Source organism: Diabrotica virgifera, chromosome 9, assembly GCF_917563875.1.
Source record: "Diabrotica virgifera virgifera chromosome 9, PGI_DIABVI_V3a".
NCBI lineage: Eukaryota > Metazoa > Arthropoda > Insecta > Coleoptera > Chrysomelidae > Diabrotica > Diabrotica virgifera.
Genome location: NC_065451.1, coordinates 146,162,706 through 146,234,794, shown reverse-complemented (window position 1 = coordinate 146,234,794; position 72,089 = coordinate 146,162,706). Strand labels below are relative to the sequence as shown.

The window sequence follows — 72,089 nt, the reverse complement described above, 5'->3', positions numbered from 1 at the left end:
ATAGTTATTTATGAAACGGAGTGAGTGCTATACATCGCGTAAGTTCGCAAAAAGTACTTCACGCACAATTTCATACAATATTTTATCTACGATAAACAAATAAAAATACTGTAACTCTTCGTCACTGGAATTCATTTCTATTCTACAATTCTTAGAACTGTGACATATAAAAATTCTAATTTCTTTCAAACCACAAAACTGTCAAATTTTTTTTTGTAATTTATTGCTCATTATGTCATCACCTCTCTTGTGCTCTGCACAAGAGATCTAAGGTTAGAGCTAAGAATAAGGTTGACTAGGTGCTACGTTTTCTCGACTCTGTTTTACGGAATGGAAGCTTGGACCTTGAATGCGGCATCAATGAAAAAACTGGAATCATTCGAGATGTGGGTATATAGAAGAATTCTAAAAATATCATGGACAGAACACGTCACAAACAAAGAGGTTCTGAGAAAGGTGAATAAAGAAATGGAAGTCTTAAATACAATTAAAACCAGAAAATTGGAATATCTCGGACATATTACACGTGGAGAGAGATACAACTTGCTCCAACTCATTATGCAGGGAAAGATTCAAGGAAAAAGAAGCATAGGGAGACGCAGAATATCGTGGTTGCGCAACCTGAGAGAATGGTACGGATGTACATCAAACGCACTTTTCAGAGCAACCGTCTCCAAGGTCCGAATAGCTATGATGATTGCCGACCTCCTTCGCGGAGATGGCACTTGAAGAAAAAACTTGATGTCATCACCATGAAACGCGAAAGTTAAGAAAGAATATTTAATTATATGAAAGTGTGTCAAAAACAGTGAGAAAAAGTAAATCCCATTTAAAATACATTGTTACTTCATGCTTACTTTAAAGCACTGCTATCTATAATGACAGTTTTCACAAACTAAAAATTTATCAATTATAATATGACAGAGTAGATAAAAGTCATTTATTAATTATTAATTGATTATAGTCAGAAGAAAATTAGATCATGCACCCCTTGTTTTTTATAATTGTTAACATACTAAATTACATATCCAATAATTATTGTTATCCATTAAATAGATCGATGCAGATCGGCCTTATATCGGATCCTCTTCTATTAGTCCGTTCGCTGACGGTAAAATATTGCAAAACCCATAAATTTTAAAAAACCACTTAAGATTGACATGAAATTTGGCATACACATAGGTAACATATCAAAGAAGAAAATTGATATTGTGCCGATGTTTTCTTTTGCTAAGCAGACATTCCGTTAACATTTTTAGTCACAACATAATATCAATGTTAAAGTATTATTAGAGCAACGCGTTATGGTGTCACATTTCTTTTAATGACCGACACACAAAATATTTTAATGACGGATCCCACACTAGAACCAGATTTTTATTACCTACTGCTGATAAGGTAAAGAGTTATTAAATATCACTCGTTGTCATCTCTGTGTTAATTTGAAATAATAAAATATAAATATTGTAGTTTTGTATTCTAAAATATTTGGAAAAAATATCTATGTATTTTTTTTTCATTTAGGTACACATCATTTTAAGGGATTGTCCGGAAGAGTACAGGCTCAATATATCGGCAAATTAATTTTGTTTTAAATACCGTCCGTATAGAGGAGGTTCTCGTTGGGGATAGGCGCAAAATCTTAGTCCAGTGCTAATTAAATGCATTAATTTTTTTCGAATTCTGAGAAAACTAATAAGTATTTTTGAAAAATTTAAACGCAGAATGGAAGCTTACATTATTACCGAGGGCAGAAAGTCCCTGAAAACTTATATAATGTTTATTTTAATAACTTATATACCTAATATATGTTTATTTTAATAAAGATAATGGGATGAAAAAACAAGAGAAAAGTTAGTGTGATTTTTAATTTCGAATATTTCATTCAAAAGAAACTTTTTTTTATTCTAAGGGACTTTCGGTCCCCCGTAATAATGTTATCTTTCATTCTGGGTGTATGTTTTAAAAAATATTTATTAGTTTTCTCAGGATTCGAAGAAAAATAAATGTATTAAAATAGCATTGGACAGAGATTTTGCGCCTACCCCCTTAAGAGAGAGTTTACTGCATTTTATATTATTACTAGAATTTATTACTTTAAACTTTTTATCGCTCTTGATTCATTTTATCGTGTATTTAATTCCATTCAATTGTAATTGTACATTCAATTTTTTTTGTAATTTTTACACGTTTTATTACTTTCGAAATAACAATAACTATAAAATCGATTTTTCAGCCTACTTGGGTCAAAAAAATACACAATTTTCGGAAATTTCGTTAAATGAGAACATTTACCTACATTTCTTGTATTTAAGCTTTTAATAAGATTTTTAAAAATAATTTAGATTATTTAATAGATACATTCACCGGCACGAAAAACGGGCACCCCAAAAAATGGGTCATTTTTGATGGCTCGTATCTCCTAAACCTATTCTCCGATTTAAGTATTTCTTTAATATGTTATAGCCTTATTCTTTAACTATATCGCTGTAATAATATTGTTTCTAGACAGGTAAATTATCATTGTATACTGGGCGTACCAATCAAACTGGTTTTTTTTTTCAATTTTCACAACACTCTGTGGAATATTCTAGCCTTTATACAATATTGAAATTAAAACCCAACTAGAGCCCCAGGTTTTCTTAATGTTCTGTTTGTTATTCATTCGCTTATGTTGGATAATAAAAAAGTTAGGGACTTTAACAATTAAACATGTTCTTCATCAATACATGGTGTTTCTAAATAAGTGCGACAAACTTTAAGGGGTAATTCTGCATGAAAAAATAATGATCGTTTACTTGATAAAGCTATGTCCGCAAATGCTTGCAAATATAAAATTATTTTGCCACACGATCATTATTTTTTCATGCAGAAATTACCCCTTAAAATTTGTCGCACTTATATTTAGAAACACCTGTATCGATAAAGAACATGGCTAGTTGTTAAAGTCCTTAACTTTTTTATTATCCAACGTAAGCGAATGAATAAAAAAACAGAATGTTAATAAAACCTGGAGCTATAGTTAGGCTTTAATTTAAATATTTTATAAAGGCTAGAATATTCCACAGGGTGTTGTGAAAATTGAGAAAAAAACCCAGTTTGATTGGTACACCCGGTATACAATGAAAATTTACCTGTCTATCAACAATGTTATCATAGCTATATTGTTAAATAATAAGGCTATAACATATTAAAAACATTACTTAAATCGGACCAAAGGTTTGGGAGATACGAGACATCAAAAATTACCCATTTTTTTAGGGTGCCCGTTTTTCGTGCCGGTGAGTGTAGATTAAATTAGAAGTTCATTGTAAAAAAGGAAGTAAACAAAAACACGAGAAAAATGAATTTATATAAGTAAATAGGTAAGTAAATATTATAGATTGAAATAAGTACAGAAAATATATAATTATAGAGATATATAATCACTTATTGTACTTAGTAAAGCAGATCTGCTTTACTAAGTACTTTAAAAGTAAAACTTTAAAAGTAAAGCAGATCTGCTATTATTCATGTTTAAAAACAAAAGGCACACAAAACACTAAGTACGATTAGGACCGCGAATCTACAACAGATAAATGTCTGGAAACCGTTACACAGGGTTGCCAAAAAACGGAAGTCCCACCGAGCGGTGTGGTATACGGAAGACGCTACGCGTTGTGTACATAACCTGTATAGTAGCACGGGAGGGACACTAGCGCTGGTGATATACCGTCGAACTAAAATCTGATCTTATGAGTATGTTAGATACGATATGACTTCCAGCGAAATTTTTAATATAAGCCTTCTGATACCATCTAGTAGCCAAATTCGTAAAAATATAGGCAAAACGTTGTGACTTCCGAAATCGGAAGTCATAACGGTATATATGAAGTAACAACGTATTACGAGAATCTACTTTGGAAGTCACATGGATACATGTATCAATATATATATATATATATATATATATATATATATATATATACATCTTACTATCAATTTGGCATCGATACATTATGAATTTACCATCGATTTGGCATCGTCTTGCAAAGTGGCATCTGTATATCGATGCCACTTTACACTACCTTAATAACTTTTTTTCTGCACTTGTTACCAGAAGTCTAATCAACTCGGTAGTTAGAGATTTGATTTCTTGATGTTACTTTAATATATCAGCTTTCTTTGTTTATCCCTTACTAAGTTATATAAGTTTATTCCATAAAATGTTTGAGTCCAAAATGATGGTACAGTGAAAATATTATATACATTTAGTTCAGTGTTTTACCGTTTTGTCGCTGCCGCTATATACATGAAAACGTATATCCCACTTTCATTATCAATCATTTTGGCATCAGAAATTTGGCATCACTGTTGAATATAATATTATCCACACCGAAAAATAGGCAATTTGAGAATGTATATATTATTTTCATCAACAAATCATTCTGGCATCATGTTGTTTTCACCCAATTTTGAAAAAATGTGAAAACTTTGTATTATCCACGTCCGTCTGTCCGTCTGTCCGTCCGTCTGTCTGTAATCACAACTCCTCCGTCAACATACCAGCTAGAATGACAAATGAGGTGTCAACTGAAAGCTGATAATCCAAGGATGGTACTAAAGGTGAGATATTTGACCTTGGCGGTCTGTTTGTCGGTCTGTCCGACCGCGAATATAATTCCTCCATCATTATACCAGGTAGAATGACAAATGAGGTGTCAAATGAAAGCTTATAATCCAAGGATGGTACTAAAGGTGAGATATTTGACCTAGGCTGTCTTTCCGTCGGTCCGTACGACCGCGAATATAACTCCTTCGTCATTATACAAGATAGAATGACAAATAAGGTGTCAAATGAAAGCTTATAATCCAAGGATGGTACTAAAGTTGACATATTTGACTTAGGCGGTCTGTGCGTCGGTCCCTCCGACTGCGAATATAACTCCTCCATTATTATACAAGCTTGAATGATAAATGAGGTGTCAAATAAAAGCTTATAATCCAAGGATGGTACTAAAGGTGAGATATTTGACCTAGGCTGTCTTTCCGTCGGTCCGTACGACCGCGAATATAACTTCTCCGTCATTATACCAGGTAGAATGACAAATGAGGTGTCAAATGAAAGCTTATAATCCAAGGATCGTACTAAAGGTGAGATATTTGATCTAGGCTGTCTTTCCGTCGGTCCGTACGACCGCGAATATAACTCCTCCGTCATTATACCAGGTAGAATGACAAATGAGGTGTCAAATGAAAGCTTATATTCCAAGGATGGTACTAATGTTGACATATTTGACTTACGCGGTCTGTGCGACGGCCCCTCCGACCGCGAATATAACTACCAGCTTGAATGATAATTGAGGTGTCAAATAAAAGATTATAATCCAAGGATGGTACTAAAGGTGAGATATTTGACCTATGCTGTCTTTCCGTCGGTCCGTACGACCGCGAATATAACTTCTCCGTCATTATACCAGATATAATGACAAATGAGGTGTCAAATGAAAGCTGATAATCCAACGATGGTACTAAAGGTGAGATATTTGACCCAGGCTGTCCTTCCGTCGGTCCGTACGACCGGGAATATAACTCCTCCGTCATTATACCAGGTAGAATGACAAATGAGGTGTCAAATGAAAGCTGATAATCCAAGGATGGTACTAAAGGTGAGATATTTGACCTTGGCTGTCTGTCCGTCGGTCTGTCCGACAGCGAATATAACTCCTCGATCATTATACCAGGTAGAATGACAAATGAGGTGTCAAATGAAAGCTTATAATCCAAGGATGGTACCAAAGGTGAGATATTTGACCTAGGCTGTTTTCCGTCGGTTCGTACGACCGCGAATATAACTCCTCCATCATTATACCAGCTTGAATGATAAATGAGGTGTCAGATGAAAGCTTATGATCCAAGGATGGTACTAAAGGTGAGATATTTGACCAAGGCTGTCTTTCCTTCGGTCCGTACGACCGCGAATATAACTTCTTTGTCATTATACCAGGTAGAATGACAAATGAGGTGTCAAATGAAAGCTGATAATCCAAGGATGGTACTAAAGGTGAGATATTTGACCTTGGCGGTTTGTCCGTCGGTCTGTCCGACCGCGAATATAACTCCTCCATCATTATACCAGCTTGAATGATAAATGAGGTGTCAGATGAAAGCTTATGATCCAAGGATGGTATTAAAGGTGAGATATTTGACCTAGGCGGTCTGTCCGTCGGTCCGTACGACCGGGAATATAACTCCTCCGTCATTATACCAGGTAGAATGACAAATGAGGTGTCAAATGAAAGCTTATAATTCAAGGATGGTACTAAAGGTGACATATTTTACTTAGGCGGTCTGTGCGTCGGCCACTCCGACCGCGAATATAACTCCTCCATTATTATACCAGCTTGAATGATAAATGAGGTGTCAAATAAAAGATTATAATCCAAGGATGGTACTAAAGGTGAGATATTTGACCTAGGCTGTCTTTCCGTCGGTCTGTCCGACCGCGAATATAACTCCTCGGTCATTATACCAGGTAGAATGACAAATGAGGTGTCAAATGAAAGCTTATAATTCAAGGATGGTACTAAAGGTGACATATTTTACTTAGGCGGTCTGTGCGTCGGCCACTCCGACCGCGAATATAACTCCTCCATTATTATACCAGCTTGAATGATAAATGAGGTGTCAAATAAAAGATTATAATCCAAGGATGGTACTAAAGGTGAGATATTTGACCTAGGCTGTCTTTCCGTCGGTCCGTACGACCTCGAATATAACCTCTCCGTCATTATACCAGGTAGAATGACAAATGAGGTGTCAAATGAAAGCTGATAATCCAAGGATGGTACTAAAGGTGAGATATTTGACCTTGGCGGTCTGTCCGTCGGTCTGTCCGACTGCGAATATAACTACTCGATCATTATACCAGGTAGAATTACAAATGAGGTGTCAAATGAAAACTTATAATCCAAGGATGGTACTAAAGGTGACATATTTTACTTAGGCGGTCTGTGCGTCGGCCCCTCCGACCGCGAATATAACTCCTCCATTATTATACCAGCTTGAATGATAAATGAGGTGTCAAATAAAAGATTATAATCCAACGATGGTACTAAAGGTGAGATATTTGACCTAGGCAATCTTTCCGTCGGTCCGTACGACCGGGAATATAACTCCTCCGTCATTATACCAGGTAGAATGACAAATAAGGTGTCAAATGAAAGCTGATAATCCAAGGATGGTACTAAAGGTGAGATATTTGACCTTGGCGGTCTGTCCGTCGGTCTGTCCGACCGCGAATATAACTCCTCGATCTTTATACCAGGTAGAATGACAAATGAGGTGTCAAATGAAAGCTTATAATCCAAGGATGGTACTAAAGGTGAGATATTTGACCTAGGCTGTCTTTCCGTCGGTTCGTACGACCGCGAATATAACTCCTCCATCATTATACCAGCTAGAGTGATAAATGAGGTGTCAAATGAAAGCTTATAATCCAAGGATCGTACTAAAGGTGAGATATTTGACCTAGGCTGTCTTTCCGTCGGTCCGTACGACCGCGAATATAACTCCTCCGCCATTATACCGGGTAGAATTACAAATGAGGTGACAAATGTCAAAGTTTAGTAAAAATGACTCAAAGTTAGTAAATTCGTATATCATTCCACGCAAAGTTACACGTAAAATTCAAATATCGTCTTCCAGTTCTACTTTCGATTACTTTGGGTGAAAACCTAGGACTTACGAAGTCCAATTACTTGTTTTGTTTAAAAATAAGGCATATCATAGACATGCCTTAGGCATCATAGAAGACAATGACACAGAAAAATCAAAACACAGCAGCATGTCAAAAAGGCCTTAGTTATGTATCTTCGGTCCTGTTAGTCCAATCGTGATTTATAGCACCTCAAATGATAGGATTTGACAAACAGAATACAATGACATAGAAAAATCAAATACAACAGCATGTCAAAAGGGCCTAGTAGCGTATCTTCGGTCCTATTAGTCCAATCGTGACGTACAGCATCTTAAATAATAGGACTTCATAAATAGAATCAAATTTGACACAAACAAATCAAATACAGCAACAAGTCAAAAGGGCCTTTGTTATGTATCTTCGGTCCTATTGGTCCAATCGTGACATACAGCAACTCAAATGATAGGGTTAAACGAACAGAATACAATGACACAGAATAATCAATTACAGCAACATGCTAAAAGGGCCTTATTTACGTATCTTCGCTCCTATTGGTCCAATCGTGGAGTACAGCACCTCAAATAACTGGATTTGTCAAATAGAATACAATGACATAGAAAAATCAAATACAGCAGCATGTCAAAAGGGCCTTAGTCTTGTATCTACGGTCCTATTGGTCCAATCGTGATGTACAGCACCTCAAATAATAGTATTTGACAAATAATATAAAATGGCACAGAAAAATCAAATACAGCAACATGTTAAAAGGGCCTTAGTCATGCAGCTTCGCTACAATTGATCCAATCGTGACGTAGAGCGCCTCAAACGATGGGATTTAACGGGCAGAATGTGACTGTAGACAAATCAAAATGGCGGCATGTAATAGCACCTTAAAATTGTAGAAATAAAATGGATTAACGCACAGAGGTGTATGACATATTATGTGACAGTATTTAACAAATTGAATACGATTACATATGTCCAGTTTTTGACAAGTGACTTCTCTACATGATAAACGCGAAAAGGCTCCGTTCGGTCACTGTTCGACATATGCCTCCCGTTCACTGCATATATCCACTGCTTCCTGAAGCCGTGACATAAGAGGATAGCATTTAACGAATTAAACGACAAAGAAGACTAAACAAGGCAGCGTGCGGGAAAAACAGGACCATCCTTTGTATACTCCACAGGAAAGCATTATATATTCAACGTTAGAATTATGTTATAGTATAAGGGTATATATTTTTAAATGATAAAAATATATTTTTTATTTAGTACATTCCGTATGTTTTTTAAACATGATCAGGAGAATTTGTTGCCTGAAGTCTATAAAAGAATTTCCTAACAATCCTTGTGTTATGGATAATTTTTGAGAATGTGTTTAAAAGGTAGCTTACATGCTTATTGTTCAATGGTCTTATCACTTTTAAGCGCTTGTCTTTTTGTAGGGCTATTAATTGTGATTTCAACCATTCTTGCGGGACAATGCCTTTTCAGTAAATGAAGTGAATATTGTTATACATTTAATTTTTTTCCTCAATTAATTGGATGCCCCCTACTGGTGTTTGGTCTAAGCTTACAGCTTTTCCCCATTGAAGCTATTTTATAACTAATTATAATTAGGGGTACGGAATTTTCGCAAACAAAAACATGAATTTCGCATTTACTTTTTTTATAATTACAAAATTTCGCATTTATTTTTAACTACGAGTAAAACAGCAGAAAACATTAATTAAAAGCTAACATCGTTGTAATTTCGACATTCGAGTCTTTAAGAGCTGTTCTTCGATCTGTCACTACAATATTATATGTGTTGAAGAATCGTTCTGCGTCTACGTTGTTCGTTGGACTCCAAATACTCTGTAATGCTGCTTTAGCAAATGACGGAAAACTGCACTGTGTAGCAATTGTGTCTTGTGTCACACAGATATAGGTCATCTGTTGCAAATTCTTTGACTCGATCACTCAAAATTGTTTTAGGGCGTCCCATTTTAGGGGATACTTTAAGTAACTTTATGTTACTATGAAAACTTTTTTGATAGACCATGTTCTTAATAAAAATTGACGGAATGAGCACTGATTGTCCTGTTTGACTAATTTATATGTTTAAAAAATAAGAATTAGCCGACTTTTATTCCTACTTAGATTTTTACCAATACAAAAGACCGAAATGCAGATAACAACAGTCGGATTATTTATATTTCTTAAAGAATCAACATTGAAAAATATCAATTCCTTATCTTATCTTTATCTATTTAATGATGAACAATGAAAGTTCCTTCTCTTTCAACACGTGTTAGAAAAATAAACAACCTTTCAAAACTTATGTACAATAGAAAACTTTCCGTAAAATCTTTCCATGCCTAATTTACTACGTAACTACCTACTTATTTACGGGCGAGTTGGGCACCTGCAGGTATTTCGCGGAAATAAACAAAAACTCCATATTTCACATTTATCGCATTTATGTTCAAAATTTCGCCGAAATTCGCATCTATTTCGTAAAAACGAAAATTCCGTACCCCTAATTATAATAAAACAGTTGGTCCAGAATCATTATCTCGTTGACTGTTTCTTGTTTATCGTTGATAATTCTGCCGTTTGAACCTTCTGATAATCCATATATTTTCTCTATCTGCTCTTAAAGTGTGTTTATTATATTATTTTCTTTCTCATTTAATTTACACCGATCCAGACTAGTATAGCTCCATATAACAGTTCTAGTTCTGCAGTAACGAATCAATACTTTTATTTTCTTGCACTGTTTCTCGCAATTTTTAATTATCCATTTATTACTCTACTTGTATTATTTTTTGAATATACGACTTGAATAAAGACTTTAATGTTTTTCCAGTCGTTATTGTTTAGTAGACCGGAATATTGAGATATTAATTCTTTACATTACATATTTGTCTTTCGGTGATTTTCTATTATTAATATGAAGCTGGAAGTGTTAGGTTACACTGGTTTTTAATATTTGGTCCAGAGTTCCCTCTCAATTCTTTTGTCGGATTTCTCTTTAATATTATCGCAGCTGCATGCACTGGTACTAGGTTCTGAGTGCTCAGGTGACCTTTGAAGGACTCCCAATTACTCTATTTCGTCCACTTCTTCTGAGGTGGGTTCAGAAGTGGATATCAACTTCTATTCCATTATTCCATATCTATTTATATGCCATATAATGATTTTACTTTAAATTTAGCTGCTTGATCTTCTTCATGAGTAATAAAATTTTTGTTATTTTTGCTACTTAGCATAAAGCATTAGAAAGTCTGTAAGCTTTTTTTATGAACTGCTGAAGTGCGTCCTATAAAAGTAGACATATTTTCATGAAAAACATGTTTTCATGAAAATTCTTTAATTCTTTAATTTTATTCAATATGTTCAATACAGCGATTTTAACGGTTTTACAAATTTTTTATGTCGATGCCGTACGCATAATACGATTCTGAAAGCTCTGAAAAATAGTTATTTTTTTCTTCAATTATCTCAGCTGATTTTTTTATTTACGAGTCATTTCTTCAGATTTGGGAACACTTAATAATCGGAGGGGGCCAAGTCAGGAGACTAAGCCGCATGAGAAAGTAATTCGAACCCCAACTCGAATTTTTGCTACTGTGACAACGCTCTTGTGAGTCTTGTGATGTATTGTCTTAGGTCTTGAGAACACTTTAAAGAACACTTTTTTCTTCTGCTTATGGAGTCGTTTTTCATTCATCACATACCGGAACTCACCACATAAATTTTGAAGCCCCTGACATCAAAACTGTATTAAATTATATGTGATCTAAGTAACTTATAGAAAAAGTCAGAATAGATAGAGTAGAACACTTATAAAAAAATTGTAACAAGCAATTGGACATCGTAAGTTCTAATTTTTCACCCAAAGTGACCGGAAGTTGAACCGGCAGTCGATATTTGAACTCTTCGTGTAACTTTTTGTCAGTTGATATGACGGATGAATTTTGTTCACCGACAGACATGGACGAACAGACAGGCATGAAACCGGAAGTATGTATTTGTTCTGGTCTTTCTTAGTCGCGTTGAATAATAGTATGTACTATTTCGACGAATTTAAAACAGTACTTTCGGTTGCAACTCTGGAACCGCCAGTCCGAGGTCAAACTTCTCACATGTAATATCATATTTTGGTTATAGGCTTTCATTTGACACCTTATTTGTCATTCTTTCTGTCCTACTAACAGAGGAGTTGTGTTTATTGACGGACAGACATGGATAATTCTAGGTTTTCACATTTAATAATAAAAACAATAATTATATAATTCAGTTAACCTGACTATGTCATTGTGATAATGACTTCTTATCTAAAAGTGACAACGGCAATCATTCCATTAACTCACGGTAAAATATCGCAAAACCTCCAGATTTTAAAGAACCGCTTGGATTGACATGAAATTTGGCACACACGTAGCTAAAATGCCAAAGAAAAAAATGAGATTATGCCGATATGTTCTCTTGTCCTGGATGTGACTTTCACCCCTTCTTGGGGGTGAAAAAACATACGTTCAAAATAAGTCCGGGAGTGGATAAACTGACTAATTCTAATTCTAAGCAAATTTTGTTCTATAAAAGTTTTAAACGGCTGAAAATATTATAAGAATCTTTTGCCCTACATTGTGCTTTCTATCTATACCTTTAAGGAACGCACTATTTTCGGGGACACCCTGTATATGATCTGTAAGTTACATTGGTTAAAAATGCTTATTTTTGAAAGGGGTTTTGTTGAAAGGGCTCGAACGAATCACTAGTCACGAGTATGTATATGCAAATTTTAAACAGCCATATCTTAACCAAGTTTTGTCTTCCAGAAAATCAAAAAATCCCAAATATTTAAAAAAGCAAAACCTACATTTTTTACTCTTTAAGATATTTGGTATCACTAATAATTTTAAAGTTATTTTGAAAAAAGTCTTTTTTTTTCAAAATTAAAGATTTAAAATTTACTTTAAAACCAAATTTTTTCACAAATAAGCACTTTGAACTGATGAAACTTACAAACACAAACAATACATAAAGTTACTTGTGAAGTGGTAACGATTAATTCCATTTGGGCTGTTAATGAGAGGGAGATTTTTACGATATTTTTAACCAAAAAATAAGGCACAACTGCATTTTGAGCGTAACTTGCTTACTCTTGCTGCTAGAAACTTTTTAAAAAAATAAAAATAAACGTTTTCTTAAACACTTTAAAAAAGTTGTAATAAGTTTTCCCAGAAAAGTGTTTCATTTTTTTTATTTCACGTTAAAATATTCGATTTGGAATTTGACATATAAGAGCTTATTTTTCACTATAGTCTGTTTTTAAACCAAGAGGAGTAATTCAAATTTCCCGCGCCGTAAACCTTGTTTGTAATTGGTACAACCTCAGGCAATTTTACTCATATCAAATTTTGACAATAATGACATTTATAAAATTTTAACACTATTGGCATTTCATAGGTTAGTTTATTTATTTTATCAGCGATTTTTGCATTTTCTGCGTTATTCCTTTTATTTTTAGATTTTTAGTCAATATTACCGTCAAAGGCCGATATGATCAACCAAAAAAGAAGATGTATCTGAAGATATTTCTAGTGACTTTCTTGGGTGTGAATCTGTCTTTTTACCCCCCAGGCAACCAAGTGACGTCATATAACGTTAAGGAAACGTCAGTTTTTGGTTGAATATAACACGTGTTTGAACACTACGTCATATAGACGTCTTTTGTAGGTGATTTTAAATACGTAAGATTAATGACGTTAAAATTACGTTTAAAAAACGTTTTAATTTCAGACAGCCGAAGTCTGACGTCACAAAATTGGGAGGAGCTTGCTTGTTTGTATTGACTCTAAACAATTTCGTTTAGGTATAGATAACGCTAAATGTTCATAAGAAATTTCTCATTTATTGTTTACGTGGTTTGTGTCTTGTGTAATAAAATAAGACTTTTCATTTAGATATTTAGTTGAAGAAACGTGTAAATTAAGAGATTTTTATGTGTTTTTGCTCAGTGAGTTAGTTTAATGCAGTAATTCTTCTTGACAACTATGAACTATTTGAGGTTATGTTTATTTGTTTTTAATTAAGCGTTAAATGAAGATATTAAGACAGCGTTAAATTAAGATATTAGTATGCTGGATAATTTGTTAATAAATTATTTATTAGTTTCATATATATGTTTTTTCAGTTTTGACACAGTAATTAGGTATATAACTAGTGAAAATTCTATAATGTGAGGGCTGGTACAATCAGGTAGAATCAATGATGCTTCAAGCCTAGCGCACAAGCGATCTTAAACAAGTGGTAGTACTTTCGACACATGGGACGTAGGCCTGTAGGTTTTATGTTATGTACCTATTTTTTATATTATTTTGAAACATCTGAAAGAGGTCACTTTTTGAAAGTATTAAAGACGTGGTTTTACCGACGTGAAAAAAACGTACATACGATTACGTTTTAAAATCGTCACAATTATGACGTCAAATCGATGAGACAAATACACGTGATTTTCAACGTCAGTACTACGTCATAGAAACACGTCAATTGGTCATTTTTATGACGTGTTATCTACGTTATAAAAACGTCGTTTGGTTGCCTGGGCCTAATAGCACAAGGACGTCCAATGGACGTCCATAGGACGTCCTTCACGGACTTTAAGGACGTCCATTTACGTCCGAGGAACGTCCTTTATACGTTCTATTTTGGTCCAAATGTCGCGCTACCGAACGTCCATTGGACGTCCATCTAAGGTCCGAGGGGACGTAAATTGGACTTTAATCGGACGTAAATTGGACCTTAATCGGACGTCCTAGGGGACGTAAATTGGACCTTAACAGGACGTCCTAGTTTGGTCCAAAGCCACATTGCCAAATGTCCAATGGACGTCCACCTAACGTCCGAGGGGACCTAAATTGGACCTTAATCGGACGTAAATTGGACGTTAATCGAACGTAAATTGGACCTTAATCGGACGTAAATTGGACCTTAATCGGACGTCCTAGGGGACGTAAATTGGACCTTAACAGGACGTCCTAGTTTGGTCCAAATGCCTCGTTGCCAAACGTCCAATGGACGTCCATCTAACGTCCAATGGACGTCCACCTAAAGTCCGAGGGGACGTTCGGTGGACGTCAATTGGACCTTCATAGGACGTCCCAGTTTGGTCCAATGTCGTGCTGCCGAACGTCCATCTAACGTCCTGAGAGGACGTTCGGTGGACGTCTAGCGACGATATTTAGACCTGTGGAGAATGTATTGTGGGAAATAAAAAATACATTTTTTAAGGAACTTATATTACATCTTATATTAAATTACAATTATTGGATATTACATTATTTACATTAAATTACAATTACACTTCTCCAAGAAATTAACGCACCACCTTAAAATGATGCATTTTTGATGACTCGAATTTCCTAAACCTGTTGTCCAATCTCAGTGATTTTTTTTATAATATTATAGCCTAGGCTACAGGTTACCTCCTTAAGCTTGTCATGAACGGGGAGCTATACTGTAATATATTATGTATATTATATCATATCACTCGCTATAGAAATGAGTGAGCCTGGAGACACGGAAGTAATGGTTCCGTGTGTGCAGGCTCACTCATTACTATAGAGAGCGATGTGATATAATATATATTACAGTATATAGCTCCCCGTGCATGACAAGCTTAAGGAGGTAACCTATAGCCTAGGCTATAATATTATAAAAAAAATCACTTAGATGGGACAACTGGTTTAGGAAATTCGAGACATCAAAAATGCTCAATTTTTAAGGCGGTGCGTAATGGGCTCTATATTATACATATACATATTATTTCAAATCGACACCTTGCTCATTTGGAGATAATGGATAATTTCTTAAAAAGAAGATATTCTATCTATGTATGTATACTTATTATACAGAGAGCACGTAAAGGTTGGAATAAATTCATTTTTTTTGAGAATGGAGGATTTTGGAGAAAAATCCCGAAACAGGTCAATTTTTGTTTTTAAATTACGACTTTTTGGCATATATATCATACTAGTGACGTCACCCATCTGGGCGTTATGACGTCATCGATGATTTTTTTAAATGAGAATAGGAGTCGTGTGATAGCTTATTTGAAAGGTAATTCAATTCTCTATTCAGTAATATAAACATTAACATAATTATTTATACAGGGTGTCCAAAAATTTTTTTTTGATTAAATTAATTGACATGGAAAGAAGAATGTATGTAATTTATTTAATTCAAAATACATTTTACTGCTCTCAGAAAACAAAAAAATGTTTATTTGAAAAATATTCATGGCTTTTCGCTTAAATTAAATATTCAAACAAATATTTATTTGCCAAACATTTTTTGTTGTCTTCTGATAGCAGTAAAAAATGTATTTTGAATTAAATAAATTACGCACATTCTTCTTTTTATGTCAATTAAATTAATTCAAAAAATTTTTTTTTGGACATCCTGTATAAATAATTATGTTAATGTTTATATTACTGAATAGAGAATTGAATTACCTTTCAAATGAGCTATTATACGATCCCCATTTTCATTTAAAAAATTCATCGATGACGTCATCACGCCCAGATGGGTGACGTCACTAGTATAATATATATGCCAAAAAGTCGTAATTTAAAAATAAAAATTGACATGTTTCAGGATTTTTTTCCAAAATCGTCCATTCTCGAGAAAATGAATTTATTCCAACCTTTACGTGCTCACTGTATAGTGTAATATTATATTATAATATTATAATAATTATTCAACTTTTGTCTAATTTTTTTTCATCCGCCTTCGCTTTCTGTCTTTAGATAATTCAATATTATAAATAGATTATAAAATACTGAGATAAATACTTTTTGCTTACTAGGTACAATAACCAACCCAATCTGTTTGACAAAAGAACTTTATGGGTAGAGGTAATAAGTTAAGACGAACAACAGGCGACCGCGGTAGCGAAACTTTCCTTTAACAATTGTAATTCAAAATTCAAGGAAGTCTATACTTTATAGAAAATATTTACTTATACAGAGTGTTTGGTAAAGAATAGGCCATAGATTAACCTTAGATTTCGGAGGATTTTCGGAGTTGATAATAACCGAAATACAAGGTGTCAAATTTAAACTTTTATTTTATTTATTCTTGAATATTTCCTAACAAACATGGGATAATATCACGAAATTTGGTAAGCGGGGTTTTTTTGGGACAAGAAATCTAAATTCAACACCAAAATTGATGTATTGCCCAGGAAATAATCAAGAATAAAATAAAAGTTTAAATTTGACACCCTGTATTTCGGTTATTATCATCTTTCGTACTAAAGTAAGTTAGCTTAAATCGACCTATTTTAAGCTCAGTAATCCAAGGTTAAGCTATGGCCCATTTTTTACCAAACACCCATAAGATTGAAAAATGTATGAAAAATATACCAGAAAGAATAAGAAATATATATCAAAGAGCATGAAAAAATATGCAAATGTAATAAAAAACGTAAATAATACCAATGTTTGGATACCAGTTGTCCTGGCTGGTGGTTTTTTCCATCATTCTCGGTGAGTTTGTCCTCTAGGCCATCAGGGATCGATAGGCTATGTCCAGACGGTGGTAGCAGCAGAGTCTGAATGCTTCCTCTTTGGCGTTCACTTACCAAGAAGTGACTGGCTGCAACGTGGAGCTCCAGTAGCTGTCTGGGGTTGATGGCTCCGAAAACTCCTCATCTGATCGAGGAATCAGGAACATAGACTGTTTCGGCACTTCAGAAAAACTCCAGGAGCAGGAATCCTCAGGGTGGTAGATTAAAATGTTGTGCGCCTATGTCAAAGGGGCAGATAATAATCCATTGGATGGGCTTATGCATTGATGCTCTAAATGGCCCGATGAGGCGGTCGGACTCTGTGTTATGTTGTGAAACAGCGTCTTCATAGTTTTACGTAATATATAGTATATGTATAAGTATATTATACTTTAATTCGTATATAATATAATTTCTTACATTATGAAAATCAGTGGTTAATGAATAAAACTCTACGCGGGAGCCCTAACGACGACAACGACTGAGAGATCAACTCTCCAACTTCGAACTGATATCGGTGGGTGAATCGAAAATCTATCGCCTATCGTTATAGTTTTGTGAACAGAGGAACCAAGTAGTGGGGGTGATTTTCAGACGTCCACAAAAAGTCCGTATTTCGTCCAGTACGGACGTCCAAAGGACGTTCGTATTTATTCCACCATCGGACGTCCACCATCGGAAGTCCGAAGGACGTATATATTTAGTCCACCGTATTCATATTTATTCCACCCGAAGTACGTCCAACGTCGGACGTCCAAAGGACATCCATTTATAGTCCATAGACATTAGGACTAAGACTGGACCTATTTTGGGCACGGCCACGTATATTCAACTTCAAAAAGATGCTATTAAGATTCATTTTTAGTACAGATATATTGATAAAAATTATATTTTTGCTTACTAGAATTAATTAGCAAACTTATGTCATCTTGGTAACTAGAATAATAAAACATTGTAACAAATAATTTACAAATAAGATTTTCACACTTTACAAAAAAAAACAAAAACATGTTTAGAATATTAAACTGTGCAATTTTGAATTAAATATAATTATCTTTTCGATGTAAACTATTTTACTAACATAATTAAGTTAATATTTTATTGAATTATTTTGCTATTTTATCCCGTAATTCGTATAATATGTCGAATATGGACGATCAGCAAACGTCCGTATTTCGTCCAGTACGGACGTCCAAAGGACGTTCATATTTATTCCACCCGAAGGACGTCCAACATCGGACGTCCGAAGGACGTACATATTTAGTCCACCGAAGGACGTCCAACGTCGGACGTCCGAAGGACGTACATATTTAGTCCACCGAAGGACGTCCAACGCCGGACGTCCAAAGGACGTCCATTTATAGTCCATGGACGTTAGGACCAAAAATGGACCTATTTTGGACGTCCAGAGGACGTCGTGTGCTATTAGGGTTAGTTTACCTACTCCTCTTGGTTTTAAAACAAAGCTTAGCAATAACTCTGCTTCTACTGGGTCTACAGACCTGACACATATACCATTTTTTCACTTTTCTATAAGCTATATTTGCTATTTGCTATTTTTTTTTCAATAAAGTAGGTACCTACTTTTTGAGTTATTTGCGAAAAACCGTCTAAAAACGTGTTTTTTTTTGTTGAAAAATGAACATATTCACTCGCAAATATCTCTAAAAGTATTGACTTAGTGAAAAACTCTATAAAATAGAAGTTGCTTAGAATTAGTCAGTTTATCCAATTCCGGACTTATTTGAACGTATTTGTTTTCATCCCCGATAACGGACGAAACTCACCTCCAGATCAAAAGCACATATCGGCACAATATCACTTTTTTTCTTTAACATATTAACTATGCGTGTCCCAAATTTTATGTCAAACCAAGCGTTTCTTCAAAATTCTGAACAAAAACCGTAAGTAAATTAAATGAAAATGTAAAAGGTACATTCCATGTCAAATCACTCAGGCAAAAAAATTTGGATCTCCGATTTGTCTGAAAATTGGTATATAGCTTCTGCGGGACGTAAAAAGAAGATATCTAAGGTCAAAAAATCTTCTTCTTCTTTTTTTCTCAAAATGTTATTTTATGCGATTTTACAGTGATCTGGTGTTTATTTAAACAAATTTGCATTTTCTGTCGTAAAGTATCAATGAAAAACATAATATTTTAATAGAAATGACTCAAAAATGTCATTATATGGCATTATAACAAGTTATTTTAAATCAAAACAAGATTTTGATCAAATTTTATAGTGTAAAAAACGCTAAAATACCGTTTTTTACATTTTCCTCCATTCCCAAAATACATCATCATCGATTTGGCTAAAAATTTGCCCGCAGATAGCTAAAAGATAGGACTTTAAGTGGTTAGAAGGATTTGAATTATATTACAATACCAAAAAAGTTACATGCAGTAATATCATACTCAAAAGTATATATTAGTCCAGTCGGGATAGCATTTGACCTTGAATGCCAAGCTGCGCAAAAATTTATTTTTCTGATCTTTAGGGGAGTCAATAGTAGCCTAAATTTAAAATCGCGAATGAATTCCTCCGTTACGTTAGCGGCCATCTTGATTTTAAAGGAGAACCTGTTTTGCTCAATATCTCCGCCATTTTTAACTTTTCGACAAAAATGGAAGGAACTGAAATTGTTCCAAATAAATCGTATTTACAATTATTACAATTTCTTTTTAAAAATTTTTGTCGTGAGGTCGATATTTTCGAGTTAATTTTACTTACAGTAGACGCCTATATTTTTGACTATAATATTGCATGTAACTTTTTGGGTATTGTAATATAATTCAAATCCTTATGACCACTTAAAGTCCTGTTTTGTCTATCTGTGGGCAAATTTTTAGCCAAATCGATTATGATGCATTTTGGGAATGGAGAAAAATGTAAAAAAACGGTATTTTAACGTTTTCTACACTATAAAATTTGATCAAAAGCTTGTTTTGAATCAAAGTAACTTGTTATAATGCCATATAATGACATTTTTGAGTCCCTTCTATTAAAATATTATGTTTTCCATTGATACTTTACGAGAGAAAATGGAAATTTGTATAAATAAACACCAAATCACTGTAAAATCGAATAAAATAACATTTTGAGAAAAAAAGATGAAGAAGATTTTTTGACCTTAAATATCTTATTTTTACGTCCCGCAGAAGCTATATACTAATTTTCAGACAAATCGGAGGTCCAAATTTTTTTTGCTCCAAAATTGAGTGATTTGAAATGGAATGACACAAAATTAATTTTTCAAACAAATATTTTAAGTCGTTATGAGAAAATTATAATTTAACAGATGAAATAAAATAAACACAATTCAACTCGTAAAATATTTGGACCCTTACCAGCCGAACAGGTAAAGAACCCACCTTTTATATAGTTCATAATATACCTTTTCTACCTGGCCTCAAACGCTCGATATTTTTAACTCGTGGCAACATCGATTGACGGCAAATACACCGCAAATACACATTTTTATGTGGTGGAAGTCAAAATGGCTGTGAAGTGTAAAAATTTTTGTATATAATTTAAATTTTTAAAATCAAAATTTTAGAAAACTGAGAACGATACAGGGCATTAAAAAATGCGCTCAACAAACATACACGAATTAAAATTCGAAAATGATAGTATTTCTTAGTGATGCCAAATGACTGCAACATGAAAAGATGACATAATGATAGCGGGATGTATATATATATATATATATATATATATATATATATATATATATATCAAATGAAATAGAGAATGTGGAGAAATCCCCTTACGAATAATTCACACATCCACCATTTTGGGTTGGGAAAATTTTTTTGAATAGAATTAAAAATCCAAAAAATCAAAAAAATTTTCCCAACCCAAAATGGTGGATGTGTGAATTATTCGTAAGGGGATTTCTCCACATTCTCTATTTCATTTGATTGATATCGTACGAGCAGAGATGGGCATCGACACGTCGACTTTAATTGTCGACACAGACGTGTCGACAATGTCGAGAACGTGTCCATAATGGAAAAAAGTGAGGTTATGTTATGAAATTATTCAGTTGTAAACTTTGAATGTGATCTGATCTGATCAGAATCAAAATGAGTGGCAGAAAACTGAATAAAAACAATGATATATTATCATTCAAAGTATTAAAGATAGAAGGAAAGCACGCGGCTAAATGTTGTGTATGTGGAAATGTGATAAAAAATACAGCTGCAGCAAGATTGCAAAGTCACAGGTAAGAAGAAATATTTTAATTAATTTTAGCTGGATAGCTATAGAGATTTATTCTCTGAAATTGATATTTGTATCGGCTGATAACTAACCCCGTCCCGTACTTTCATTTTAAGAAACGTCTGCAAGTTAGATCGTGGCAATGGTAATCAATCCAATAATGAAATGTCGCATGTTTCGATATACGAAAATACTGGCTCAGACACAGGTTTTACACCTACAGTTAATCCACAAGTGAGTATATAGGACAATAGGACGTATGTTCTACTACATCTTTAGCAGGGGCGGATCTAGAAAAAATTTTGGGGGGAACTTTTTGAAATTACATTTATCTATAATATAAAAATGAATCGTAAAATGTGTTCGGAGCCGCATAACTCAACAACGCATGGATCACCATTTCGGTAGTAGTATATTGGAGAAAACATGGCGTCAAAAACCGTATAGCCATCTAACGGCAAGAAGTGAAAATAACGCACTATATATTATTGTAGATTTCTTGATTACTATTTAATTCGAATTCGGAAGGGGACATAAATTGCATCAGTTTTCACCCCAGAATTTGTATTCTGAGGTTTTCACGTTGTTGCATCTCTATATACAGGGTGTCCCATTTAAAAAACACCAAGTTTAGTATTTTACGGCAAAAAACGGATTGGCCTATTGAATTAAGTACAAAACGCTGTATCTATGCCAACTTCTGTATACAGGGTGTCCGTAGATCCGCCCTTCATATTTAGTCACCTTAGAGTTTCTTTTTATTTTGAATTTTAGAATACAACGAACGGTAGTTACGAAGTTATGGAAGATGGTTCGCTAGCTATTGTGACTGGAACTTCACCTGAAAACATGCTAGATGGAATTATAGAAAATTCATTAGATACCGATGCCGCCTTATTGGAATTGGAAGAAAACAATGGTGTAGCAATTCAAGGCACTCATAGTATTGTTGAAAATATGATGTTATCAACTACTGATACTGAGAGTAGTAATTTGACTAACTTAAGTACTCCAACTTCCTCCAGCACAAGCTACACAAGCACGAATAAAAGAAATTTATTCGCTACATCTCAAGCTAGACCAGCCAAAAAATCAAAGAAAATCACCGACTATATGGACATATTACAAGAGTATGAAGAGGAGAAGATAAGCACTGCACTCGCCAAATTTATATTCGGCTGTAACTTACCATTTACTGTGGTAGAATCACCTCTCTTTAAAAATTTTATAAAAACGATCCGTCCTGCTTATTTAGACAAAATTCCTGGCCGGAAAAAACTTTGTACATCGCTTTTAAATAAGTGCTATGAAGACTGTATTGAGATTTCACGTAAAAAAGTGGAAACCGAGTCAGTCATTTTGTGTGACGGTTGGAAAAACTCATCTACTAATTCTAAAACGGTTGTGACAATGTTGCATAGTGCAGACGGAAAAAATGCCTTTCTTGATGCTTGGGATTTAACCACGGAGTCTGAGACTGGAGAAAAACTTGCCGAAATAATAACAGAATCTAAAAAAATTGCAAAAGAAAAATACGATGTAGATGCGTACGGTATAGTTTCGGATAATGCTAGTGCAATGATTAAAATGGGATCCCTCCTCAAGCACAACATGTGGCACTCTACGTGCAGTAGCCACACCGGCAACCTTTTAGCCAAAGACGTGCTGGATAAAAAGTTAGTCGACAATGTGGTCATTGTCCTCAAAGAATTTAAGCAACCAGATTTAGAAAAAATGATAGTTGATAAGGGAGGGCGCAGAATCAAATTGCCGGCCGAAACAAGATGGTGCTCTTACCGAGATTCTTTCGAAAGTCTCCTAGAAAATCTGGTATATATGAAACAAGTAGCCGCTGTAACGAAAAAAAAGATTAAGCCGAAAGTCAAGGAATTAATCTTCAACGATGAATTTGTGGATGAGATTCAACAGAACATAGAAATTTATGAACCCATTTGTAATCTGATCAATGTTTGTCAGAAATCTGACACATCTGTAGCAGATGCCGTTCATCTGTGGCTCAATTTGAATCTGCCAGATAACCTTAAAGAAAAATTGAAACACAGACAACAAATGGCGTTAAACGTGTACGCATTAACTGCGTACTATCTGCATCCGAAATATGAAAATTCCAAGCTTACGTCAGAGCACACTGGTATAATAACTCAGTTCTTACTCAGAAAGTTGTGCAATCAGGGCATAGAAGAATGGGACAAATTTAACACTAAATCGGGTAAGTCTTTCAGACAAAATTATCGCTCTTTTGATTTTTAATATATTAGGTTTACAATTTCAGAATATTCTCAACACTTTGGGAAAAAGGAGTTGAAAAGCCTCTAGTATTTTGGCGAGTGGTCAAACTGGAATGCCCAATTCTTGCTAAAATGGCTCTCAGACTTCTAAAAATGCCAGCCTCCTCAGCTCAAATCGAGAGACTCTTTTCAAATTGGGGACACATTCACAGTCTGATAAGAAATAGATTAACGTTCACTAATTCCAAGAAATTGGTACATATTTATGTTTCATTAAAGGGAGAGTATCCTGATAAAAATAGTTATGACCTGGACGAGGAAGAAATTGTAGATATGGACGGGGAAAGTACAACTATTTGATGTATTATTGGTTAAATGTTTTCTTTGGTTAAAAATTAGCAAAACCGCAAAATGTTGTAATGTTTTTATTATGCAGTCTCTGCCAAAGCACGAAGAGATTCAACACTGTTTCAGTAATTATTATACTATAATTATTATAATAAAGAGTTAGTAAAATTTAAAAAAAAGTAAACGAAATGTTAGGAAACAAGGTAAGGTTTCAATGTACTGAGATATGTTTGATTGTGGTTTTGAATCTTACCTCGTTTACTGACGTTTAGGTTTACGTTTCTTTTTAATTTTTTTAAACCTTTCTGTAAATGTTACGAGTTTACGAGTAACGATAGAAAATTAAAAATCTATGAAAATTTGTTTTGCTGGTTTTTTCTGGTTTTGCATCTATATGGTAATATTTTAGATTCATTACATTGCATTACTCTATCATGAGGTTTGCACATAATAAATTGTCTCTATATGAATCTATTTAAAATTCATTTACACTTGAAAAACCTGCAATCAAACAATTATGGAATATCCTATGAATTTGACAATCGCAAGTTAATAGTCAGGTTAAAAGTTTCAAAAGTTTGAGATTATTTGGTCTCTTTGCAACTTGTTGAAACATTAATGCATACTTTTTCAATAAGTCAGCGCAGCCAGATTAACCTAAAATTTCAAATTAGTGCGCACGGAACGTCATTCTGATCGTTTGCTAATTGTCGACATACTCGACATTGTCGACATTGGCAACAACTTTAAATCACTCGACATCGACATGATTGTCGACATGTCGACAATCGAATTGTCGACATGACATTATCGACACCGCCCATCCCTGCGTACGAGTGGTCGTTAAACCAATAACTTCTCATCTGTTGTTTTAAACATATGTTTAACATAATATATATATATATATATATATATATATATATATATATATATATATATATATAACATATAACATATATATATATATATATATATATATATATATATATATATATAACATATAACATATAACATATATATATATATATATATATATATATATATATATATATATATATATATATATATAAAATCTTGTTAATTTTGAGGTTGCAGTCATAAATTTCAGGGGGCAGGATAAGTAAAACTCTTAGTTATTATCAAGCTTTCGCAAAATTTATTTGCTTCTTCAAGATATGCTAAAAAAGTTTTAGTAAATACAATGAAATTAAGACGATAAAAAATATTGTACATAAAAGCATAAAAAACTTACAACGTGAGGTTAATCCATTAAATTTTTGGCGTACATAACAAAAAAATATATAAAATTCTTAATCTAATTTCTAATCTTCTACAATGCCTTAATTTTAGATAATTTAAAAAGAGAAAAATAATTTGACAATTTAATTTGAAATTTAGTATGTCAGAAAGACATTTGTATCTGTTTATTATATTTTATTTTAAGTTGCTAATAACTAGTTTTTTATTATTTCTTATCTGCGTACTTATTATAGAATTTATGGATATAAGTAATTTGTAAAATATTAGTTTTAGCAATAAAGTGGCGCCAAATTTGAAAATTTAATTTTGAATTTAGTCAGGCAATTTAGTATTTTTAAATTAAAATATTAGTTTTCGTAAGATAGAATGTAATTATAGATGGTGCTTAGTTTATCTATGTCAGTTTTTTTATTGACACATTGATATTTGTTGATGCATACCATTTCGAGAAATTCCCTTTTAATTAAGTTGTTTTCATGTTTTAGGATCGTTGTTTCATTAAAATTGAATGAATGATTTTTACTGATTGCATGATCTATTAATGCACATGTATTTTTGTTAAGTCTGAGGTCGCTTTTATGTGATGTTAGTATGCCTATTAGATTTCTGGATGTGTGTCCGATGTATGATTTATGACAACTTCCGCATGGTATATTGTAAACTAAATTTGAGCTTTCCATAATGCTAATAGGAGTTTTAGTTTTTGTATACAATGATGCCAATGTTTTTATATTTTTAATTGTAATTTTAATTTTATGAATTATGAAAGATTTCAAAATTTCAAATATACTTGCTGATATTGAAAGTACAATAACTAGATTTTCTGAAAATGAAAAAAACTTAGTCAGGGCACAATACACTAACATCATAACTAACTATTTACACAAAAATAAAGATAGTAATCATTTTTTAAATAGTTTATATCATGAATGTAAAAAATTCATTAAAGAACATCCTGAGATATATATTGTGAGAAGTGATAAAGGAAATGTAACTGTTGCAATGTACAAAGACGACTACTACACAAAAAGTTATGAACTTTTAAATGACACTAAATATTATAAAAAAAATACAAAATAATCCGACAAGTACCTTACAACAGAAAGCTAACAAAATAGTTTCTGAAATAAAAAATAAAAAAATGATCACCAAAGAAGAAGCCTCAGCTCTCACCATATATAACTCAGTTACACCACGGTTCTATGCACAACCAAAAATTCATAAACCTACTTTAACGATGCGACCAATTATATCATCAATTAATTCACCTAATAGTAAATTATCAAAATTTTTGAATGATATTCTTACAAGGTCATATAACTTAGATAATAGTTTCTCTATCCAAGATTCCTTTGAACTCAGTAATTTTATTAATAACTACCAACTACCAAACAATTATATTATAGTTAGTTTTGACGTTATATCTTTATTTACTAACCTGCCACTACATGTTATTAATGACAGCATAAACAGACACTGGGACGAAATCGAAATAAATTGCAAAATTAATAAAAAGACCTTTTTAAGCATTTTAGAATTCATTTTTGATTCTAATGTATTAATTTTTGATAATACATTCTATAAACAAATTTTTGGCACACCCATGGGTTCTAGCATATCATGCATATTATGTAATTATATACTGGATGATTTGGTCAGGGATTCTTTAAGTAAGTTGCCTTTTCAAGTTCCATTTATTAAACGCTTTGTAGATGACTTAATACTTACCTTACCTGCAGATAAAATAACAGAAACTTTAAACATTTTTAACAGCTATAATGAACATTTAAAATTTACACATGAAGAAGAAGTGGAAAACAGCATCCCATTTCTTGACATGAGAATTAAACGAAATTCAGAAAATGTATTAAGCACTGAAGGGTGCAGAAAACCTATAGTAAGTAATAGATTTATCAACTATCATTCACAGCATCCACCACATATGAAAATAAATTTAATAGTAGCTCTAAAAAACAGAATAAATAAATTATCCCATACTAGTAACATCAATAAAGGATTATTAGAACTTAAAGACATTTTATTGGAGAATTCGTATCCAATCAAACTAATAAACAATATTTTATTTAACAACCCTAATAATAGAAACATAAACATTAATCACACAACACAACCAAATAGCCAAAATTTGCAAACCCAATTTACTTTTACGTCACTACCTTATATACCAATATTAACACCTAAACTAACTAAAGTATTTTCAAACTATTCTCAAATTAAAATTACAATTAAAAATATAAAAACATTGGCATCATTGTATACAAAAACTAAAACTCCTATTAGCATTATGGAAAGCTCAAATGTAGTTTACAATATACCATGCGGAAGTTGTCATAAATCATACATCGGACACACATCCAGAAATCTAATAGGCAGACTAACATCACATAAAAGCGACCTCAGACTTAACAAAAATACATGTGCATTAATAGATCATGCAATCAGTAAAAATCATTCATTCAATTTTAATGAAACAACGATCCTAAAACATGAAAACAACTTAATTAAAAGGGAATTTCTCGAAATGGTATGCATCAACAAATATCAATGTGTCAATAAAAAAACTGACATAGATAAACTAAGCACCATCTATAATTACATTCTATCTTACGAAAACTAATATTTTAATTTAAAAATACTAAATTGCCTGACTAAATTCAAAATTAAATTTTCAAATTTGGCGCCACTTTATTGCTAAAACTAATATTTTACAAATTACTTATATCCATAAATTCTATAATAAGTACGCAGATAAGAAATAATAAAAAACTAGTTATTAGCAACTTAAAATAAAATATAATAAACAGATACAAATGTCTTTCTGACATACTAAATTTCAAATTAAATTGTCAAATTATTTTTCTCTTTTTAAATTATCTAAAATTAAGGCATTGTAGAAGATTAGAAATTAGATTAAGAATTTTATATATTTTTTTGTTATGTACGCCAAAAATTTAATGGATTAACCTCACGTTGTAAGTTTTTTATGCTTTTATGTACAATATTTTTTATCGTCTTAATTTCATTGTATTTACTAAAACTTTTTTAGCATATCTTGAAGAAGCAAATAAATTTTGCGAAAGCTTGATAATAACTAAGAGTTTTACTTATCCTGCCCCCTGAAATTTATGACTGCAACCTCAAAATTAACAAGATTTTACATAGTGTCAGTCAATATTACCTAACTGCTTTATATATATATATATATATATATATATATATATATATATATATATATATATATATATATTTATTATATTTTTGATTCGTCGTTCACAGACATTTTTACAATTTTTAAAAGATATTTTTGAAAAAGATTTATTGAAAATTGACTAACGATTTAATTAATATATTTTTTTTATTTGAATATATATTTACTGAAGATTTTTCTAATTGAAATATTTATTATATTTTTATTATTTTATTAAAAACTAAAAATGGCTCAAACAAATTTTCAACTAGTAAAATATCAAGCTGATGACATTCCTACTTTTGATGGCAACGCGAAACAATTAAATAGATTTATAAAATCATGCGAAAATTTTATAAATAATCACAGTAGAGAAGATGCCAATAATCCCATTAACATTTGTATTTTTGACACTATTTTAAGTAAACTAATAGGTAGAGCAGCCGACATAATCGCCTCAAGAACTGAACTAGACACTTGGGCAAAAGTTAAAGATAGTCTAATAGTTACTTTTTCGGACCAAAGATCGATTGATTGTTTAGTCCAGGACATTATTTCAATGAAACCAGAAAGAAATGAATCTCCCCAAAATTTCGGTTTGCGAATTCAAGACGCACGTAGCCTCCTATGTTCTAAAATAAATCTTTCAGATAATACATTAGAAGTGAAACTTTTAAAAATCGAACAATATGAAGACCTTTGTCTCAAAACTTTCATAAATGGATTAAATTATCATATGCAATTAGTCGTAAGACTTAAGAACCCAGATTCAATTGAACAAGCTATGGCATTCGCCAAAGAAGAGGAAAATTTCCTTAATTACAAAAATCGAAATAATAATTCTAGACGTTCTAATTTTAACAATACCCGTTCTAATAATAATACTCCAAGAAATTTAAATAATAATTTTCCAAACAGAAATAATTTGCAAAATAATTTTTCTAGTAATAATTACCAAAATCGTCCTTTTTATAATTCAAATTTTCAGCCTAGATATAATAATAATAATTTTCAAAATCGCCCTAATTTTTCTAATAATGGTTTTAATCCACCTAATAGACAATTTTCTAGACCATTTTCTAACGTATTTCGAAATGAGCCTTCTAATCAAACCCAAAATATCCGAAACAGAATATACCCTGAGCCAATGGATACATCATCCGATAATTTTAGTTTAAGAAGTAATTTCAGAAACGATCGCCGTGATCGTCGTCCTCCACAACAAAATAATTTATATAATCATGATGTAAGAAACGCAAATACAAGAAACTATAATAATTTAAGAAATGATGAATTGAATAGAAATAACGATAATCAGAATCATATTAGGCGCAGAAGAAATAGTGAAAATGTTCAAGAAATAGCCTCAACAAGTACAGTAACATAAATTTTAATGCAGTTAAAGAATATTATAAATTACCAAAAATAATTATTCCCGAAATAAATGCTACTGTTTTAATTGACACAGGTTCAGAACAAAGTTTTTTCAGACCAGATTTAGCAAACGAACTTTTTTCAAAATATATAGTTCCCGAACAATTTTTTGTGCAAACTGCACAAAATACTTCGTTTCACAATGAAACTATGACAATTCCAATATTCCCTTGTTTTAAAAATCCTGAATTTCACAAATTCTACCTTTTTGATTTTTCTCCCAATTTTGATGGCTTGCTAGGATGTAACTTTTTATCCCAAGTCCATGCTACTTTAGATTTTCAGAATTTTATTCTAAAGACTCCAATTACCGAACTTCCAATATTTTTTGTATCCCAAGATCCAAAGAAACAGAAATATTTCAAACCCAGTCAAATAACTATTCCACCCAGAACGTCTCAAAAAGTAAAAATTCCAGTTAATAGAAGATCTGGTACAGCAATTTTAAATTATACGAAAATTGGAGATGCAGAAATTCCCACATGTTTAATAAATATTAATAATCACTACGCTTATACTATGATAAATAATTTAGCAGAAACTCCAACGGAAATAAAATTTATAGAACCTTTTGATGTCGAATATATACAAGAAGAAAATTTAAATACTATACACTCTTATCATATAGAAGAAATGGATATTGATGAAAATGAACTAGATTATATACAAAAGGAAAATTTAAAGAAACTAAGACGCAATGCACTGCAGACCACTGCAATGAAGAAGAATATGAAGCAATAAATAAATTATGTTATGAATTTAGAGATATTTTTTATATAGAAGAAACGCCACTGAGTTTTACGAATGAAATAAAACATAAAATAGAATTAATAAATGATACGCCAGTATATACAAGAAATTATAGATACCCAGAAGTATATAAAAAAAGAAGTCAGTAGACAAATAAATGATATGTTAAAAAATGAATATTATACAATATTCCAACTCTCCCTTCAATTCACCGATATGGGTGATAGAAAAGAAAATGGACGCAAGTAATCAGAAAAAATATAGAATAGTAATAGACTATAGAAAACTAAATGAAAATACAGTAGAAAATAAATTTCCCTTGCCACTTATAGATAACATTCTAGATGGACTAGGAAGAGCCCAATATTTTTCTACTTTAGACTTAGCAAATGGATTTCATCAAATAGAAATGGAACCAGCAGATATACCAAAAACGGCATTCTCAACAGAAATAGGATATTATGAATTTTTACGTATGCCATTTGGATTAAAAAATGCCCCAGCTACTTTCCAAAAAGTCATGAACAATGTTTTAAGAGGATTTCAAAATGAAATATGTTATGTATATTTAGACGATATAATTGTTTTTTCCTCATCTTTGCAGGAACATATAAAAAGATTAAAGTTAATTTTTGAACGATTCAGGCAGTCAAATTTAAAGATGCAAATAGACAAATCAGAATTTTTAAGATCAGAAGTCGCATATTTAGGACATGTTATAACAAAAAACGGTGTACTACCAAACCCAGATAAAATAAAAGCAGTCAAGAATTTTCCAATACCCACTACTCAAAAAGAAATAAAGTCTTTCCTAGGTTTAGCAGGATATTATAGACGTTTTATTCAAAATTTTGCAAAAATAGCAAAACCTTTGACTATGTGTCTTAAGAAAAATGCCAAAGTTATTCACTCTCCAGAATTTATTCAGTCATTTAAGCATCTCAAAGACGTTTTAATTAATGCTCCAATTCTAAGATACCCAGATTTTTCTAAACCATTTATTTTAACCACGGACGCTTCAAATGTTGCCTTAGGTGCAATTCTTTCGCAGGGCACAGTTCCAAAAGACCTACCCGTAGCTTATGCATCACGAACCCTAAATCAAACAGCAAAAATACTCAACAATTGAAAAAGAACTTTTAGCCATTGTATGGGCATGTAAAACATTTAGACCTTATTTATATGGTAGAAAATTCGAAATATTATGTGACCACCAACCTTTAATTTGGTTATTTAATTTAAAAGAACCCAACTCCAAATTATTAAGATGGAGATTAAAATTAGAAGAATTTAACTATACTATTAAATATAAACCCGGAAAACATAATATTGCTGATCCTTTAAGTCGAATAAATTTAAACGCACTTGAAACAGAATCAGATGTATTAAACAACGCAGGAGATATAGATCTTGATATAGAAGAATTTTTAGCTGAAATTAATCCTGACTTTGTTGTCGACGAAAGTCTCTTAAATGAAACCTTGCAAATGCTTAATAATAATGAGCCTATTCAAAACCCACAAATAGATGAAACAGCAAACAGATTACAAAATACGAAGACAATGATAATTCTTCAAGTACAGAAACTGCCCGTAGTGCAGAATCTTCGCAAAACAATTTCTCCTTGTTAGATGAAATAATAAACAATAAGCCATATCTACTTATAATAAAAAGAAGTCCTTATCCATGAATATCATTCATGCAACCATATCAGCAGACGCAGAGATAGTAACGCAATTTTTAAAAGAAAATGTATGCAAAAACACATTATACGTGTACTTTTTATCTCAAGAATTACGACCTATATTTCAAGAAGTATGGAGAAAATACTTTACCAAATTAAAACTTATATAGTGTACCAAATTAGTTAATAATGTTTTACCGGAAGAAAGAATACAATTAATTAAATATAAACCCGAAGGAAACACTAATCACAGAGGAATCGAAGAAACCTTAAAAGCCTTAAAATTAAATTATTATTGGAAATCAATGAGAAAAGGCATAGCAATGTATTTTAATGAATGTGAAATATGCCAGAGAACAAAGTATAATAGAAATCCAAATAAAGAACCACTAGTTCTAGCTAATACTCCTTCAAAACCGTTTGAAATAATACACATAGATACTTATAAAGTTGGAAACGATACATTTTTGACAATCATAGATAAATTTTCAAAATATGGCCAAGCCTTACCATATTTTGGCACAGCGATATCAGCGTGTCAACAATTAGTACATTTCTTTTCATTTTTCGGTATTCCAAAACAAATTGTTGCCGACTGTGGCGGAGAATTCAAAAATGATGTTGTAGACGAATTATTAAAAACCCATAAAATAAAAATCCATTTTACTACCCCTTATCATCATGAATCTAATTCCCCAGTAGAAAGATTCCATTCTACGTTAACAGAACATTTAAGATTAATAAAAGAACAAGATAAAGATGCAGATAATATTTCTATTATGCCTTATGCCCTTATTGCCTATAATAGTACAATACATTCATCAACAGGTCATACGCCTTTTGAATTAATATCAGGACATACAGATAGTAACGGTCCTATGAGACTAATTCCCACTCAAGCTTATACCCCATATGTAAATGCACACAAAAATAATACAGAAACCCTTTATACAGCAGTACAGGAACAAAGTCAAAGACAAAAAGAAAGAATAACTGAGAAGAGAAATAAAAATAAAAAATCAAAAGATCCACCTTTAGGATCCAAAGTCTATAGAAAGACAGGAACTCGTAAAGGAAAATTAAGTAGAAAATTTAATGGACCTTATATATTAACTAAGATACTAGAAAACGGAAAAATTGAAATTGAAAATCCAAAGAATAAAAAGAAGATAATAGTACATATAAACGAAACTAAAATAATGCCTACAATTTCAGATACATCATCGGAATCTTCGGAGCGTACAACTTCAGCTTCGCCAGAACCGATCCAGTCAACTTCCATGATTTAACTTCGTACCCTTACTTAACACTTTGGCCGCCACGCCAAACTAGTGGAGGGTTCCGTTGGGCCACGACTTTTTTTTTCTTTAAACTATCTCTAAATTACTTAATTAACATAGTAAACAACATTTTTGACAAAAAATATTAGTGCGCATGTGTGTTTGGTGTGTGTGCCAAAAATATACACGCGGCCTAGAGAATGGAAAATGTCTCTGTGCGCCACGTGTATACTTTTGTATACACATTTAGGAAGGGACTTCCCACGTAGGAAGGGACTTCCCACGTGTAACCTTGACGAAAACGTTGATGACCAGTAATTCTGGAACACGAGAGAGATCGTCAGTTGTAAAGAAACATTCGCAACGTGCTTTTACATTAATTATTGTGCATAATGTCTTACGAGAAAGAACAACGGAGATTGCAGAGTTTATGGGATGACAATATGAGCGATGATACCGAGGATCCATATTACAACGACTCAGATAATGACCCTGTGTACCAACAAGAGAGTTCGAGTACTGGCAGTAGTGTACTGACTTTCAACGAACCCAGAAAAAAAAGACGTAGGATTGAGAAGCTGGAACTTGAAGGTTAGTAATTTTTTTCTTTTGTATATATATTGTATAAAATTTGACATTTTATTTACCGATTGTTTCAAATCATCACTCGGGGAATTTTATTATTTACCAAAGTTAGAACATCAAAACGAAACTCAAGATTGTTTCTCAATAGGTAATAAAAATTTAGTATCAAATATTAAAAAACTCATAATAATAGTTATTATGAGTTTTTTATTATTATTGCGGTATGAATGAATCGTCAAAGATATCTGCAATTTTTTTCCGACTAACAATAACACAAGGAATATGAACTACCTAGCGTAAAACTTTCCTAACCATGTTTTTTTTGTTTCAGAATCTGAGGATTCTGAAATAAATGAGTCGTCAAATGAGGAAGAGCAAGATGTTGTGTCGGATTGGGGCGTAGTTGTTGGAGATCCCAAAGACTTTGATTTTGATGGGGACATTGGTCTGGTGAAAGAAGTACAAGATATGAAAGGTGAAGATATATTTGCTTACTATAAATTATTTCTTGATGACGAGCTAATAAATACCTTAGTAACCGAAACCAATTTATACGCGGAACAAGCCATAATAAAAGCCATTACGGAAGAGACTCTCATGCCGTCCTCTAGACTAAGTAAATGGACCAACGTGACGTGCGAAGAAATGTATTGTTTCTTGGGTTTTCTGCTATGGATGGGTTTAGACAAAAAACCGAAAATCACAGATTATTGGAAACGTTCTGAAATTTATTGGTCTGAAGCGGCAAACCGAATGTCTCGAAACCGCTTTGAAAATATTCTAAGAATGTGGCATTTCGCTAACAATGAACACTGCGAAGAAGGAGACCGACTGGGCAAAATTCGATTCCTGGTTGACTCCCTAAATAAGAAGTTCAAGCAAGTTATCTTTCCTGACGAAAATGTCTGTATAGACGAAACAATGGTACCCTTCCGAGGGCGCTTAATTTTTCGACAATATGTCAAAGGAAAAAGGCATAAATTTGGAATTAAGCTTTTCAAACTATGTCTCCCTGGAGGGTATACTTACCATTGTAAAATATATTGCGGAACAGAAAAATCAAATGACATGCTGGTAGCCACGAAGATTGTTTTTGAACTTATGGGTAAGTGTCTTGATAAAGGCATGACTCTGTATACCGATAACTGGTATACCAGCACCGAGTTAGCCCAAAAATTACTTGAAAGAAAAACCCATCTTGTCGGGACACTCAGAAAAAATAGGAAAGGGATTCCAAAAGAAATTTTGTCAACAAAATTGAAAAAAGGCGAAATTATAGGCAGAGAGAAAGATGGCATAGTTTTATTCAAATGGAAAGATAAACGGGACGTGTTGATGCTCACAACAAAACATGATGAAACGCTAGTTGAAGTTCCGGGCAGAATAAATAAATTTAAACCCAAGGCAGTTGTTGATTATAACAAAGCAAAAACGTTTATTGATTTATCTGACCAGATGTCGTCATATTCAACTTCTGTAAGACGAAGTCTTAAATGGTACCGTAAAGTTGCAGTAGAATTAATTACTGGAACTTGTGTCGTAAATGCTTGTTATTTATTCAATAAAAACAATAACAAAGTAGATAAAAAACAAATAACAGAATTACGAGAAAGTTTATGTTTGAAAATGCTTGCTTTCGGAAAAAAAGAAAATCCTTTAGATTTTCAACTGCAAGATCAACTAAAACACAGATTGATCCCAACCGAAAAAAAAGGACGTTGTGCTATATGCTACAAAAAATATAAGGATGCCAATGGGCGAGTATACGCAACAAAAAATTCAAGACAAGTTAAAACCAAATGTGAAACTTGTGAGGAACATTTTATGTGTCTGGAATGCTTTTTTGACAATCATATTTCTAATAGAAAATAATGTTTTTTTATTTTTTTCTTTCTTTTATTATGTAAAATTTTTTGTTAACTTTTTTTAATTGTTCGTAAAACTTTTGTAATAAATAGCTTATTTTTAGTTATTATTTGCCATTTGAATAATCAAGGTTGCCGCGTTACTTCTTCTTCTTCTTCTTCTTCTATACTATATGTGATAAATAGTATAAAACGGTAACAGGTAAACAAATCGTAATAAAAAAAGTAAACTTTTTAATTTCCTGCTGCTAAGTATATTTTTAGGTAGCCTGCAGCCACGTCAGTTAACTACCCATTAGAAATACATATATATTGAGCTCTTTGAATATACACATGGCTCCAACCAAAACTTTGCATGTGTATCTAAAAGTATACACGCAGCGATTTTGACCCTCGCGTGTGTATACTTTTGGATACACACGGCGGCCAAAGTGTTAAATACCACTTACTCAACACACACACTACACATTACTCCCCTGACTTAGTGATAAGTTATACAATTACGTGGATAAAGGTTCTAGTTCTAAACCAAAGCCAGAATCAGAGAAAAAAAAAACTTCGTACCCAGGACTTCTACCATTTAAGCTAGGTACATCTAAAATTATTTCGACCCACTGGTCTTTTATACAAATTTACAATTTAACAAATGTTATTTCCCAATTTTCCTTATTGAAAAGTCAAGCAAAACAACTATATACTAGTTTTAAAAATCAGACAGATTATCATCCAGAATTTGAAAATTCTTTTATACCCTTGCTTTCGATGCAAAACAGAATAGAAAATCAAATTTATCAAATTAATCCCCCTTTATATTCACAAAGAGAGAACAGAGTAAAAAGAGGAATTCTAAATCCTTTAGGTTCACTTATAAAATGTATCACTGGAAATATGGACCAAGATGATGCAGAGAAAATAGAATTTGAGATTAAACAGTTACAAGAAAATCAGAACAAATTAAAAATTAATTCATTGAAACAATTGTCTTTGCTACAAAAAAGTATAAATTCATTTAATAATGTAATCAGTAATATATCACACAATCAAATGATTTTAAAATCCAAAATTGAAACTATTGAGAAGAAAATAGCCCTATTAGACAATAATGTATTTAACTATATGCAGTCATTTATGATAATCAATCAGATAACTTTATTATACCAAACTATTTATGATATTTTCGAAAAGATAGAAACCGCAATTTCTTTTGCCAAAATAAATACTTTGCATAACTCAATTGTAAATCCGATAGAACTTTTAGAGGAAATAAATAAAGCAAAAATGCAAACAAAGTCAATACTAATGCCTTTTGAGCCAGTTTTAGAAAATGTTCTTAAATATGAAAAGATAATAAATATCAAAAGTAAATTCAGTAATAACATTTATACTAGAGATCCCATTAGTGGAATCAGAAATATATGATTATTATCAATTATTCCCTGTTCCTACCCATATGAATTTATCCAAGTATTTTATACACCTTCCTTATAAACCATTCCTGGCACTTAACGATATCAGTTATATATACATGGACAATTTGTGCATAAATATAGACTAAGATGAATATATATGCAAAAGACATAATAAGTTTTTAATCAGTGAAAAAGCCCCTTGTGCAGTGCAATTAAAGGGGGGTATGGTTTGAAATATTAAATTTTTTTTATTATTTCAAATAAAAGTGCATACTTTCAAGAATATACTCTGAAAATTTCAAAATAATCGGAGTAAAATTACCAGAGATACAGGGTGTTGAATATCCCTACCTTCGACTCGCTTTGCCGCGACTTCGCACCAGCACGCTTGAGCGTAGTGAGAAACGTTAAACAACTGTTCGCCTTCTCTTTTGTAGATTATTCCTCGATTCAAAAAACATATTCCAATGTGCATCACTTTACGATTTGGCAGACAAATAAGAAGATGAAGATGCAGTTGTCAAAACTTTAAACGCATTTTTCTCAAAACTGCTTTTTCAAATTCGGTGGACATTGTAACTGAAAAACTACTAGGCCGATCTACCTGATATTTTGCACATAATTTCTTTAGATATTTCATGAGGTAACAACGTCGAGATATTTTTCTTTTTTTGCTTATTTTTTGTTCAACAATAATAAATCTGTTGATTTTCGCAAAATTTTTACCAAAAATTTAATTTTTTTGATTTCTGAGTGATACCAAAAATTCAAAAATCATTAAAAATAAAAAAACTCGACGTTTTGACCTCGCGAAACTCATAAGCTAATAAAATCTTTTTCAATTTTTTGTTTCGTATGATCGAGTGTCGAGTTCTGATGTCCACCGCAAAATCCATTTTTTTGTGAGCTGCCTGTCAAAATTTGTCACCAATGGATTATTTTTCAATATTTTTGGATTGAATTTTTTTCTAACATATTCTTTGAATTGTACTGAATATGCTTATTTAATTTAAAAATAAAATAATTCTACCATAGCTTCGAAAAAAATTCACAAAAATGTGCTTGATATGTTGATTTCAAACCATACCCCCTCCTTAATAAACTATAAATCTAATCTTTTTACGTGTCAACCTTTTGAAGTAAGAATAAATAAGATAGAGTCCACCAGAGTCCAAGATGGAAAATGGATCATCACAGTGCCTAAAGCAGAATTAGCCATTATTGAGTGTCCAAACTCAAAAGAAAATATACCAGTTCACGGTAGCTATTTATTAGAGTCAATGCCTGAGTGCCAAATAAAAATTAAAAACGAGATTTTCAGAACAGAGAAAAAGAATAGAATAAATTTTGTTAAAATAAATCTTCCTAAAATTAATCCTTCAATTAATATTTTCCAAAATAATACTATCGATTTTTCACCAATGAACCTTAATACAATTAACCTTAAAGAAACTAGAGAAATTCAAGAAAAGTTAAAGACACAAAAAGAGAATTTAGAAGACATTAATACGACGATATATTATAGACGAACAAGTTTTTGGACAATTTTCATTTATATAATAATTTTTATTTTAATATTGTATTGTTTATTTAAATATTGCAACAGAGTTCGTCTAAGAATAAAAGAAAGAAGAAACGAAGAGGACCCCAAAAGCAGAAAAGCAGAGCATCCCTTATTCGTTGTGTAAGAAGCACATTCCAAGGATATGCTTCTTTCTGAGGGTGGAGGTGTTACAACCCTGTAACTCAATAGATCCAGCAGGTGGAAGGTGACGCATGAGGAACTTATAAATAGAGGTGTTTGTCATTTTATTATTCAGTTTCGAAGATTGAGTTTCGAAGTTTGTAGATTTGTTTGTACTAAGAACTTGTAATTTAAAAAATAAAATTGTTTTTTAAAAAAGCGTTTTCCCGTTCGAAAACCATATTTCTATCCGTTAAAACCAACATTTTAGTCTTGTTTGTGTACATTTCTACATGTTTCACTTATAAACATACCGCTAACGCATATTTTTAACTTAACCACAATGTTTTTGTTGTTTGTGCATTATAAAGTTTTGTCTTTGGATTCGAAGCCAATTTTTCAAACAGTTGTTTGTAGGATTAATAATTATCTAGAGTTTACAATTTTATCGTAAGTACATTTTAATCTAACGGCTAATGTACATGAAATCCTTATTTTCCTTTGTGAAAAATAGTTATTTTTATTTCAGATTTTCAAGATAGTCATGTGCTATGTTCCAGATTGCAAACATATACTGATAAACAAAACTGCAAGTTTTTTCGTTTCCCTACAGATCCTTCTGTAAAACAAAAATGGGTATCTCTAATAAGGTATTTTGTTTTTTCTCTCATTAAAATTGATTGTAAATTAACTTTAATTGTAGGAGAGGTGATAACCAGCCAACTATGAACAGCTTGGTGTGTAGCTGTCATTTCCGTAATGGGGACATAACGAGTTTGCCAACCATTTTCAAAAGGAGTGAGGATAAATTATTTACATTCGAGTCGCCCGATTCAAAGAAATAGCTATTTGTATAACAAGGGAGGAAAGTGCTACTTTTTCTCCCGAGAATGAAGTTTATTGCCCGACGCGTAGCGGAGGGCAGTAATCATTCAAGGGAGGAAAAGGCACTTTACTCCCATGTTATACATAAGGTTTTTCCACCTTCCTCAAATAACAAGTCATTTTTTCATTTTTACTTTATTTATGTAACTAACCAACAAAATTTATTAGAGAACCAAAACTAACAAGTAGGTACATTATAACTGTCAAATACAAGTCAAATTATTAATGTAAACATTGGTGGCGTTCAGCGGCGAAAGAGCATAAAGTGATCATGTAGGATCACAAGTCGCTCCTTCACGCTGAACGACCTTTGCGTTCTGCGCTACATCGAATTTACATCGAAAATGTAGCGGAGCGGTCGCCATGTTTTGGAACGCCTTTTGAGTGTAATACTTCGAGTGTAGCATAAAATGACGCATGCGTAAAAGCAATTAACGTACTTTTAGCGCCAATTTTCGTTCCTATTTTGAGTTTTTGAGGTTATGTTATTATTGTATTTGTATTTATTATTTTTCAAGAAGTGTTGTGCCCTTCTTTCATCTTTCATTTGTGTTTATTTTTTTTTAAATCAAACAGCTTGAAAATGACCAGTCGATATTATTATTACAATAATGAAGAGTACGAAATAAAAGCCACGGCAGAACAACATTGTAAGCTTCAAAATGGTAAGAAAAGAGTCATAATTATCACTTTGCATTTTATAGGTACCTACAACTAACTAAAAACGTATAGGTACATATTTACATTCTGCGAACCTTTAATATATTTACCTAATTCAAGTTTTTTTTAGTTACTAAATTAAAAATTTATTTTTTCTAGATTTACAGTTCTTCTTAAGTTGTGTAGGAGTAGAAGAAAGTGAGGGCGAAGTTCTCGTTGTTGGGGAAGAAGTTGTTGAAGATGTAAAAGAAAACATTTCTCAGAATGAAAAACGTAAGTAACCTACCACCATTTCTCTTGTACACAAAATAAAAATTAATGTTAATTTTTATATTAGTAAAGGCCCTGTAACACTATACATTTATTTGTATCGTTTCTGATATGTTAAAACAATGCATACAAGTGTCATACCAACGAATATATCACACCCTCAGTGCAAAACTGTTGTAAGTCAAAAATTTTATGAAAATGAAGTAATCATGGCATTCGCTTGTAAACATGCATATCTATCCCATGTAAAACTTTAGTAACTTTCAAATGCTCAACCGGCCAAATATCAGAACTATCACACCGATAATAGCACGAAAATAAACAAAATCGTCTTTATCTCGAAACTTACTTATTTTGACTTACAACAGTCTTGCACTGAGGGTGCGAATACTCTCCTAGAAAGGTACTGCCCTGTAACGTTTTAGCATAGGATTTTGCGTTCCAACTGAGTAGATGCCATGGAGGTGCATAGACCTGACAAAGACTACAACAGCTTACATGATCTCACCACCACCCGCACTGTGGCTGCAACATCCCTCGTCAACAAGCCTGCTGATAAACATTACCATCTGTTCCGTATAAAAGCTTGTTCTAGGAGCTATATTATATTCTTTGGTCATACACTGGTGCAAGTTCTTTTATCAGAAACTGTACAAGAATTTGTGTCTGTATTATTTATAAATTTTTTATTGATACTTAATATAGACTACTGTTAGCTAGCTACGTAGCTTCTAGTAAAGTTCAAGTAAAAGCTCCATAGTAAAAATTCTGGTTAACATTATATGTTAAATTTATAAGTTTTTAAAAGTTTAAAAAATTTATAAAATCTTTAAAATCAGCTGTAGACGCAGTACTACCATACCAAAGTAACGTGACACAGGGTTGCAAACAAAATTTTGATCAATTTTCGATAAAAGAACTTGCATAGTATCTCACAAGGCACAAATGTATGTGCAAGAAACGATGCTAGAAAATGTATATAACTTTCTAATATCAGAATATTCTTTTATATTCCTTTTCATAGGACTGAGTAGTATGCTCGTCATTTTCCCTTGTCGAGAATGCTCAGCTTTTGCAATAACCCTCTTCTGGGTCCATTCTGTCCTAACAACATCTTCAAAAGGCAACTTAGGAGTTTAATGATTTAAATATTTGATATTTTTCCCCTTCTGTGATTTGATATACTGTATTATTTTATAAATTTTATTATTTGTCTTTTATTCGATGATTTTTGATATTTTTTGTACATGATCTATACTTTTACTTTTTTTGTATTCTTTTGTAAATGGTTCTACCGTTAAAATAAATAAATAAATAAGAAATACTACGAGAAAATGCATAGTGTCATATGGCCTTAATAACCAACTAAGTAAGAGAATAAGTAAAATATCTTATAATCTTTTTTCAGAATCAAGTGTGTGGAATCAGGCAACTGTTAATCTATTGATTAACAGTTACAGAGAATTGAAAGAGGAGTTTAGAAATCCTAAAACAAAGAAAAAGGCGTTATGGTCGCAAATAAAAACAAACTTTGAAAAATTAGGATATTCTATGTCGGAGGACTTATTAGATAGAAAATGGAGAAATTTAAAAAAGCAATACAAGCTTGCTAAAGATAACATTAAAGGAACAGGGAAGGCCAGGATTACATGGGAATATTATGATATTTTAACCGAAATATTTGAAGATGATGCCAGCATAAACTTGCCTCCGGTTGTTGAAAGTGCAAGACCGGAAAAAGCATCAACCTCAAATGCAGAGATTACTAACAGTATATGTGCTACATTCAAGGCACATGCATCTACTTCAAATGCCAGTGCCAGTACCAGTTTGGATTTTACACCGTTGGAGCTAATGGAAACAGCTACCATTGTAGAAGGGAGCCTTAAAAATTCAATAGCAGTATCTACTTCATCTCTCTCCAAAGTAAGTAAAGCTGAATCCTTAAAGAGAAAAGGCAACCAGAAAGAATCTCCATATAATATGAAAAAGAGGAAGTTGGCTGCAGAAACCAAAAGAACAGAGGTGATAAAAATACATGCAGAATCCATAGAGAAGTATACAGCAGAGTTAAAAAGAGCCAACGACATGCAGGAGAGAAAGATACTAGCTATGGAAAAAACCAATGAACTTTTGGAAAAATTAATTGCAAATAAAAAGTAAATATTGCTTTGTGTAATAAACGTTTTTTAATATTTTTGTATTGATTTTATTTTACATAACAAATATTTCATATCGCTGGTGATGTGACAATGCCTCCTAATCTGCTTTTTCATGAGTTATGTAGGAGAGACAAAACTTTTTTTAGGGTCACCTCATGTTTTCATGTATCTTTTGACTTGTTTTGTAGTAGATTCAACTATTTATTTACTACAAAACAAGTAAAAACCTTAAATATGAAAACAGGAGGCGACCCTAAAAAAGGTTTTTCATTTCTCCTACAAAACTCATGAAAAGGCAGATAGGAAGTATTGTCACATCACCTCACAGACGATATTTAGTAGTATGAAAGGTGTAATGTCATACTTTCTTTCTTTCTACTCTTCTCTTCCATTCTTTTCTGCCATTATTTTTAATTCCTCGAGTGATTTTCCTTTAACTTTTCCTGCCTTTACTACTTACTGTATAAATAATTGTTTTCTTGATCTGAACTTTTCTTGTAATTCTGTTGAGTTGCATCCTCTTCAAATGCCCATACTTATTCATTTGTCTCTTACTAATTATTGGTTCTTGGTTGGCCATTCTCCTAATAGTCTCGTTGCTTAATCTATTCCATTTTGTCTTTCAAACTATCCTTCTTAAATGTCTCATCTCCATTGCATTTATTCTGCTCTTATGTTTTTCCAGAATTGTCCAGTTTTCATTTCCATAGAGCACAGTCGGTATCACTATTGTGTTATATATGTTTATTTTTGCCTCTATTGCGAGTTCTCTTTTTCTCAGTATTGGGGCTAAAGCATAGTATAACTTGTTAGATTTATTTGCTCTATTTGTTATTTCCCAGTATGTTTTTCCATAGTTAGCAGTACTTTCCAGGTATTCGTAAGTTGTAACTATTTTCAGTTCTGAGTTTTTGCATTTTATCTTTATTTTATTTTCTTCTTTGCCGTTGATTATCATTATCTTACTTTTTTCTTCGTTTATTTCCTTTTTTAGTTCTTCTATTTCCTCTACCCATATATCCATTAGTTTCTGCATTTTGTTCTCGGAATCTGCTATTAGTGCTATGTCGTCAGTTGTAATCTATGGTATCCTATTATTGTCTGTAGTTGGTTGGTTCTTGCTTTAGTTTTTCTTATTAATTCATTCATTACGATTATGAAAAGCAAAGGGCTGAGACTATCTCCTTGTTTAATACCTCTCTTCCAATTAAATTCTTCTGATCGTTCCCCTGTTATTTGTACTCTTCCTTTTACCTCTTTGTAAGTGTAATATCATATTAAAAATTATTTTTATCTCTATGTAGAAAAGGTTAGACTTTATATAAGCAAAATTTGAGTATACAGTCGAACCCGCTTATTGGAATAGCCTTCGTGCCAATCAAAAGTATTCCTATAACCGGGATATTCTAATAACCGATCATTGGTCGCTAGTAGAAACGTTTCCGGACCTCTAATTTTTATTCCTTAAACCGGGATATTCCTTTAAGAGGTATTCTAATAAGCGGGTTTGACTGTATAAGCAAATAGAAACAAAAATGATATTTAAGTTCAAACCAACATTTTAATTATTTTCAAACTTATTTACAAAATTTTGTGAACGTCTCAAGAATAAAGTGAATAAGAAAATAGAAATGAAATCTAAGATTTTAATGATTTTTAAACATAAAAGTTAGTAGGAACAGAAATAAAATAAAATCTCAAGTCTCAAAGTAACATTTTAATTATTTCTAAATATATTTACAAAATGATTTCTTTTGAGAACAGCCTCATTTTCTTCTTCAATTCTCTCATTTTCAACATTGTCAAAAACTATGTTTTCTTCGTCATCTTCCTGTACATTTACTTCTTCCTTGTGTAATATGATAAAGTTATGTAAAACACAAGCTGCAGCCACAATATCACTGGCAAAAGTCGGACTGGCAACTTCCAAAAACTTTAACCTTCGAAATTTATTTTTTAATAATCCAAAAGCTCTTTCTATAATTGACCTAATACAACTCAATTTTTCGTTATATCTATTTTGGTCTACATTTAAATGGCCATTATCTCTGAATGGAGTCATTAAGTTTACTAGCAACGGGTAAGCTGAGTCTCCAAGTATGTGTTGATTATTGGTCAACAAAGGAGCATCTTGGGATGTTAATCTCTGAAATAATTGACTATTGCGAAAGACACGAGCATCATGAACTCTTCCTGGCATACCTACATTAATATCAAGAAAGAGCATTTGGTGATCACATACACCTAAAAATTATTAGTTGTTAATGTCAAAACTTATATTTAATATTTCTTTTTTACCTTGTAAAATAATGGAATGAAATTGTTTCCTATTGTAGTAATCATGTCCATTATTTGCTGGTTGTTTTATAGGAATATGACAACCATCGATAGCTCCTACAACCCCAGAAAAGCCATTTGATCTTTCATTAAAAACCTAAAAATTAGTTTCACTTAATTTAAATTACTAATTATATAATGTATTATTATTTACCCTCATACTATTTTCATGATTGTTAGGCCATAAAATTAATTGGAACCTTAAGTGTTTCAATATGGCTACAATTTCTTTAAATATAAAATGGCCAGTTCCTTTTGACAAGCCAAATCTGTCCCCTGCAGCTAAAAAACACTCCGGTTTTGCCAACATCCATACAGTAAATAGCAGTTTTTTCTCAAGGGGAATTAATGCATTTTCTGACACCATACCTTGATTGCCAACCAACTCTAATAATTGCTAAAAATAATTGTTTTTTTTTATATGAATTAGACTTTACAAAAATGTAATAGGTACCTGAAACACTGCTCTACTCATGCGAAAATGTTCAACAAATAAATCTTCAAAGTAGCGAGGAATTACTTCTTCGTAGAAATCTTCATTCCTTGGAATTACTCGTCGCCTATCCCCATTTTCTTCTCTTACTATCTCCAATAAATTGGGAGGAATTACATTAGGCACTGGTACATCATCATCATTAATTAAATTAAGTAAGATGTTTTCATACATTTCCTCTTCAACAATATTTTGGAATTCCATTCTTCTTGATAAAACCTAACAAAGGCAGGAAGTGAAGCAGATTTATAAAGGTACAATGTATAGTATATAATGTTACCTGGTGGAAAATAAAACAATATCTAGATGATCTGATATCCGATAATTAATTCTTTTTTCTTTTGAGACTTCGAGTGTTCGAGTCTACCAGTAGACAAAAACACGACAAAAATACAATAAATAAAGTTTGGTTAAGGTCTTGACAGTTAAAGAAAATATTTGACATTTGACAAACAAATTGGAGCAGGAAATGTAGCGGAATATAAAGAGCAGTTCATTCGATGTATCAGTAGCGTAAATTGATCATGCACCGCTGAACGCGCCCATTGTTAAATCAAAATAACAATTTACTGTTTTTTACCATTCTGCAAAATACAGGGTGTTTTATAAATAAACGTTAAAATGTATAGATACTTACGTAATAGAAATAGATATTGTACAGGGCGTCAATAAGTTATATTTCATGAATGAAATACCATGACGTCACTTTTACTTTTCATCCTTAGGGAGGAAAAGTACAACTTTGCTCCCTACAAACAGGTCCGGAAAAGTATACTTTCGGTAGAGGTAGGTGGAAAAGGTTATTTTCATATAATTACCAAATTTTGCTTTATTCTAAATTTTGAAAGATTTTTAATGGCCGTGTATAAAATGAAAAATAAGTATACTTAACACATTCGCGGACATGTATCAGATGTAGACACGTCTTCTTATGGAGAAAGTGACTTCATATGCAGTCATGTCCGTGAATGTGTTAATGAAATATCAGTCAAGTTAAAATACTTTTAAATAAATACTGAATAACTATTTCAGGGGCAACGGTACCCACAACGTACCACAATAAAATTGACTGAAATGGGCAGTGGTACAAATTTTGTACCGCATTTACATTAATTTTCTCTAATCCTGCCCACTTAAGGTAAAATTTGCTGTAGCATTTCTGCCCCTGAAAGAGTTAATGCCTGGTCGCAGTAACAAATGTTAAGCTCCAGCAATCTAAGCAATGCAAGTGGCAATCCATTGGGGCAAGCCGAAAATTGATCTTAGACTCAATGGTGCCACGTGTATGTTTCGTAAGCTGAGCTTAAAACTTTTGCTGCACTCCTATTTTGAACACGTTAGTGCTGTGCGCAACACTCGTTGAAGCAGAATTAAATACCTGCAAAAGCTCGCATCCTCGTAGAGTGCATCTGACCCAAAACTGATTGGACTCAGATCCGCGTTTTGTGCAGCGAAAGTGTTAAGGTACGTCTTAATAATTATAAGCTTAAAATCTGTTGGCAACCAGGCATTACTTGACCAATACTTATTTTTCATTTTATATTAATGACATATTTTTATTCTTCAGAAAATCACAAGAAAAACGTCCAGTTTCAACATTCAATTCATTACTTGGTGAGATGGAACCTCAACCATCAACTTCTAAAGCTAGAGATGTCACAGAGGCAGATTGTTCATCCTCAAGACAGGAATGCACATCAGAGAGCCGTAGCTCATCAACAAAAATGTCTTCAAATTTAAAAGGAACTGCTCAACAAGAAGCAGAACTATACTTCTTACAAAAGAATGTTGATGAAGCACATGAAAGGTTAAATAAGCTCACCATTTCATTTAGCTTTACCCATATACAAAATGATGATAAACTAATCAACATGTACACTGGTATGCCAAACAAATATCGTCGGTATACTGCAAAAACTGACCAAGGCAAATTTTGTCAGTTTTGAGTTAACTTGACTAAGTCACTAAGAAACGTTAGTTTTACCATAAAAATTGACCAAGTCGTTTAAACGTAACACAACCGTCAAACAAAACTCGTCTATAATGACTATGTGCATAAGACAATTTTTTGCTACCTACAAAACGGACTAAGTCAACTTAGTCACTTTTGGCTGTCAGCAGATTGCACTTGTCCGTTTATTGCATATCGTTAGTTTATGATTCAGAACTGTTTACGACTTAAAAAAAAGCACGATATTTTATACTTTAGCAGTAAGATTTATAAAGTATATTGCAAATACCACCCTCAGATGTGTCACAACTATACTTATTCTTTTAAATTGAGTGTTTACAACTTAACAATCTATGAAGCGGCACCTCCAAATAATGCGCTATGTTATACTTGGACAGAGATTAATGGATAGACAACGTGGAAGCTCTGAAATTGGAATAGCATTGATCAAGTTGATAAAAACTCTGCAATCACATGATCAAAAGGCATCACAGAGATCAGTTTATATTCTGACTTATCAGAGATTTTTATATTCGTTCATTTCCGCATTAATTAGTATGTTGTTGTAACACACACATTAAGATTTTGCAGCATAATTTTATGGAGAAAGGACATTCGTACATGGAGGTAAACTCAATGGACAGTGCCATATAGTCTGTTAATAAAAATGTTTGTGTGTGCCATTTTTACAATGAACGATCTGTTGAAGATTTTCAAGCTAGAACGTTCTACAAGACGCAACAAAAAGAATGGTGCCTACATAGCTGAAGAATTACGGTTTTCAGACTTTTTCGATCTTACGCACAGATGTTCTTAAAAAACAGAGACTAAGATTAAAATGGAAACAAAATATCGTGATTAAAATTAAAAGTTATGCATTACTCTTAGAGTGTGTGGCAAGGTCAGACCAGCTGCTACTCCTAAGAACATTCCAATGTTATACAAAAGACTTTTGTCTATACCAGAGCAAAATAAAAACAGCCTCCTTGCGTAGAAACAAAATTATTCCGCAAGAATTCCATGAGTGGTATAAAGCGATTCCGATGGTCAAAAAAAGTTTTCATTCCGTAACCAGCTTCTTCTGAAAGCGACGACACAGAAACTGATTAAATTTTAATTTTTTTTATGTAGAGACCCTAGTTAATAAATATAATTTCCTAATACGGTGTCGCTTATATTGACCAAGTCAAATTTCTAATTTTTTTCGACAACAAAAAGTGACCAAGCACATTTTTTTTTAATTGTTCAAAGTCCACAATGTTTAAATATCGCGGTTAAAAACTAAAGTTTCTAATACACAGGATATCAAAATTGCAGTCATAAATAGCTAATATCCGATTTTATAGACAACTTTTAAGTTAAACTTTAATTTCTCGAAAACAGTAATTTTTTACTTGGTCAGTTTTTGCAGTATGCCGACGATATATGTTTGAATGCCTTTATGGTCTTTTTGAGAACATAGATTTAAATATTATTTGGGATGGACGGTGGGCACTATCACTAAAAGGGATCAGCTCCTTCTTACTCTAATGAAACTGCGACTAAATCTTTTAAATTTGGATTTGGCATTCAGATTTAACTGTAGTGTGGCAACTGTTTCTAATATTATTATATACTTGGATACATACTTCACATGAAATACTATTCTGCCAGCTGATGAAACACATACGTTCGAGAACAAAAAATAAATCCTGTATGCCATCATGTTTCAGTACATTCACTAATTGCTGAATACTTTTAGATTATACCGAAGTTAAATGTATGAAACCAACTTCTATGGAGAATCAGAGGCTCACCTACAGTAATTACAAACATACCAATACTTTAAAAGGTTTAGTCAGAGTAGCACCCAATGGAATACTTACATTTATTAGTGAGCTTTATCCTGGATAAAGCAGACAAAAAAAATGTTAGTGATAGTGTGGTACTTGAAAAAATGACTCCGGATGACCTCGCTCTTGCCGATAAAGGTTTTTTAATTAAAGATCTTCTTCCACCAGGTGTTAGTTTAAATATACGACCATTTTTAGTTACCTCACAATTTACACCACAGCAAACAATTCAAACACGTACAATTGCAAGAGCAAGAATTCATGTAGAAAGGGCTATTCGGACAATAAAATATTTTTCCATTTTAGATTCAGTACCAAGCTCCTTAATACCCCTTTCTACAATGATTTTTCAAGTATGTGGTGCTTTAACAAATATGCAGTTTTCACTCATTGCTGAAGTTGAAGATCTGTATTGAAATACAAAATAATAATTAGAATTGGTTGAAATTAGCATCAATCCTTGGGGAGTGATAGTTTGCGGTATGAAAATGTGTAGACGTTAAAACTATACAGTTCTGATTGATTTAAGATCTACATGATTTCAGCTTTGCTCACCAATCATCTGATCTATTTTATTTCTATTCTATCTTCAACGGACAACCAATTTAGAGTATTTAACATCATCCCAATGGGGGTACAGCGATTTGTTTTAAGAATTATTCTCAGTCCATGGTTTTGTAATTTATTATTCTAAATGGGAAATAACGTACAATTTAACTAAAAAATGATTTGTTTGGCGTTTCGACTTTCAACTCTGACGTTATCAAAATATAAAATATTGCTGTATTTTATTATTACTGTATTATAAGTAATATTTTGCATTTTGATAACGTCAGAGTTGGAAGTCAAAACGTCAATCAAATCATTTTTTAAGTTAAATTGGGCTTATTTCCCATTTAGAATAATAAATGACAAATGCCACAATGTAATTTTTGTAGCATGTTAAGTTTATTAAGATTAAATAAATATAAGATTGATGAGCAATAATCAAAATGAGGTTGAATAATTGTGTTATATTATACTCTAATTTTTGGCTCCATTAACAAGAGATACATATTCTGCTTGAAAGTATAGTTTTTGATACATTTTTATGAATGTTATCGAAATGGCTAAATGGCAATAGAATAAAAAATTTCAATGCAAAACTAATGTTTAAATTGTTGATATTTATTTTTTTTTATTTTTTGGTTGGTAGTAAGTTATCACCTCTAGTACTATGCAAGCTTTAGTTTGCGTGGGCACGCTCCTAATTAAATTTCAACATTTTTTGTGGTAGGTTGCTCTATTCGTCAAAAGCAGCTTATACTAGCTGTGCGGTGTTGTGTGGATTATCCCGGCGAGCTCTAATTTTTCTTTTAAGCATATCCCACAAATACTCTATAGGGTTAAGCTCGGGTGAGCAAGCAGTCCACTCCAAATAGGGGATACTTTATGCTTCAATGATGTCTCTAGTCACTCTAATGGTATGTGGAGGTCCATTATCATGCAGGAAAACTAATTTTCTCCTGTTGCATCTCTCCAGAGCCCAACTACAGTTTATCAACATACCTGTGAGCAATTAAGGTTAATTGGATGAAAATTAAAGGAGTTTTTTTACGGATCACAATTCCTCTCCAGAACATTATACTTCCCCTTGTATATTTGTGAACAGGTCTGACAGTTTTCGTTCTTGCTTGTCTTCTTCGACCTCTAAGTACACGATTTAGTGAGTCATCTGATTGTATACCACATTTTATCAATTCCCAATGTTCCAGTTTTGGTGGTGAAGGCATCAATTTAGGCGATCAATCTTGTGCTGCCTGGATAATTCGGGAACTCATAACTGTCTCCCGCTTTATACTTCTTGGCACGAACTGTTCTTCTTATCGTTTCAACTGAAAAAGTTACACCTGTAGCTTCCAAAAGCTGCCTTTGCAGCTGCAGGTGAGAAATTGTTGGGTGTTTTCCAGCTGATTGGGCAACCAAACGATCGTGGCGAGCCGTTATTACTTTTTGGTGACTTTCCCTTGCTTTATTTTTAAGCTTTCCTAGCTCTTGTTACCTAGCATAGGGTTTGGACAGAACGCCCTGTGTTACGCATAGCTCTACAGCTATGTCCCTCTGAGAACATTACTTTCTCCACAAGACCAATAACTTTCCCCATTGTAAGTTCTATAACCCCACATGAGGCACATTTTCGTTTTTGGACGCAAAAGTTAGTTTATTCATTTTCGTTCAATTTGCAACTAAAACAAATAACCTATACCGTACCGAGCTGTACAATCTGATTGTCTTATCGATTTGTTTATTTTCAATAAAAACCTTTATTCTTCGCAACAATAACAAGTTTTTCCAAAAGAAATAAATATTGCTTTGAAATACGTGGTGATTCCATGTAAGTTTGGGTGTGTGTATATTCTCAAACCATGGTTTGTGGTATGGGTAGAGGTAACTATAAAAAAAACCATGAATAAATTAAATGTCCCAAAATGTTCCATTCAAATGGCATAGATTATATCTGTACCTCAGAGGTAAACTACACTATGTCGACATAGTCGACAAAGTAAATGTCCCAAAATGTTCCATTCAAATGACATAGATTATATCTGTACCTCAGAGGTAAACTACACTATGTCGACATAGTGTTATTAGTGGATTATTATCGTCCTATATCTTTATTAAACTTGTTTTCTAAAATAATCGAAAAGGCTGTTAGTAGTAGAGTTGAAAAATTCTTATCAAGTTTCAAACTGATCTGTAATAATCAACATGGTTTTCGTCAAGGATCATCTACTGAGACTAGCTTGGTAGAGTGTACTCAATTTATTAGTGCTAGGATGGATGAGGGTCATTTTGTTGTATCCTTGATGTTTGATTTGAGTAAGGCGTTCGATACAGTTGATTGCATATTCGTTAGCAAAAAGTTGGGTTCTTTAGGTAGGTATTAGAAGTCCCCTCAATGATTGGTTTATGTCTTTTCTTAAAAACAGGAAAATGATAGTGAAAATTAATTATATACTATCCAGCCCATATTACATAGATATGGGCACCCCACAAGGAAGTGTCTTAGGTCCACAATTTTTTTTTAATTTTTATTAACTATCTTCCTTCTTATATATCTGAAGGCAAGGTCCTTTGTATGTAGAAGATACGTGTATAATTCTCTCTGATTCTACAGAAAAAGGTTTAAATGAGAAAATAAACATTGTTCTTAATGCAGTCACACTCAATACCTAATACGGTGATCGCCTTGAGTCACTAATTTTCTTATAATATGGTTATCAGCTTGGGACAGAAATCACACTCAATTCCTAATACGGTTGTCGGCTTGTGTCACTAATTTCCTTATACGGTCAACAGCTTGGGACAGAGTCGATACGGGCAGACTGGTGGTGCGGTGATGATATAAACACAGCGGAAGGCGATAGATATTTTTAATTGGTATCCTAAGTTCGTGGCGAAAGGTATTATAATTTGATGTGTGATTACTTTTGACCATTTTGAACGAGTTTAAGTATTAAAATAAATATATTTTCGTAAATCCTTGTTTAAATATTTTAATAGACGATATCAGAAGTGTGTTAAAGGACCTACTGTAGAGTTTAGTGAACTGTTTTTAGTGTAAGTGAATGAAAGTGTACCAAAATGCCGAAAAGGAAAAAGTCCAAGCGAAATAGTAGTTCAAGTAGTGAAACCACAACTATTTCGTCCACGGATTCTTCGCCGGAAAGAGAGCCAAGGCATACGAAAACGAAAATAACACGTAAGTCAAGAAGTAAATCTAAAAGTTCACAAATAAATAGAACCTATACGCCTTCGCCTCAAATTAAAGAAAAAGCCACAAAAATAAATTTACCATCAACATCTTATAATCTTAGGAGTAGAAATATTGAATCCGTCAGTTTTGTTCCTGAATTTGATCCACTAACTGGAGAAATAGATCGATGGATTGAAATAATAGAGCACAATGCTAAGACGTATAGTTGGTCTCATAATTACATTATATTTCAAGCGATTTCTAAGCTTAGAGGTACCGTTAAAACATGGTACGCTAGCTTTATTGAAAATGAAGTTGCATGGTCTCAATTTTTTAGGGCAGAATGGAGATCAGTGTCAGAAAATACTTTTCAAAGTACACGAAATACGTATGATCTTTTTATGGACGTAGCCCATCATAAACCAACAGAGGGTTCTTCATTATATGAATTTTATTTTGAACATTTAGCAAAAATTAATAAACTTAAAGTAAATTTCTCCGAATCAGATAAGATTTCTTTAATAATTGGTGCTATCGGAGACGAAAATATTAAATCTGCTATTGAAGTTGCTCAAATCAAAGATGTCAATTTATTGGCAGTTTATTTAAGAAATAAGCTTTATCACAAAAGTTCAGAAAAATTGTCTGATTAACAAATCAAGTTGTTCTTTCCAAATCAAAATTTTGTACATACTAACAAATTTGTTAACAACAAATTTAACAACATGTGCTGTAGAATTCAGGGTCACTTAAAAAAAGATTGTCACCACAGAAACCAAATATGCAGGTTTTGTAAAATTAAAGGTCATATTGAACAACACTGTTTTAAAAAGAACAAAGAATGTCAAGAGACAAAAGTAAATAAAACGAACAAACATTTAGAAAAAAATAAATCTGTTAAACAAATACAGTTCGATTCTTCCGAAAATAAATTTAATAAAATTATTTTCTTAAATGAGCCCAGCCATACTGCATTCATTGATTTTGGCAGCGATTGTTCGCTAATTTCAAAAAAATTGGCAGATAAGTTTAGATTAGATATCAGATCATTAACTGAAGATGTAAAACTTTCCGGATTTTTTGGGAAATTCTCTATCAGTTGAATATTATGTATTTGCTAAAATAAAAATCGATTTTGTAGAATTAAATATTATGTGGTCTGTCATGGATAAAGATTGGGTTAATGACCTTCTAATAGGAAGAAATTTTACAGAAGATGTAAATATTATGTATTATAGGATAGATAATAGTTTAACATTTAAATATAAGAAAGACTTAGATAAAGAAATAACTACAGGAAATATATCTAAACAGGAGAAAATGATGTTGGAAAATATTTTGCTAAATCACGAGGACTGTTTTTATACAAATTTGAAAGCTCTAAAAAAATCGCATTCTGTTATGAGAATCGATATTATAAGTTCAGATGTAGTTAAGTTTCGTCCCTACAGAACACCTGCAGCTGACAAAGAAATTTTACAAGTAACGATACAAGAATTATTGGATGAAAATATTATTCGAAAAAGTAATTCATCTTACGCAAGCCCTTCTTTTCTTATTGATAAAAAAGATGGTCAAAAACATCTGGTGGTAGATTATAGGCATGTAAATAAAATTTCAAAAAGATACCTCCAACAATGCCGATAATTGAAGAGATAATTGACAGCTTATATAATTACAAATATTTTACGTCCTTGGACTTGGCAGAAGGATATCATCAAATTCCTATGGCAGATAACTCGATCAAATACACAGCATTCGTTACTAGTCAAAGACACTATGAATATTTACGCTGTCCCTTTGCGTTATCTAATGCACCGACTGTATTTCAAGAAATGATGAACGAAATCTTTGAACCGTTTAAACAAAACAGTATTACTCCGTATTTGGATGATATCTTAATTCCCTCAAAAAGTATTGAGGACGACCTGGAAGTGTTAAATAAAGTATTGCAAGTATTAGAAGATTATGGTCTAACTGTAAAGATGTCAAAATCAAAATTTTTAATGACAAAAATTACCTACTTGGGATATGAAATTTCATTTAATAAAATTTCATCAAGTAAACATAAGATTAAGTCAGTAAAAAAATTTCTTTTGCCAAATAATCAGCATCAATTAAGACAATTTCTTGGATTAATATCATTTTTCCGAAAGTTCATACCAAATTTTGCAAGACTCACTGCAAAATTGACGCAATTACTAAAAAAGATGTAAATTGGACATGGACAGATGAAGAAACAAAAATTGTTAAAGAAATGAAGAAAGTTATAGTCTCAGAACCAATTTTAACAATATTCAATCCGAAACATGAAATAATAGTTTACACGGATGCAAGTAGAGAAGGATTTGGAGGCGTAATAACACAAATTGTTGATGGTCGTGAAAAGTCAATTGCCTATTTTAGCAAGCAAAACACAAAAGAAGAAAAGAAATATCATTCTTTTGAACTAGAGCTTTTGGTTATTGTCAAAACCTTAGAAAGGTATAGATATTATTTAGCAGAAAGATCTTTTACTGTAATAACAGACTGCAATTCCGTTCAAAATGCATTAGTAAAACAAACAATAATCCCAAGAATAGCAAGATGGGTTTTGTGTTTACAAGATTTTTGTTTTGAAATAAAACATAAATCAGGAGTACAACTACAACATGTAGATGCCTTGAGTAGGAACTTTGAAAGAACTGAAGCAGAGGAAAGTCTTGAAATTAAAGTGATGCTCATCCAAGAAGACGACTATCTAAGAGAAGCACAGGATACAGATACGGAAAAAAAAATTAAAGATATTCTTTTGTCAGGAGATCAGGAAAATTATAAGGATATTTTCAAAAAATATGATTTAAGAGGAAACAAAGTTTATAAAATAACAGAATATGGTAGAAGATGGTATGTGCCTAAAAATTGCCGTTGGCAAATTGTCAAAATGAATCATGACGATATTGGACATTTTGCGTTCGATAAAACAATTGAAAGAATAAAAGAACGGTATTGGATTCCACGAATGCGAAGATTTATTAAGAAATACATTGCGGCTTGTCTTGCTTGTTTATACCATAAACAACCTGGAGGAAAAAAGCCTGGCTATCTACATTCCATTCCAAAATATGCTAGACCGTTTCATACACTCCATGCCGATCATTTGGGACAATTTGTGTTAACGAAATCTCAAAATAAATACGTCTTGGTTTTGATTGATGCCTTTTCTAAATTTGTGTTTGTTGAAGCTGTCCCAGATACATCAAGTAGACATGTTATTCGTGCTTTAGAAGAAATTTTTAAAATATTTGGTAACACCAAACGAATGATATCAGATGCAGGATCAGCTTTTGTTTCAAAAGAATTTTTGAATTATATGGCAGAGAGAGGAATTAGAGTATTTACAACTGCAGTAGGAATGGCAAGAGGCAACGGCCAAGTAGAAAGAGCAAATAAAACATTACTGGATACCATGGCAACAATGGGTGCAAAATTTGAGTCCGATATGTGGGATAAGAATTTAAAAAACATTCAACAAGGAATAAACGGGACAAAACACCTAATAACTAAATCTTCTCCAAGTAAAGTGTTTTTCGGATACAAATTGAGAGTTGATGGAGACAAATACATAGATGATAATGACGTGGACATTATTGATGTAACGTCATTGAGAAAGGATGTAGCTAAACGATTAGAAGAAAATAGAATCAAACAGAATAACGAATTTAATAAAAAAAAGATGCTCTCCAGTAAAATATGCTGTTGGTGACCTGGTATTGACAAAAGTTATAAGTTTTCCAGCAAACAATCAAAGTAAGAAGCTTTTAGAAAAGTACAGAGGGCCATTCAGGATTGTTGAGGTTCTACCAAAAGATAGATATCGTGTAAAAGAAGATGTACATTCATCAAGAACAAGGCGTTCCTACGAAGGAGTTTGTTGGTGGAGAATACATCAAGCGATTTAAGATTCAAATATCTTAAAATTATTCAGGTTAGTGACATTATAGTATAGTCATTCTGTACAATGAAAAGATATTCTATTGTTTAAAAGGAATTTGTTTGAATAGCTGGAACTACTTAAAAGAAAATTTTTTTTAAATGTCATTCTAAAAAATAACAACAAAGTGTTTTAATGATCAGGATGGGTTTGTTTGAGTAGTTCTGACTATTTGAAGCAAATTTATTTTAATTGTCATTCTGGAAAATGACAACCAAGTGTTTTAATGTTCTGAATGGATATTCAGTTCGTCATTCTGAAAAAAGACAATTAAATGTTTTAACGTTCTGAATGGATATTCAGTTCGTCATTCTGAAAAATGACATACCAATGTTTTAATGTTCTGAATGGATTCTCAGTTCGTCATTCTGAAAAATGACACTCAAATGTTGTTCTGAATGGATTTTCAGTTCGTCATTCTGAAAAATGACACCCAAATGTTCTAATGTTCTGAATGGATTTATTTGAATAACCGTATCTATTCGAAACAAGTTTACTCAGTTCATCATTCTGAAAATTGACACCCAAATATTTTAATGTCTTGAATGAGTGTTTGAATAGCCGTTGCTATTCGAAACAAATTTAAGTATTCACATTGTCATTCTGAAAAATGACAGTCATATGTTTAAATGTTTAAAAATGAGCTTGTTTGGATAGCTGTAGCTATCTGAAACGAATTGATTTAGACTACGTCATGCTGCAGAATGATGGAGCCTTTCTATAAATTGGCAATTCTTAATAATAAAGGACATTTTTTTTAATAGGTGTTGTACGATCAAGGACGATCGTGACGTCAAGATGGTCGAATGCAGTCGCACTCAATACCTAATACGGTGGTCGCCTTGAGTCACTAATTTTCTTATAATATGGTTATCAGCTTGGGACAGAAGTCACACTCAATTCCTAATACGGTTGTCGGCTTGTGTCACTAATTTCCTTATACGGTCAACAGCTTGGGACAGAGTCGATACGGGCAGACTGGTGGTGCGGTGATGATATAAACACAGCGGAAGGCGATAGATATTTTTAATTGGTTAAGTATTTTCTATGGGAACTAAGCCACCATTTTACTAAAAAATGAATTTATTAACGTTTCGAAGCCAAAATCGGTTTTCGTTGTCAAAATACAAAATACTATTAAAATAAACAAAAATGTTGTTATTTTAATAGTATTTTGTATTTTGACAACAAAACCCGATTTGGGCTTCGAAACGTTAATAAATTCATTTTTTAGTAAAATTGTGGCTTATTTCCCATAGAAAATACTTGATTATAAAAATGCCACAAGGAAATAGCTTCAGAACAACATTTTTAATTGGTATCCTAAGTCCGTGGCGAAAGGTATTATAATTTGATGTGTGATTAATTTTGACCATTGTGAACGAGTTTAAGTATTAAAATAAATATATTTTCGTAAATAATTGTTTAAATATTTTAATAGACGATATTAATGAATTTTTCAAAATGGTGTCATAGTAACAAACTCATGATAAAATATGCTAAAACAATCTCCGTCAACTTTCACACTATTCAAAGATGTCCACCGGACTGTAGTTTTTTGTTTAATAATGTTTTAGTAATACCAACCAAGTCAGTAAAGTTTCTAGGAACAACCTTAGATAGCAGTTTGTCTTGGGTACCATAAATAAATATTACTTGTAAAAAATTAAACAATTGCTTTTATCTTCTGTTGACATTAAAACAAATCTTAGACAGGAATACATTATTATCAATTTATAACTCTTATGCATACTCCGGTATTTCATATACAGTACAACCTGCCATATCCGGATCAATGTGGCGACAGACCGACCCGGATATGAAAAAATCCGGATATCAAGACCATTTAAAAATATGTAGCTCTAAACCGCCTGAAATGTATACAATAGTTTATAGCGTTTCAGGCATTTAATATGAGGACTAAAATGCAATACATACTTACACATTATATTATATAAGAAACGTAAAATAAAAACCGATACTAAAATCACATTAAAGATGCATTAGAAATAAACAAACCAAGACACTTGAATATTACGAGGAGCACTCCCGAATCATGATTTACAAGGTTTAAACTTTGTAAATCATGATTTGGGAGTGCTCCTCGTAATATTCAAGTGTCTTGGTTTTTTATTTCTAATGCACTTATATTGTGATTTAGTATAAATATTATAGAGTTTTCAAGATTTATTTCTCTTCTTATAAACAAAAATTAAACATTTATAAACTTGGTATGTAAAAGTTGCACATTACAGTTAATGTATTCCACCGAAAATTTACTTTGAATTAAAAAGCAACAGTAACTGAAAAAAGTTCTTACTCAAAGAAGTTTTTTTGAGGCCATGTCTCTCATCCTTTTTAAGAGCAAGGCCATGTCTCTCATCCTTTTTAAGAGCATTACATCACTTGCACAGGTATCTTCTTGGCTTTGGACGTAGCACAGCAAAGCCTCGAACGACTTGACGGCTTCGGAGTGGCTCATTACGACCGGATTTTTCTCAGTGCTTTCGTCCGCTTCGTTATCTGAGTTTTCGTCATCATTATTGCGCACCATGTTCAATATATCGCCGTCTGTTAACTCGCTCTGTTCGTCTGCACTCAACCACTTATTAACATCGGCTTCTTGCATTTCTTCACATCCTGGCAGGTTCTTTACCAGTTCAGTAATCTCTACTTCGTTTTTATCTTCCTCTGGTTTTTCTCCCGCCGATTCCTCAGGTGCTTTGTGATCTAACAGCTTCCTCCATGACCTTACCATTGTTATTGGTTTTATGTCATCCCATGCTTGGGACACCCACATCACCACATCCAACATGTCCACTTTTTTAAGAGTCTCTGTAACGCTCTCTCCTTTATCCATTCCAGTAATCAACGTCGTCAGTAGCTTTCGTCGATAGACTCGTTTCAAACATTCGATAACACCTTGGTCCATAGGCTGACAGAGGGATGTTACATTTGGGGGCAAAAACAGACACTTTATTTCGCCATCTTTCAGTTCTTCTGGGTCGGGATGAGAGGGTGCGTTGTCCAACAGCAGGACTGCCTTTCTCGGTAAATTATTTTTTTGTAACTGTTTTTCAACCTTCGGTACAAATTGATTATGAAACCACTCTTTGAATAGAAAACTGTTCATCCAAGCACTCTTTTGATGACGGTACCAAACTGGCAGGGAAGAAAAGTCTCTAAAGTTTTTGAACAGGTTTTTGGCAGGTTTTTTTGACTTTCCGATAAATCCTAGAGAGAGTTTGTGCGATCCTGTAGCGTTGCTGCAGACTAAAATTGTCACTCTTTCCTTTTTCTTCTTGAATCCTGGTGCACTGTCTTCTTGTTTTGAGGCCAGAGTGTAGGTCGGCAGCATTTTATAATTGAGTCCTGTTTCGTCACAATTGTAAAGCTGGTTTCCGGTAATCCCTTCTTCTTCTAGTAAGCTGTGCAAGGTCTTTTTAAAGACTTCGACAACTTCAGGTTCAGCAGACAATTTCTCACCAGATATCTGTAGCTTCCGCACACCGTACCGATTTTTCCAACTCTCCAACCATCCTTCACTTGCCTTGAAATCATTATCACCTCCAATTTCTTTGTTGAAGTGTAAGGCTTTTTCTTTTAACAAATGCCCTGAGATTGGTAATCCATCCTCCCTTTTTTGTGTAAACCAAAGATACAAACACTCATTGATATGGTTGTTAGGGGCTGTTTTCATCATTTTTAGTTTCTTTATCCCAGTTGTTGAAGCCTGCGATGAGCACCATTTTTCAATTTTGTTTCTAGATTTTTTCCAATCACTCACAGTGCTAGTTCCTACTCCCATATCAACAGCAATCTTCTTAGCCGATTCACCAGCATCTAGCCTTTTCAACGCGTGAAACTTTTCTTCCTTTTCTCGGCCATATCACCACGAAAACGATGGACAAACAATGAATAAACAACGACCACAAAGTCAAACCGGTACGAATCTGATAAATTTCACGTAAAACAACTGCCACTCAAAACTCGAAAGCAAATTAAAGGAAGCATCATATTATCAGTTCGGGTACGTAGCATTTCGTTTCCGAAAAATATAAAAACCTGATTTTACAAAGAGTTGTCTGAGTTCATATTTAAAACCATAAAAACAATATTTTTCGGAAACGAAACGCTGCCCGAACGGATAAATATGAATCGTCCTTAAGACTAAGAACAAACACAGCGTGGGAAAAAGTCAAATCGGCAGAGAGAGTTAACTTAAGGCCACATGTTTCGCTAAAAATACCGCAGGATACCCCAATCAACCCAGTTTATTGGGGTATTCTGTGGAAATACACAATAGGTGCGGAGCGGTTCATATCTTCTTTGAACTTAGCGACGGGCGCACATTTCGAAAAATCTGTTCCCCGAACCGTCCGGATATGGGGAGGTCCGGATATGACAGGTTGTACTGTAATGTAATAGTATGTGGCCAATCGAACGACGTTCAGCGAGTTTTCGTTCTTCAAAAACAGCTCATTCGACTAATATTCGATTTACCATTCCGAACTTCATGTCGAGATACTTTTAGACATTTTAAAATCTTAACAGTCCCATATATTTACATCTATAAATTAGTTTCATATGTGTTTAAGAAGAGATGTAATCTGTTGAAATTTTCGGATGTACAGTTACGGTCACTGAATAGTTTACACCTTAATTTTTATATTGTGATACTGTAAAATTGCAGTGTCGTACGGATTTGATAAATGTCAAAGTCAAAAAATTTTAAACAGTCAGTGCTTGTCAGAAGTTTCGCAAGTGTTGAAAAATAAAATATAACGATATCAACTTCCTCCAAAATAGTTAGAATGCATTTAAGTGATGCGCAAAAAGCAACAGCAATTGCCAAACACGAAGAAGGTTTGGTCTAGGGTTACCGATGAAAAAGTATTTCAGTCATATAGCAATGGCCGAGTAAGAGTTTATAAGATGGGAAGCAATTGAGCGGGCATGTGAAGAGTTTGGAGACTATAATATGAGGGGTTATCTATCTATGAACAGAAGACTGCAAAGTTGTATTGCAATAATGGGGCTTCCACCAAAAATTAATTATTGTTTATTATTTATCATCGTTTGTCATTATTTAATGTAAAACAGATGTAAAATAAAATGGTTATTTTAAAACCAGACTTCCTTATTTTCGTTATTAAGACCATAATCTATTGTACTTAAAAAAACTTCTTCCTATACTTTCCATTTTATTAAGTTTTGTAAAATAAATTTACGAGTATAATATTTAGGTTTTTTAATTCTAATCAACCTATTCTAGGTACACCACTGGCAACGTCACTTTGACGTAAAAGGTGCGTTTAAACGAGGTAAAAATTAAAAAAATCGGCTCCTAGATACGTAAGCCTGTAAACTATTTAATGACCGTAACTGTACATTCATAAAATATGCCTCAATTTTTCAAAAAAATCACCTTTAAACTCAGGTATCTCTTTATATAATATTCTACCAGAACAATTACAGACCTCAAACTCCACAACTCTGTTTCAAAAAAAACTTAAAATATTACTGGAAAATTGATGTCTTTATTCCATTCAGCAATTTAAAGACAGCCTTATGAACTACGTGTAGTGTAATAATTTATATCACTGTTTTTTGTGTTTTTGTATTGTTATTTGTGTTTTGACTATGATTATGTTGTGTATGTTAAGGCCATGGGTACATGGCTATCCGTACTTTTTCTGTCTTAACACGACAAATTACGTGTAGTAAATTCTCACTAATATGGAAACTGCAGATGTCAACATTAGGTTGACAGTGACATTGTCATTAGAAAGGTAGAGATGGCTATTTCGGTTTCGTCCAGTTTTTGAATGTTCTTGGATAACCTTTACTTGTATAAATGATAGGATTAGTTTTTCACTAATTATATATTCAGTGGTTACCATTATTTATTTTAACTATTTATAATGGGAAATAAGCCACAATATTATTAAAAAATTATTTTATTAACGTTTCGACGCCCAAATCGGGTGCCGTTGTCAAAATCGGGCTACGAAGCGAACATTTTCAGAGGCAATGAAACAATACTATTTGACGGGGAAGTCTGCTTTAACATATTCATCAGATCCTCTAAATTTACAAATGGCAGTTAAGAAGATATTGGAGGATGTTAGGAAAGACATGGATTCCGATGTCCTTATCAAAATGGGAACTGTGAGCTGGTCCAAATATGATTTTGTGTAACGGTATAACATTTTGCTAAGAAACTTAAGACATTCTCCTCGAGTGTAGACAACAATAAAATTATTGAATTAGGTATACTTACGGTGACCTTATGTACTTATTTAAGTAGGACAGTACTTATTTTTAAATATTGTCCTAATGTACTTTAAAACCTTTCTAAGGACACGCGAATGTACTTATTTTTTCTAAAAATGAATATTTTTATGTTTTACTACTTTTGAACAAATTTCTTTGTATACTCTTCCAGGTATTTCAGCTTTTGTGTCTTGATGGTTTCCAATATTTCCATTCTTTTGTTGACTCTTCTCATGACTTCGTTGTTTGTTACAGGCTCGGTCCATGCTATCTTCAGGTACCTTCATCCACAGTTCAAATGCTTCCACCTTTTTAGTAGTTTTCGCGTTAATTGACCGTGCTTCTATCCCGTAAAGCAGAGTCGAGAAAATATAACACCTTGTCAGCCTAACTCTCAAATCTTAATTATTTCAGTTCTCTTGCACAAACTACCTTTCTGATTTTATTGAAGTTGGTTCTTGCCTTCTCTATTCGAACTTTGATTTCTTTGGAGTGATTAATTATTGTGCCAAGATAGTTGTAGTTTTCAACTTGTTCTAAAGTTTTACCTTTAATTGTCAGGCTTTTATCATTATTTTGGGTTTTTGGTATCCTCATAAATTTAGTTATCTTGATGTTTACTGATAATATATATTGTTCTCCGTACTCAACTATCTTGTTCATTAGCTTTTGGAGGTCTTGGAGGTTGTCCGCTATTATGATAGTGTCGTCAGCATATATAATGTTGTTAATTGGCGTTCTATTTAGGTACTTTATTCCTGCTGTTTCTCCCTCAAGAACTTTTTTCATAATTTCTTCAGAGTATGCCTTTAATAGTAGTAGTGACAATACACACCCCCTGTCGCACTCCTCTTTTAATTTCGAACTCTTCTGATGTTTGTTCGTTAATGCGTATGTGTGCCTGCTGTTTATAATATAGATTTGTTATAATTCAAAGGTCATTGTATTGTAATTGTTTTGCTCTGAGGAAGCCCATTAGCTCTTTGTGGCGGACTTTATCGAAAGCCTTGTTGTAACCTATGAAACAGACGTACATATCCTGGTTCACTTCTAAGCATCTCTGGATTAGTAGTGTAAATCCAAAGTGGGTTACTTTAATATCCATATCAAGTGTTTGACAAAAGGTGTAACCTACCTAGAACACAGGAGTACAAATTTTCATGAATTTAAACTATTCAAAAGCATAGATCTAAAGCGGGCTCCACACTCTCGGCGAAGTTACTTCGCCAAAGTTGACCGAAGTCCGAAGTACCGTCACTACACACTCGTTCTACTTCGCGAGGAAGTGCGATACCGACAAAGAGCGGTGCGATACCGACAAAGATCCCTTTGACCAGACCGACAGAGAATGGAAGTAGAACGAAGTGAAGCAAAGTTACACAAGGTGGCCGTCTACACTATCGTACTTGTTGAACCTCGATCGACTTCGGCGAGAGTGTGGAGCCCGCATAAGAAGTGAAATAACATGGAACGATGTTTGTTATTCTCTCGAAGCTTTTAAATTGTATATCAAGGCAACAATGTTAAACGAAGATCAACTCTTTGACGAACTGGTAATTTTGAAAGACGTGGCTACAAGTGAAAAAATTGCTGAGTGGAACAGAGAAGAAAAAATAGTCAGGATCGATGGCTTAAAGTTTTTAAGTGTGTAGATCTATTCAAACTGAAAAACTTACAAATATTATACGGATTTATTTTTTGTCTTCCGGGTAATAGTGCGGCTATTGAGCGTTTATTTTCTGTAATAAATAATTATTATTGGACGTCGGAAAAGTCACAAATGTCCATATCCACTCTCAAGGCAGCGATGCTGGTGTACGCAAATTTTGATGAGAATGTATGTACTTCAGTCGAAGCCGGACCTTCTTAAATTAATCTTAAGTTCAGAAAAATATGAATGATGCAAAAAACCGGAAGATGAGGCTATTCCAGGTCCCTCATCTAAAAACTCTTAATTACAGGCTTGTAACTTTTTCAAAGTTAGTGTAATGTGTTGTTTAGTTTAATTGATATATTTTTTTTATGTTTAGCTACATAGTTTATTTATTTTTAATGCCAAAAAGTTAGATTTGTCCAATAACAAGATACATTTTGCGTTTTTAATACATTTTTGTTTTTTGTACTTTTTTTTCTTTAAAAAGATATGGTCACCGTAGGTATACTACTTGACATATACGAAACACGGCCTTTTTGATGGCGCATGTGTTTCGTTTTGATTTTCTATTTCTCTCTAAGACGATGGTGCGCGATTTTTTGACAAACGAGTCGTTGTTGGGTGTGGTTCTTTGTTGAGACTAGTCATTGGAGCTGTTACAAAAAGTGTATGGTGTAAAATTGCCTATGAAGGCGATCAAAAATATATGTTTTGGATACGACCATATTTTTGGTGAAATTTTTCCTACCAATTGGTGATGGCTGTGGTAAGATTCTTAAGGAAGTGCTGAGAATCTTTTGTTAATAGTGAATAGGAAAAGCCGAATTATTTTCGGATCAATTTGCTCCAAACCGGACCAGTTAAAAAAAGGATTGCATTGAAGGAGAGATAAAACTGAGTGGAGAAATTAATTTTAACCCTGTGTTTGAAAGAAAACAGGTATGTCGTTGTTCTTTTGTTTTTTTTTAATAGCTGTAGGTTAGTAATAAATAGAGTCAAATTCGTTTTGCTTGTCAACTGTTTTACTGTAGGTGTAAAAAAGTTGATTGGATAAAAAAGTAGCTACATTTAAAGGAATAACTTTAAAACGTATTTTAAATTTAAGCGGCAGATTTTGGTAATGTAATATATATTCTGGGATGGGTTTAGCAGCATTTGAATATATCCTTTTGGTTTCATTACATGGGGTGGGATAACTTAGGAAAAGTTAGGCTATATTGCCATAGAGGATTTAAATATAATCAACTATACAGATTTAGTTTTATGAAGGCATCTATTTATTGAAGTGCTCTTCAAAGTAGTTTTATTTAAATTTTTAGTAGAGAAATAGAATACTTAATTACTCGTTATTTTGGGGATATTTAAATCTTGTAAATTAAAGTACATAATTCGGGTACTTAATGGGACTATTTTTATTTAAGGGTTTTAGTACGGGACGTTTTTTTGAAGTCACATGCTTTCAACAGGGAGGCCATTTGAGCGTCATAGCATGTCAGTAGATGGACTGTTGGACCTGATGGTAGAATTATAAGCCCCTACATAATCCGTTGTAGATATCATGGTAATCTGTGAAGGACATTCAGAATTAAGTTTATTAATTAAGTTATATTCATGCTTTGTTTGAACTTAATTTTTTTGGATATTATTAAGAGGATGAACTTTATTATTTGTTCATTTTTAATTTAAACTTTATTAAGAGGATAGATCATCTAGGATCATAAGGAATATCTATTGATTTTTTTTTGCCGATGTTAGTAACTTATTTTTCAGGAACAGACACATAAATTTAGGGTGTAAAGCCAGTTATTAATTTTTCTATTTTTTTTACTGCTACTATTTATTTAAAGTAAACAACATCTAAAGTTTTTAAAATACCTACATCACAGTTAAAATTGTAATGGGGCAAAGGCAGGGATTTTATTGGAAACTATAGTTTAAAACTTTTTAAATATTTACCTACGGTGTGTTTTCATTCTGCGCTTGCGTACGCTATGGGCCCATTGCTAACCGCCGCGTTACCCGAAGTTCGTTCGTGTGGAGAAGGAACATCTTCCAGTCTTTGTTACCAGCTTTGTTGTTTTTTTTTAATTGAATTTAATGTACGGGGGAAATATATATTTAAAATAGTGGATTTTAAATTTTAATAGTTATATTGCGGTAAGATAATTTTGTCACTTTTATTTTTTTGTTTACATTATTTAGATAAATTTGTCACTAAAAAAATACTTGTAGTCACTCTTTGAATATTTCAGATAGTTAATGTCACCTAATCACTTGTTTAGTTTGTTTGTAAGAGACAACCTCGTAACCGATGTTAGTATTACATCATAGGGCAATAAAAGTTGTATATGGGTTACTCGTGTCTTATTATTATTCCTTTGCTTCATTTGGGGAATAAGTTATAGTTATCTGTTTGTACTGGCTGGCAAAAAAAAGGAAGCTGGCGCCCAAGTATATTTATTCGTTCTATTTGAATCCACCCCGCCACCGGTGAGTTAGTTCGGAGCCAGTACCGTTGAAGAACGACAACGGCCTACATATAACTGCAAGGTGAGTAGCATTAGTGCTGTGGTGTTTGTTTTAGTATTTATCTACGTGCTAACCCGTCTTGCGCGTTATAGTTGCAACCCAAACATTCGTTGTTGACAAAACCTTTGTTCCAACCATTACTGGACGTTCATTATTTGGGGCTTAACTCCTAAAATTCTTGTTTTCTTTTGTTATATTTTGTATTTTGACAACGGCACCCGATTTGGGCGTCGAAACGTTAATAAAATCATTTTTTAATAATATTGTGGCTTATTTCCCATTATAAATAGTTAAAATTGTAAAAATGCCACAAGAAAATAGCTTCAGAACGACACCATTATTTATATACTATAAAAATAGTCGAAAAAGAAAAAAAAGTTGTAAAGTTATTTTAATAATATACTGTTAACATGGAAAGCTTAGATAAGGTTTGAACAGAATATAAGAGAAATATGTTTTATTGTCGCTGAAAATTATACAAATTTTATGGACAAAACTTAATGTTTATTAGCTTATTAGCCTATTAAGCTTGAACATGTGAAGGACCGCGTTGTATAAATGTAGTATTACTCAATTAATTTATAAAGACTTTATTTATTTCTTTATTTGCGTAAATTAAAATAAGGGACGTTGTTACAAGAAATGTGTTACTGAAAAGCGAAGAAATAGACGGTTAGCTCAATTGAAGTAAGTACTTTTTTACATAAATCAAATTGATTACTTTTATATTTTTTAAATTAATTTTAAATTTATAGTGAACATATGATCTATAAAATCTATCGGTAAACCAAGAATTTTCGCATTAAATTTTATTCTCGTTTAAAGGAATAAACTATTTGTTGGATTATTTAATTATTAGAATTGTACATGAGTAAAAACGAGTGACTCAGATTCCGAAGCGACAAACGAGTTACGCGAGGATAAAAATGAACAATTGTTATTTGTTAATCTTCTTCACAATTATTAAATTTGATTTGATAAAAGAATGACCCCAAAAATAAGAATCTTCTTATTAGTTTGTAAATTTTTCTATGACACACATTCATAAATGCTGCCATATTGTAACAAAAAAATACATACGCTGAAGACGTCCGTCCACCAACTTCACTTAACCTGAAGCAAATACATACTACTAAACAAGCACATACTTCAAAAGCGTAGTACATTCTTTTATGTATCTGGTAAATAGTAGCAAATACTACGGAGAAAAGCAAATTCTTTGTACGTGTAGTGAAATCTTCAAAAATGTAGTACGTACTTGAAGCATTAGCATTTACTACGTTTTATGCCACCATGGGCACTTTACTTTATAGCTAAAATTGTACCTATTTATGGTTATCGGAACAAACTCTTATAAAATAATGCTTTTATTTGAACTTTAATGACTTTAAATACTTGGATTTTCCATAAATAATATATAAACAATAAATAACTTTTTATTAATTGTACGCCTTAAATCAATTATTATTTTTCAAATACATTATCAATACTATTTAATAAACAACTCTTTGATTGATTTTATTATCATCGTAAAAGCGTTAAAAAGCAGTAGCAGAATCAACTGCTATATCAAAATAGCTGGTCGGACACATCTCTACTTGTCACTGTCTTGAGTTTTGTCATAACATTATATTCGACTGAGTGCGTTGTATGACAAAGATGGCGAATGTTCGATTTGGAAAATATCACCACGGACATGGTGTCCATTTTTTTCGAATCCTAAAAAAATAATAAATATTTTTAAAAAATTTAAACACAAAATGAAAGACTAAATTATTATCGAGGGCCGAAAGTCCCGTAGAATATATAAGAAGTTTCTTTCGAATGAGATATTTGAAATTAAAAATCATACTACATTTTCTCTTAGTTTTTCCCCCCCTGTAACTTATTAAAATAAACATTATCGAAGTTCTCAGGGACTTTCGGCCCTCGCTAATAACGTAATCTTTCATTCTGCGTTTAAATTTTTCAAAAATACTTATTAGTTTTCTCAGGAAATGCCGAAACAAGTCGATTTTTGATCTAAGGGGGGACACATGTTTACGGTACATACATCTGTCATTTGTCAACCCCCTCCCTTCTATATCCCAAACCCCTTATTTCTAAATAGGGAATAGGGATCGTGTGCTAGCTCATTTGAAAGTTATTCAATTATCTATTCAGTAATATTAACATTAACATAATTATTTATACAGGGTGTCCAAGAAAAATGTGGTCCAAAGAAAACAGTCCACCTCGATATTTGTCAGTATTTATTAGATTTTAAGTAAATGCCGAAACTGGTCGATTTTTGATCTACGGGGGACACATTTTTACGGTACCTACATCTGTCATTTGTCAACCTACTCCCTTCCACATCCCCCACCCCTTATTTTTAAATAGGGGTCATGTGCTAGCTCATTTGAAAGGTTATTTAATTATCTATTCAGTAATATAAAGACTAACATAACTATTTATACAGGGTGTTCAAGAAAAATGTGGTCCAAAGAATACAGTCCACCTCGATAATTGGCAGTATTTATTAGATTTTAAGAAAATGCCGAAATAGGTCGATTTTTGAACACGGGGACATATTTTTATGATACATACATCTGTCATTTGTCAATCCCCTCCCTTCCACTTCCCCAACCCCTTATTTTTAAATAGAAAGTATACCATGCACGGCACATCATGAGAAAGGCATTTAGATGGAATATTCAGACATAACAATTGTTCTCAACTTTTTTTCAATATTTGCACCGTCTGTCGCGTCTTTGCAAAAAAGTTTCAATTAATTTTAAGTAAAAACACCTCTTAAAAATGAAACGCAACGCCTGTGGTTATGCCATTTTTTTCTGTCATATCAAAAATAAATTAAAACAAAACTAGTAATTTGACACTGACAGTTTGTTAAATTGTTGTGAGTTAATAAATTTACGTATTTTCAATACTTAAAAAATGGTATATTCTCGAGATTATCTCCATATTTTTTTAAAACGGAAAGTGTGCAAGAATAACAGCTAATATATTTAATCACCTTCATGAAGACAAGCAATTGCGTCACAGATATGTATTAAAGCTAGTGAGAAAATTTCGCCGAACGGGGTCAGTAGTTAATCAAAAAAGGAACTGTGAAACTAGGGTTAGAACTGGAACGGCAGAAGTAGCAATTTTAGCTCATATTAATTTAGATCCTACAAGTACAAGAAAATTGTCTGAGGAGTCTGGTTTTTCGCGCACTACCGTTCGCAGGGTGTTGAAACAATATAAATTTCATCCCTACAAGATAAAATTATTACACGAAATAAATGAAGATGGCTATGATAGACGACAGTATAAATACTAATCCAAACTTTTTATTCAATATTTGTTTTTCGGATGAATGTACATTTCTAAATGGTACCGTAAATCGGCACAATTGCCGTTACTGGGCTGACGAAAATCCTAAAATATTCCACGAGACACATACCCAACATCCTCTTAAATTAAACGTGTGGGCAGGAATTTATGGGAATCGCATTGTGGGGCCATTTTTTTCCACAGAATTTGAACGGAGAAACATATCTCGAATTATTAGAAGACACTATTGATCAAGCTCTCACAGATATAATCGAAAATGACAATGGGTACTCTGAAAATGATCTCTTTTTTCAACATGACGGTGCACCACCACATTACAGTAGAGCTGTAGGGCAATATCTTAATGAAATATTTCCTAGGCGATGGATTGAAAGGAGAGGTCATATTGAATGGCCTGCAAGATCCTCCGATTTAACACCCCTGGATTTCTTTTTGTGGGGTTATTTAAAAAAGAAAAGTTTATAAAACAGAACCCGCTTCGTTGGAAGAACTAAGACGACGAATAATACATGAATGCAGGCTAATAACCCCTCATGCTTCAAAACGTTCGACGTAATGTCGAACAGCGGCTCTACAATTGTATGGTCGATGGACACCATTTTGAACATCTAATTAAGTAACTTAAGTAAATTTTTTAATGTATCATAAGTTTTAATTTGTTTAATTTTCGTTACATTGCAATTAATTTATTGCTCTTGCAGTGTTTTTTATAATTTACTTATGATGTGACAGAAAACATGATATATTAGCAAACCAGAGACGTTACGTTTCAT

The 72,089-nt window shown here is 32.7% G+C and overlaps 3 protein-coding genes across 3 annotated transcripts; 2 read left to right on the top strand and 1 right to left on the bottom strand.

Annotated features, from left to right (window-relative positions):
• The first annotated feature begins 33,705 nt into the window (after nucleotides 1-33,705).
• Nucleotides 33,706-36,258, top strand: LOC126892711 (piggyBac transposable element-derived protein 4-like). Its single transcript, XM_050662344.1, has 2 exons — nucleotides 33,706-34,267; nucleotides 34,593-36,258. The coding sequence occupies exons 1-2, from the start codon at nucleotides 34,069-34,071 to the stop codon at nucleotides 36,131-36,133; spliced, it is 1,740 nt and encodes a 579-aa protein (XP_050518301.1). The 5' UTR covers nucleotides 33,706-34,068; the 3' UTR covers nucleotides 36,134-36,258.
• Nucleotides 36,259-40,341: 4,083 nt separating this feature from the next.
• On the top strand, nucleotides 40,342-43,233 carry LOC126892710 (uncharacterized). The gene is made up of 3 exons (XM_050662343.1): nucleotides 40,342-40,769; nucleotides 40,924-41,037; nucleotides 42,443-43,233. Exons 1-3 carry the CDS (start codon nucleotides 40,688-40,690, stop codon nucleotides 43,195-43,197), a joined length of 951 nt encoding a protein of 316 aa, XP_050518300.1. The 5' UTR covers nucleotides 40,342-40,687; the 3' UTR covers nucleotides 43,198-43,233.
• Nucleotides 43,234-44,893: 1,660 nt separating this feature from the next.
• Nucleotides 44,894-46,572, bottom strand: LOC126892709 (putative nuclease HARBI1). Its single transcript, XM_050662341.1, has 5 exons — nucleotides 46,307-46,572; nucleotides 45,988-46,245; nucleotides 45,688-45,930; nucleotides 45,495-45,630; nucleotides 44,894-45,440 (listed from the first exon to the last, which is right to left on the bottom strand). The coding sequence occupies exons 2-5, from the start codon at nucleotides 46,228-46,230 to the stop codon at nucleotides 44,914-44,916; spliced, it is 1,149 nt and encodes a 382-aa protein (XP_050518298.1). The 5' UTR covers nucleotides 46,231-46,245; nucleotides 46,307-46,572; the 3' UTR covers nucleotides 44,894-44,913.
• Nucleotides 46,573-72,089: the final 25,517 nt, after the last annotated feature.

Bases quoted from the DNA above. Each gene is read 5' to 3' on its own strand.
- LOC126892711 (XM_050662344.1), top strand. From the start codon at position 34,069: ATGTCTTACGAGAAAGAACAACGGAGATTGCAGAGTTTATGGGATGAC. The intron at 34,268-34,592 runs GTTAGTAATTTT...TTTTTGTTTCAG, and splicing joins TGAGAAGCTGGAACTTGAAG to AATCTGAGGATTCTGAAATA.
- LOC126892710 (XM_050662343.1), top strand. From the start codon at position 40,688: ATGACCAGTCGATATTATTATTACAATAATGAAGAGTACGAAATAAAA. The intron at 40,770-40,923 runs GTAAGAAAAGAG...TATTTTTTCTAG, and splicing joins ACATTGTAAGCTTCAAAATG to ATTTACAGTTCTTCTTAAGT. The intron at 41,038-42,442 runs GTAAGTAACCTA...ATCTTTTTTCAG, and splicing joins CATTTCTCAGAATGAAAAAC to AATCAAGTGTGTGGAATCAG.
- LOC126892709 (XM_050662341.1), bottom strand. From the start codon at position 46,230: ATGGAATTCCAAAATATTGTTGAAGAGGAAATGTATGAAAACATCTTA. The intron at 45,631-45,687 runs GTAAATAATAAT...ACTAATTTTTAG, and splicing joins ATCATGAAAATAGTATGAGG to GTTTTTAATGAAAGATCAAA. The intron at 45,441-45,494 runs GTAAAAAAGAAA...AATAATTTTTAG, and splicing joins TCATTCCATTATTTTACAAG to GTGTATGTGATCACCAAATG.